The sequence below is a fragment of the Eriocheir sinensis genome, unplaced genomic scaffold (assembly GCF_024679095.1).
Source record: "Eriocheir sinensis breed Jianghai 21 unplaced genomic scaffold, ASM2467909v1 Scaffold924, whole genome shotgun sequence".
NCBI lineage: Eukaryota > Metazoa > Arthropoda > Malacostraca > Decapoda > Varunidae > Eriocheir > Eriocheir sinensis.
Window position 1 is genome coordinate 67,068 of NW_026112302.1, and position 72,089 is coordinate 139,156.

The window sequence follows — 72,089 nt, forward strand, 5'->3', positions numbered from 1 at the left end:
CTTCATTATTTAGTAGTTAGTGGTCAGTATAAGATTACATGCATGTAATGTCACCTGTTGCAGATTGAAGGTGTGTCTGCGGCTGACGCAGGCATCTACCAGTGCCACGTTCCCGTCAGCTTGGAAGAGGAGGAGCTCAAGGTGGAAGCCGCCCAGCCAGTTGTGGTAAGATTTTAATGTTGGATCATTTTCTTAAGAGGTGGACGAATGTGAGTGTTTCTTTCCAGGAATAGATCGGTAATGCCATTATTTTTATCTGGGAAGCCTGGAAAGGGTTGAGAACTTGAGAGATATAGCAAAGTTAAGGTTCAAATGCAAAAAGAAAAGTTTTAGTTGGTTCATATCTGCCATATGCCATCAGATCAATATCATGGCTTCATAGCTTGCCACTTAAAAAAAAGAGGACTTGGATATACAATAACGTAAAGGTTTATATGCAAAAATAGACTTGCCTACATTATTAGTTTCATACCTTATCAAAGCCTTCATGCCAATATGAATCATGCCTATATATCTTAGAAGCTTGAACAAATTACTCATAAATATAAGACCAAAAAAGTTTAATTCAGTTCGAAAACAGATTAGCCTACATTATAATGTTATTGTTTCATACCTCGAAGCCTTCAGGTCAATATCATATCTTGAAAACTCGACAAAAAACTAAGAAATAAAAAAAAAGTTTATATGCAAAAATAGCCTAGCCTACATTACATGTATTTTTTTTTTTAACATTTCGTCGAAGCCTTCAGGTCAACATGAATCATTTCTGTATAGCTTGGAAACTCTAAAAAGGACCAATGGCCTCTTTCACAGTTCGCCATGATGTGTTAGGAAACCTGCAAATCAACACCAAAGATTTAGAAAATTCATTGCGTAGTGTTTTGTGTTCATGCATAGGTTAATACTTCTGAGGAAATCATACAGGGCATCTCTTGTGTGTGTGGTGCTGCATCGAAAACCTAACCATTACGGAGTGTAAAAGACTAAAGTTTCGTTCGGGCGATTACAAAGCCACTACGATGGACTGTGGAATTGGCTCTAAGAAATATAACAACCTGAAATTTTTGTTAAGAGCAAAAATAGCCTACCGTACAGTCGTGGGACACAAGTGTTGACACAGTTTCCAAAAGGTTTCGGACGCCGCTAGCGAAAGACGGCAACTATCCAGCAGAGCTGGACGACGCGGGTTCGAATCCCCACGCTACCACTCGGATGGCTTAAAACTACACACATGCTGTCCTGAAGACCACCCATCAACCCGGACTCTAGAGGAAGCCGTCCAAGCGAATCAAGAACGAGTTCCGGGGGCAGCATGAGCCAATGCAAGATGGCGCCACTATAAACACTCGCCTGCGCCAGAACGGGCTGGGCCGACCATCAGGCCCCACCTGGAAGAAGCCTTGGGCCGACCATCAGGCTCCACCTGGAAGATGCCTACCGGCGCAACAGGCAACGACGGAAAAAAAAGCTACATTCGATTTATATGTGACGTATGTGTGTGTGTGTGTGTGTGTGTGTGTGTGTGGTGTAAGGAGCAAAGAGTGTGTGTGGGTGTGAGAGAGATATTACTTAAGGAAGGCGCCAGGGGTATATTTTTTTACGAATATTTTTTTAAACTGACTAAATTAGTTTTTCTCGCTCAACATGTCGGGGATGCTATGTACTACCAGGTAATGAAGCATATTCGTGTAAAATATTAAAATAACAGGGTCCCTTTAAGAGATTTAAATGCCTCGCGCTGTTACGCTATAGCGCGCCAACACACGTGGTATTTCTCAAGGCTTGTACGCACGCAAAACTCACATTAGAAAGTATATTTCCCTGTAAGTTTTGTCATCCATCATCCCTCTATCCACTCGTGACGGCTGCCGAATGTGAAATGCGTACTCTGCTGCTCAGTTCTCCCACAGACGTTGACTGGGGAGGACATTGAAAAATTTCGCTGCGCTATAACCCAAAAACGTCTTTATAAAGACGTACAAGCGCAAAGCAACGATGAGCAAAGTTATGAACATAAAGAAGTCTTCTGGAACAAAATGAAGACCCAGGAAACACGCAAGAAAGCAACGCAAAAAAGCAAGAGTCACGACTCTATCTTCACACCAACCGCACCGCGACCACCACCACCACCACCTTCGAGTGATGACTTTTTTTTTATAAAGGGGGACCATATGCCTTATCCTTCTCCAGTAAGTGAACAAGGTATAAACAATCATATGTGAAGATTTCATGCCAGTCAAGTGAATAGAAATGGCAAAACACATGAAATGGAAAAAAAAAAAAAAAAACTGTAGGAGCCAAAATCTCGAAAATGTGTTTTTTACACTTCAAAAAAATTCAGAAAATCAACAGTCTGATAGTCTGTTGTAAGGTAGCAATATAAACTACAACTAAATGGCAATTTTTCTCATTTTGTACATTTTAAAAAAGGTAAAAAGAAAACGGGAGAAAAAGTGGAGAAGATTATTAGTGAAATTATTTTTTCGAAGCCGAAACAGAAAATCTAAAATTTACAAAATGAGAAATGTACATATATACACAAATGTTCTAGGTATTTTTTTTCAAAGTAATTATCTAAAAACTAAAGTCTGTGAAACAAATAGAAGATTTTATGCTCTGTTTGAGTTTCCCCTACACATTCACCCAATTTTTACGAAATTCACAGAATGTCATACATTTACACCAACAAACAACATATTAAAATTTCAAAGACATAGGACAGACAGGATTTTTCTTACGAAACTGTGAGCATCAACTGCACGACCATTATGTTTCTTTAACCCGAGAACGTTGGGAGACCCTTTTCAGGGCTTTCACAAGTCGGGGCTGTGGTACGGTGGACCCTAAAAAGGGCTCTCCATAAAACACCTAATTCGAGCTATTTGTAGTCGGTGGTGGCATAGCGCAACCCACCATGAATGTCCGAGGTCATTGTGGTAGGTGAGTGATCTTGAGGTGGGCTTTTTTGTCAAAGGTGGTGCTGTAGGGTCATGGCAGGCTGACTTAGCTATCCATACAGTAATCACTCGTCAAATTCTCTATAGTAGACAACAAGCGACTATTGGCTTTTTTTTACGTTGTTGCCTACTGCGCCGGTAGGCATCTTCCCGGTGGGGCCTGATGGTCGGCCCAAGGCTTCTTCCAGGTGGGGCCTGATGGTCGGCCCAGCCCGTTCTGGCGCAGGCGATTGTTTATAGTGGCGCCATCCTGCATTGGCTCATGCTGCTCCCCGGAACTCGTTCTTCATTCGCTTGGACGACTTCCTCTAGAGTCCGGGTTGATGGGTGGTCTTCCGGACAGCATGTGGGTAGTTTTAAGCCACTCGGCGGTGACTGAAAAATCCGAGTGGTAGCGTGAGGATTCGAACCCGCGTCGTCCATCACGCGGCGAATGTGGGTCCAGTACGCTATCACTTCGGCCACCGCCTACCCAAATGCCACACGTCACGAGACTGTTTATTTTGTGACAAACACCACTCAAAAAGAATGGAGTTTGAGTAAAAGTAAATATTTTTAACGGCTTTTTGGTTATGAGAGGAGTACTTTGATGTACATTCCCTGTTCTTTTCTTAGTCTCAAAATGCAGTGTAATTTTGTCGTTTCTCGGCCACTTCTCGGCTTTCCCATAGCCGAAGCCCACGGGTTAAAAAAATCTGTTATGAATGCTCTTGTTTCCACTAGTCCACGCTCTGTAATAAGATTTTCTGCATTCCATAAGCTAAATACTTGCTTGGCTTTGGTCGTCAGTGTGCATTCTGGAGAGAGAGAGAGAGAGAGAGAGAGAGAGAGAGAGAGAGAGAGAGAGAGAGAGAATTAATTTCTCTGCAAATTTGCTCAAAATAATAGCCTAGTTTTCTTAAATGCATAATAATAACTTAATATTCGTAAATGCAAAATAATAGCTTTGTAATTCAATGCATAATAGCCTACTAGTTTCCTAAATGCACCGGCTGGCATGGACGATGATGTCATTGCATAACATTGCCAAGCGAGAGAGGTGGTCGTAAAAGATGCAAGAAGTTACGAGATGTCTAAGAGCGTTATTGTAAGTTGTGAATTTATCGTAAGAAAAAAAAAATGAGCAAGATGTAAGAAGCCATTTTAAGTCTTCTAGTGGTCGAAAGAAATGGAAAAAGTTGTAAGATAAATTTAAAGTGTTCATTGTAAACTGTGAGTGGCCGTAAGAAGTTGAGAGCTGTATAATACGAGTGTTCATTGTATAATAATTGCTTGTGTGTTGGGTTGTATGCTTATGTGGAGTTTAATATGAAGTGACTATAAATGTGATATAAATGCTTTTTTTAATAATGGTGTATGCATTGAAGAGATGAATGTATTAGGAATAGCCTACTTGTTATAAGTGCTGTATATGATTAATGAATGTGGAAGTATACAATGAATGCTTCCTTAATAATGCTTTATGTGTTTAAAACAGTATGAATTTAAAAGAAATAGCCTACTTTTTATTAATGTAGTATATGATTGATGAATGTGGATGTATAATGAATGCTCTCTAAATAATGATGTATGTGTTTAAAAGCATATGAATTTTAAAAGGAATAGCCTACTTTTTCTTATTTGTATATGAGTAATAACTGTATGTATAACTAGTCTTTTCTTTCTTAAAAATGTTGTGTGTTATTAAGAGTGAATGAATTGAAAAGGAGTAACCTACTTTTTATCAATCTTGTATATGAGTGATGACTGTGGACGTATAAGTATTCTTTTCTTTCTTAATAATGCCGTTTGTATTAGAGTATGACTTTATGAGGAATAGCCTACTTTTCTTTATTAATCTTGTATATCAGTAATTACTGTCGATGTTCTATTAATCTTTCTTAATAATGTTTTGTATTAAAGAAAGCATGAATGTATGAGGAATAGGCTACTTTTTATTGGTGTTGTATATGAGTACTGAACGTGGATGTATATCTACTATTTTCTTTCTTAATAATGTTGTATGTTGTTAAGAGAGTATGGATTTAAAAGGAATAGCCTTCTTTTCTATTAAAGCTGTATGATTAATGAATGTGGATGTATAATGAATGCTTTCCTAATAATGATGTTTGTATTAATGAGAGCATGCATATAATTATGAGGAATAACCTACTTTTTGTTAGTGTTGTATATGGTTAATGGATGTGGGTGTATAATAAATAGACCGAAAAAAAGAAGGGGGGGCTAGAGAAGATATCGAACAAACTACAAAAGGCCTCCAACACTACCTTACCACGGGCCGCCTTTGGCAAATTGTTGTTAGTGCTGGCGTTCCACTGCCTCTGGCAAAATTGTTGTTGTTTTATGTTTACCAGCTCGTTGACTGGATGGGCTATGGTTAGAGCACGGCAGAGGTGCTAGGCGTCAGGCCATGAGGCCCTGCCCAGCTGGTTGGGGGGAACGGGTGCATCCTGCACCCGTAGCCGAGCGAGCAACTCAGCAGTCTATAAGCTGGTTCAAAGGCCAGGGGAGTTGCTCGCTCGACGAGTGCTGGGCCCGTATCCTCGACAACTATTAATACTAAACTTGGTATTAACTTTCGACTTTAGTATTAACTTCACTCTCAAAGTGTATCCTCAACAACTATTAGCCTAATACCTACTATTAACTTTGGTATTAACTTGGGAGTGCTGGCGAGGACTTCTAAACACTTAATAGTAAAGTTAATAGTGAATCCCAGACCCAGACCCATATCAACATGGCCACCGGACTTCCTCGCCCAGCCCGCTTCCGCAATTTAGAGTTTGATAGGACGCTTTGGAACTGTATAACGATGGTGAACTTGTCAAAACATACATATTAGACCGTGCAGGAATGGAGTATGTGACTGATTTGGTGAGAAAAGAGCTACAAGATCCAGTTCAAAGGGAGCATTCCCTCACCCCGGGGTTGAGAGTGATTTTGACTTAAAGATACTTGGCTACAGGAAAAATGCTGCAGTGTTCAAGTGATGAGTTTGGGGGTAAGCCAGAGTAGTGTAAGAAGGGTGATTGCGAAAATTCTGGCCGCCCTCAGTGCCCCGTAGGTAGTCGGGAGGTTTATCCAGTCTCCCCTTGACAGGGTGGAGATCCGTGAAAAGCAAGCAGAATTCTACCAACTTGCCGGTGTTGTGGGAGTGATAGACTGCACCCATGTGAAAATAATGGCACCAAAGGAAAACGAAGTAGTTTATGTCAACAGAAAAAAAAAAAAACTTAGCTTGAACATACAATTAGTGTTTGATGCCTTTGTTATTGATTAAAATGTGAAATATTTGAGTTAAGGAAAACAAAACATGGGAAAAAAACTTTTATTTGTAGCAGAAAGGTACACACATGCAAATGAAAAAGATGACATTAAAATTGCATTAAAATGTAATTTAGAATATGATTTATAATTATTGTTGCTTTAAAATCAAGTTAGAAAACAAATTACTCCTGCCGGTTATTCGTATTGAGATAATGGTGGTAAGAAAGCTTGTTAGAGACGTCTGCCAGTGTGAGGGAGGAGGAACGAAAGGTCGAGGTGACCACATCGCGAACATCATGACTTATGAGTGAAGTAAAACGAGGTTACTTGGTTTATGTTTACAAAGTTCCAAGTGGAAAAACAACTTTATTGTGAATTCAGTGTATACTTTTCTGGAGTATTGTGTTTACTGAGTGAATTGGTGACCAATCTGTTGCTATTTGTGTCTTGCTTGAGGATATTCATCATTGGATTCAAAGCTATAGTATTAATGTGCAATAGTCATCATAACAAAATACGTAGTAATTAATTACATGTGTCAACCTATTTATTTTCATGAGATCATGGTATGACCACTGAAAAACATAGCTTTTTTATCTTGGCTCCATTACAAATTCAGTATATAATTACTCTATTAGTGGAATCTAGTTTTCAGCATATTTTATTATTATGCCAATATTCTAAGCACTCAGCTTGCAAACATGCTTAGGTTTATGTTGTCAGCTTGGGTCGGACTTATGTGAACACTTTACCAAGTGACCTAAGATTACTCAGTGCTCGCAAAGCTATGGTATTAACGTGCAATGGTCATCATACCAAAATACGTATTAATTAATTATATATGTCAACCTAATTATTTTCATGAGATCATGGTATGACTGCTGAAAAAGATAGCTTTTTTTATCTTGGCTCCATTACAAATTCAGTTTATAATTATTCATATATTCAATAAAGTAGTGGAATCCAGTTTTCAGCATCTTTTATTATTATGCCAATATTCTAAACACTCAGCTTGCAAACACACTTAGGTTTATGTTGTCAGACTGGGTCGGACTTAGGTGAACACTTTACCAAGTGACCTAAGATTACTCAATGCTACCATATAGGTATACTACATATTTGATTGTGAATTCATCAGAGAGCACTCAAGAGCAGCATGAGTCTAATTAGGTGCTAATGAATATCCTGCCTGCATCACAGACTACATAAAATGCAAATATGATCATTGCCTAAAGGTGTTATTAGCTAATGATGCTAAATATATATATATATATATATATATATATATATATATATATATATATATATATATATATATATATATATATATATATATATATATATATATATATATATATATATATATATATATATATATATATATATATATATATATATATATATCTGCCCTAATGTCCCTCCCACTTTTGAAGTCCAAATGACGCCCCTGATTGTAACAACGTATCTTGTAACACCCAAGACTGGGTGCCGGTGCAAATCTCCTCATTTAACACCGAGAAATTAATCTAGGCTCTAGGGAACTCGGAAAAATCCAAGTTAGAGAGTGCTGGCTGTGGGGATTGAACCAGTGACCTTCGACATATAAAGCCATGTCTGTCAGTCGAGCCAATAAAGGTAAAGGTAGAGTTGGGGCATACGCTGTAGCAGCGCGTGGCCTCGGTGCTCATCTCCGTAACATTGGCCCTTGAGCCTGTGGTGGGAGGGAGCCCATTACCCCGGGACACAGGGCCTGTGTGACATCCGGGTTACCACAGTTTCCCCAGGTAGTCATTTATCGACCAGCCCGAGAGGGAGGATGATCAGCTTGGTGAGCTGCACGCCGACTGCCCGGGCCGGGATTCGAACCCGGGCCCGCGTAGAAGCCAGGCATGCTGACCACTAGACCACAGAGGCGTATTGGAGCCCAATCTCAAGTGAACCCACTCACAATGGCACACAATTTTTTTTCTGGTAAATTTTGTGCTTTGAATGAATTTGCTAATCATTTCTCTCGAAAAACAGCAGAGATTATTTTTCACCCCTTCCACCCTAACCTCCTCAGTAATAAAAAAAAGTGACAAAATCATAGCCTTGAGGCAGTAACATTCAGCCCCAGCATCAAAAAATTATACTGCTACCCTATGAAAGGCATCTCTTAACTCCGATGAAGTAGGTGGTGACTGTGGTGGAGCAGCTTCATTGTCATCCCTTGCAGTGGCAGGTGTCATTGGGGGGCCAGCAGATCATGAAACAGTGGCTGGTGTCATAGGGCCAGCAGATGATGAAGCAGTGGCAGGTGTCATTGGGCCAGCAGATGATGAAACAGTGGCTGGTGTCATAGGGCCAGCAGATGATGAAGCAGTAGCAGGTGTCATTGGGCCAGCAGATGATGAAGCAGTGGCTGGTGTCATAGGGCCAGCAGATATTGAAGCAGTGGCTGTTGCCGGAGCAGCTAATGGTATCTTTTCCACAGATAATGAACAATGTGCTGGGATGGTCTCTAGCAATATTGATAAAGTGTGTATCTACAAAGAATATGAATTTAAGGGTGATTAATAAATTGTTTTAATGAGAATATAAAAGTTTTTGCCAAAAACATACTGGCCAGTCAATATTTCACTGCTGCTTGACTGTTGCTGCTGTCCTATCCCTAGCACATCATGTCAATGCTGAATGGCTCTGGTACCCCTTCAAATACATGAGACGAGCAGCCTATGATGTCATACACCAGTTTATCTACCACAGCTAATGTCATAGTTATATAGGCAGGCGCCTGCGTATCTGTGGTGCCACACGTGTGGGGCACTCAGGTGCTGGGGGAAATGTCATTGTTATGAAGGGGCAGGGGTAAACCAGTGTATGCTGTGAGGCCTTGGTGTGGAAGTTCCCTGTCTGAACTGTGCAGCTAATCCCCCATACAGTGAGGCCCTTTTTTACTCCCTCAGGGGCTGTGCAGCTGAGAGAGTGGTGTACATGAGTGTGAGTGTGTGAGTGTGTGTGTGCCTGTCTTGGCTAAAACCCTTCACTGGGGGAAGACAACCAAGGTATTTAGATAGATTGATAGTCATTGACAGATGAACATTAAAAAAAATTCTATATCAAATATGCAGTTCACTGCTATGAACTTATTAACTTTAAGCTGAAATAAAGGCATTGTGGCCAGTATAGCTGCATTCTGTGAGCACATAAAAAACTAACTAATATAAGTTTTACATTTAAAGACATAACAACTAAAAAAAATTACCAGTCTGCCGCTGCTCATTCTTGCACTTGGCAATGTGAGGCTTTGATTTTTGTTGTACGTTGTACCAACGCCTCTCACAGTCATCCTGCGTACGGGGTCCACTCCCAGGGAAGGCACTGTCAGGGTATAAATGTGAGGCAAGTTTCTTAATCGTTTCACTATGGCATGCTTTTTATTTCCCATACCTTCTCCAATAACATTTAATACATGCTGTGATGGAAAGCTAAATCAGTACCAGTATTTTATTTACATGCATCATAAGACATTAACTTTTTAGTTGTTATGAACATGGCAATTAATACTACTGTTCATTACCTACTTTTCTAAAATGCTTTTCTCTAAGTAGGATGATATTACACAATACAGCTATACAAAAAAAATCAAAGCATTAATCTTAATTCCATTCTTTTGAGTACTTCTAACCTAACATTATATCACCAGAAACTGTTTGACCAATGCTATCAAAATAATATTTTAATCTTACTTTACCATTCTCATCAAATCTACCTATTCCGATATAGTCTTAACATAAAATACTTGTAAAAGTGTTGAGAATCTGGCATGCCCAACCCCCCCACAAAAAAAAAAAAAATCTAAATAAGGAATAAATAAAATAACAGGTAAATATGACTTGACTCTCTTAGAGGTAGAAGACTATCAGTAAGAGGAGGAGAGCTGATGAGACGAAGAGCCTTAGACTCCAGTCTGTCCAAGAGAGCAGTGTGAGTGGAGCTCCCCACGTGAGATGCATACTCCATACGAGGGCGGACAAGGCCCCTGTATATGGATAGCAACTGTGCGGGGGAGAAGAACTGGCGGAGACGATACAGAACGCCCAACCTCGAGGAAGTTGATTTAGTAAGAGAGGAAATGTGAAGTTTCCAGTTAAGATTTTGAGTTAAGGATAGACCGAGGATGTTTAGTGTTGAAGAAGGTGACAGCTGAGTGTTGTCGAAGAATAGGGGATAGGTGTTTGGAAGATTGTGTCGAGTTGATAGGTGGAGAAAGTGGGGTTTTGAGGCATTGAAGGACACAAAGTTCCTTTTACTCCAATTGGAAATAATAGTAAGGTCTGAGGTTAAGCTTTCTGCACCCTCCAGCCTGGAGTCATGTAATTCCTGTCGAGAGGGTCTCCTGTTGAAAGAAGTTGAATAAAGCAGAGTGGAGGCATCAGTGTATGAGTGGATAGGACACTTTATTGTGGAAAGAAGATCATTGATGAATAAGAGGAAGAGAGTGGGACAGAGCCCTGTGGAACACCACTGTTCATCGGTTTAGGGGAAGAACAATGACCGTCTACCACAGCAGATATAGAACGGCCGGAAAGGAAACTGGAGATAAAAGAACAGAAAGAAGGATAGAATCCGAAAAAGGGTAGTTTAGAAAGCAAAGACTTATGAAAGACTCTATCGAAGGCTTTCGATATGTCTAGCGCAAAAGAGAAAGTTTCACCGAAACGGCTAAGAGAGGATGATCAAGAATCAGTTAAGAAGATCGTCAGTAGAACGCCCCTTGCGGAACCCATACTGGCGATCAGATAGAAGGTTAGAAGTGAAAAGGTGCTTTTGAATCTTCCGGTTAAGGATTGATTCAAAAGCTTTAGATAGACAGGATTGTAAACTATAGGGCGGTATCTTAATAATAGGAGGAATATGCCCAGAATCGTCCAGAGTGGAGTTGTTACAGAAAGTCTGAGCGACGTGTTCAGCCTTAGAATAAAAGAGACGGCAGTGCTGCCGTCTGGGTTAGAAAGGGGAAAAGAGGAGAAGTGAAATTGGAGGAAATATTTTTGGCTAAGTGTCAGAAGTCTCTGGAAGAATTAGAAAGCAAGGTGTTGACGTTTGCTATGGATAAAGGAGTTTTTGTTAAGTCGGAGAATAGATTTGGCAAGATTCCGGGCTGAAATGTAAAAGTCATGGTTAGCGGGAGTTGGAAGACTCTGGTACCTTTGTGAGCTGCCTCTCTATCTTTGACAGCACGAGAATAAGCGTGATTAAACCAAGGCTTTTAGCATGGAGAGTAGAGAATCTACGTGGAATGTATGCCTCCATTCCTGAGACAATCACGTCTGTGATGCACTGGGCACACACTGAGGGGTCTCTCTCCTGGAAGCAGTAATCATTTCACGGGAAATCGGAAAAAGTACATCCTCAGGTCGTTCCACAGAGCTGAAGCAAAATGCCAGAAGCATCGCCTCTTCGGTGGGTTCAGAGGGTGTACAGGAGCGATAAGACAGAATACAGAAATAAGGTTGTGATCGGATGAACCCAATGAGAGAACAGTTTGACAGAGTAGGCAGAAGGGCTAGAGAAAAGGAAGAAGTCTAGAATGTTGGGCCTGTCTCCAAGACGTTCGGGAATACGAGTAGGGTGCTGAACCAACTGCTCTAGGTCATTGAGGAGAGCAAAGTTGTAGGCTTGTTCACCAGGCTGATCAGTGAAAGAGGATGAAAGCCAAAGATAGTGGTGGACATTGAAATCTCCTAGGATGGAGTAGTATTAGTAGTAATATTATTATTATTATTATTATTATTATTATTATTATTATTATTATTATTATTAATAGTAGTAGTAGTAGTAGTACTATTATTATTATTATTATTATTATTAGTAGTAGTAGTAGTAGTAGTAGTAGTAGTAGTAGTAGTAGTAGTAGTAGTAGTAGTAGAAGTGGGAAGACCCGAAGCTAATCAAAAAGAGAGGAGGAGGAGGAGAGGGGGGCAGGAGGGGAAAAAGATGATGATGATGATGAGGAGGAGGAGGAGGAGGAGGAGGCGAAATAAGAAAAGATACATACATAGGAAGAACAGACACAAGAAGACCTATCGGTCTATGGCGAGGGTGTCTGTTTACTACCGCTACTACTAGTAATCTACGTGTGGTAAGACAGGACAGAAAAGATGAAGGCTCCTCCCCACCCACCTCTCCCTCCGGCAGCGTGCCGGCAGGAAATAGTTAGAAGAGAACACCATGTACCTTTAAGGAAGAAAGGGCCATGGAAATTTTACAGTAAAGAGAGAAATAAGAGGAAACTACTACCCTTAACTTACACTACTGGTAACCTAAGCTGAGGGGGAAAATGACTTCATTACATAAGAACATAAGAACATAAAAATACAGGGAGACTGGTAGAGGACGAGTGGCCTACTGAGGGCAGCCCCAGAATCCCCCCTAATACTCACGATGAGTGAGGTGTAGTTTCAGGGGCACAGGTGGAGGCTTGATCCTCGTTTTACCGGCGGTACTAGGCACGCACCAGTAATCTGTCACCTTACTGCACCCACACCTCACTCCACCTGTCATGCGGACATTAACTGTTGCTTTACTCTATTGTTAACTTACGGTACTTGCAATCTAGGTTGTGGGGGAGAATAATATGAATTTAGGTTGACGTCTTGCTGCAATCTGTCTGAAAACATACGAAGAAGGGTCAGTATAATCGTATGTCCCTGAAGACTTAAAGCTATTGATACTCTGTGCGTTAACTACTGACGGTGGGAGTCTATTCCAGTGATCGACGACTCTGTTATTGAAAAAACTTATGCGCACCAATGTGTTACATCCGTTTCCCTTTAACTTCATACCGTTGCTGCGTGTTCTTGTGTTGGTGTCTCTCTGAAATAGACTATCTGGGTTAATGTCGAATACATTAAGGATTTTGAACACTTCAATTAAGTCCCTCTTATCCTTCGCTTTTTTAGGGAAAACATATCTAAACGTTTTAAACGCTCGTCATATGGCAAGTTTCGGAGCGCTGGAATTTGTTTGGTTGCTCGTCGCTCTATCTTTTCTAGCAAAACTTGATCTTTGATATAGTTAGGTGACCAGAACTGAACGGCGTATTCTAGGTGTGGTCTTACAAATGCTAAATATAATCTCTTCATAAGTTTGGGTGATTTATAATCAAAGTTTCTTGAGATTAATCCCAACATCATATTGGATTTTTTACTCGCTGCAGAACATTGATCGCTCATTTTAAGAGTGTTACTGATAATGACACCACAATCATTTTCTTGAATTACTTCGCTGAGCTCATGTCCTTGAATCTGATATTTAAAGTTAGGATTTTTTTCACCTATGTGCACTACTTTACATTTATCTACGTTAAAACTCATTTGCCATTTTTCGCTCCAGTCGGCAAGTCTTATTATGTCTGATTGAATGTTCTCGCAACTTTGACTGTTCATTACCGTACCTCCTAATTTGGTGTCGTCGGCGAATTTGGCTACTTTTGATAGGATATCAGTTGTAAGTCATTCACGTAAATTATGAATAGTGTTGGCCCCAGGACCGAACCTTGGGGAACGCCACTGGTGACGGGTTGCCAATCCGATGCTTCACCATTAAGAACTACACGTTGTTCTCTGTCGGTGAGCCAGTCATGAATCCATGCACATAGATGGTCGTTAATACCGTGGGAATGCAGTATTGAAATAAGCCTAACGTGAGGAGCTTTATCAAACGCTTTCTAAAAATCTAGGTAAATTACGTCATATGGGCTTCGGGCGTCCCAACATGTATAAACATCGTTGGAAAAGGTTAATAGGTTGGTGGGGAAGACCGATTACTACGAAATCCATGCTGACTATCAGTTATCAATTCATTTGTTTCAAGGAAAGTGATCATTTTATCCCTGATTATTTTTTCGAATAGTTTAATTAGGACAGACGTAAGGCTGCTAGGACAATAATTACTGGCTTGTTTTCTGTCTCCTAGTTTTTAAAGATCGGGGTAATATTGGCCTTTTTCCACTCAAGAGGCACACTGGCCTGTGCTAATGACTTGTTGAATATTAATGTTATGGGTAATTCTAGCTGTTGGCTACATTCTCTTAACACATGAGGAGATAAATTATCGGGGCCCGGAGATTTATTTGGATCTATTATCTGCACGCACTTCGCTGATATCAGTTTCGGTCAATGCAAGCTTATGTTCTTCAGGGCCTTGAAAATTTTCTTCGGGGCTTGAATCGATGTCATGTTCTCTTCTGTAAATGCGCTACTAAAGGTTGAATTTAGGACCGACGCCATGCTTTTATCACTAATCGTATTGCCACTTGACCTGGTAGCTGCAGGATTATGTTTCTTAAAGGCCCCTCTAAGCGAGAAAAATGAGAAAAATCTTCACGGACGCACACGATTTTATAATATATATATATATATATATATATATATATATATATATATATATATATATATATATATATATATATATATATATATATATATATATATATATATATATATATACGCATTTGTGATCAGTTTATGCATCATCTATTTTGGGGGGTCTATATCATGGCAAAAATGTGGCCCGTCGCTGGTACACGGTAAAGCCACAAATTTGTCCCATCGCTGCTACCGGGTTGATAGTAGTGGGCCGATATTATTTTTAACAGTTTTTTTGTTTCTTATGTAACTGGAAAATAACCTGGGAGGCGAGCACAAAGGAACACAAAGGAAGAACAAACAACAACAGACCTGCTGGTCCTTACGAGGCTGTTTGTGACAAGCTACACTAACTATCTAATCAAAGGTGGAAGATGAAGAACAGCAAAGGCGAAGGCTCCTCCAGCCAAAGCTGGCAGGAAAGGAAAAAGAACCATGCAGCATGGAAAAACTGCATGGAATTTATGTAGGGAAAGAGGAAAGAACTACCATTACTTCTACCACCAATCGGGCGATAAAAACGGACAAGGACACCAGTATTCGAAAGAATTTAACGTTATTATGACAATGAGTAATATCTAAGTTGCTGGTTGGATTCAAAATACTTGTCTAATCTATTCTTGAAGGCCGTAACTGTTGTACTTTCAACGACATCACAGGGTAGAGAGTTCCAAACATTAACAACTCGATTGAAGAAGTATTTTGCTTCGTGCGACGAGAATCTTTTACCACTTATCTTCAAGTTTCGATTTCTTCTTGTTCTATTTGATCGATCAATTGTAAAGTAATCTTCCGCATTAATATCATTGAATCCTTTAAACATTTTAAACACTTCTATTAGATCGCCTCGCATTCTTCGTTTTGACAGGCTGAATAAATTTACTTCTTTTAGCCTTTGTTCATATGATAAATTTCTCAACCTAGGAATCATCTTTGTTACTCTTCGTTGGACCCGTTCCAACTTTTCTGTCTTTTCTGTAATAGGGAGACCAAAACTGTACACAGTACTCTAGACGGGGTCGAACCAACGAATTATACAATTTCAATTTTACTTTTTCCGATTTATTATTAAAGACTCGTCCGATGAAGCCAACCAATTTGTTTGCAGTTTTAACTACCTCTGAACAATGCTGCCCGGGCTTTAAATCGCTTGATATAGTGATTCCAAGATCCTTTTCTTTACTTACTGCAGAAAGTTGTTGGCCATTCATTACGTACCGATGGAAGGAGGGGAAGAGGAGGAGGAGGAGGACGCGAAATAGGAAAAGATGGAGGCGAAGGAGGAAGGGGAGAGGGGGAGGAGGAGGAGGAGGAGGATGACGCAGATGGTGTTGCGCATTCCAGATAATCGTGACGTCATGTTTGTGTATGGGAGAACCCGTTGATGGGCAAGTGCTTGAAAAATGGAATGTGTGTGTGTGTGTGTGTGTGTGTGTGTGTGTGTGTGTGTGTGTGTGTGTGCGCCCTTTGAACAAAATGAATGTTAAAAATGCTCGAATAAGTGCAAGGAACAGGATTGAAAATAATTGATTCCAAGAGAGTAGTAGGCAGTGGTCGAATGCGCCGCCGTGTACGTATGGAGGGCTCCTTTAGATTACCACACCTATTATCCCACCTTTGACGTAGCCTGTGATAACCACCTGGAAAGAACCAACATCAGCCTCTAGAAGTCTTGCTCGTGTGATCTCAACTTAAAGTTAGGTTACTGACGTAGAGCACCTTTGACCTCTGCTCAGTGTTGGGCCAACCGTAATCGGGCTCCACCATATATCTTGTACTTTGACAATCGTATTAAAATTGCCACTATTGCTACGATATTCACCTGGTTTAATTAATTATCAGGAAAAGTTTTTTAGGAATGGTACTACGGTGATAACAAAGGAGTGGTCGAATAGTCCTACACGCACGTGGATGGCAACGTTGCTAGATTGTCGTACCAGCCCCTTATATAGAGACACACACACACACACACACACACCCACGCGCACGGAATATTCATAGCCTATCCCTCCTTCTCCTCCTCTTCCTCCCTCCTCTCTTTTCTTTTCCTTTCTTCGTATTTTCTTCTTTTTCGTCTTATTTGTTCTTTCTCCTTTTTTTCTGCTTTTTTTTCTTGGTATTATTTTGGTATAATACTTTTTTCTTTTTTTCTTTTCTTTTTCTTCTCCTCTTCTCCTTTTGTTATTTTTTTTTCTTTGCCTTTTCTTCTTTTTATTTTATCTTCGTCTTATCAATTTTCTTTTCTATTATTATTTTCTCCTTCATCTCCTTCTTATCACCATCCTTCCTCCTCCTTCTCTTCCTCCTCCTCCTCCCCCTGTATATTTTATCCTCTTATTTGTTAACATTCTCAGTGCGCGCATTGAAATTCTCTCTAGTTTAAGGAAATGGTACAAATGGATCTAATTCTACGTGCGCTGTGAATGTTCTCTCTCTGCTCGCGTCCTTGTGATGTGATTATTTTACCTACTTTTTTCTCATTTGCTTTATTATCGTTTCTCTTTTGTTTTCTTTTACTTAGTGTACGGCGTTAGGGTCTGTACGGCGGCAAAAAGGAGACGGAAAGAATTGTAAAGCTAGCAAAAGTGTTCCTAAAGTCGTGCTGGAAAAATGAATGGCAAAAATGCTCGAAAAAATGCAAGGAACAGGATTGAAAATAATTGATTCGGGCAATAAAATTATGAATATTGCTCTGAGATGGTAGGAAAGGTAGGTAATATAATTTAATGCCATTGGAAAGCAAAATACGTGAATCACCATATGTCCAAGGAATAGGATTGAAAATAAGCGATTCGGGCAATAAAACTGAAAATTGTAGTGCGATGGTGTATTATAGTGAGGAAAGATCCATAATATAATATCATTGGAAAGCAAAATACGTGAATCAGCATAAGCCCAAGGAATATGATTGATAAATATAGTCGGTTTCACGAGAGCTGGCGGGTCAAATCCTTCAGGGATGGACTCGCGTACTTGGCATCATTGCTTGGGTGACAATCTCTGCGTCGCTCATTGGCTGTTGTTTACTAGATCTAACCTACCGTGACATAACCTACTATCTCTTGCTCTCTGGTCCCTCTTTAAGTCAGTACAGGCACCCAAGCAATGATACCAAGTCCGCGAGTCCACCCCTGAAAGATTATGGTGATTCAGGCAATAAAACTGAAAAAAAAATGTAGTGCGATGGTATATTATGGTGAGGAAAGATCTATAGTATAATGCCATTGGAAAGCGAAGTGCGTGAATAAACAGAAGAGAGGACCAAGAAGAGGAGGAGGAGGATGAGGAGGAGGACGACGACCTAGCGATACAGGTCAGAAGAAGAAGAAGACGGAGGAGGAGGAGGTTATCATTTGTCATTTGTTTTTTGGTTTTTGTATCCTCGAACATGTGGAATCTAATGCTTTATTTTTATAGCAATTATTTTTTTCGATAAGAATGTTCCTATTATATACTTTACTGCATGAAAAAAGAGAAGGTATTTGTCTCTTTTACTTTGAATAAATTAATGAATGAAAAACTCGATAAATATAAGAGTATTTTTTCGTGCTTTTAAATAATAGTAAATTCCTGAATCATTTTACAACATTTATTTCTCATTGAGAGAGAGAGAGAGAGAGAGAGAGAGAGAGAGAGAGAGAGAGAGAGAGAGAGAGAGAGTCTTCCTCACAACGTAACTCTTTTCTCCCACATTTTATCTTCAAAGTTATACAGTTTATTTTTTTTTTTATCTTCCCACACATGTTAAAATAATTACATAAACTTCATCATCATCATCACCACTTGTTACGATATCAAAATCATCTGTTTCATCTTCGTCATCATCATCATCATTCTCACCTGTCATTTCATCATCTTTATCTTAATCTTATTTATCTGATTGCTTACCTGGAAATACCTAGCTCAAGAATGACAATACACTCTTATTATTATTATTATCATTATTATTATTATTATTATTATTATTATTATTAGTGGTGGTGGTAATGTTTTTTTTTTACATTTCACCTCACACTTCTACCTTCACACTCCCTTCCTCTTTTTTCCTCCATTGCTGTCTCTCCTGATATATTCTCTGTTGTTATCTTCTTCCTCATATTTATTCACCTGTCTCTGCTCTCTACCTGTTTATCGAATGCGCTTCTTACATTGCTTCTAATTCCACCTCCTCCTCTGCTCGCAACACCTATGTAATTCCTCTTTATTGTATCATATCATCTCTATTAACACAGTATTCCCCTCCTCCTCCTCTTGCTGCTCTTCCTCTTCCCTCTTCACAATTTCTCATCCTCTTTCTCGAATCTACTCCTGCTATTACCTCTCATTGAACTAAAACCTTATCTTTTTACTCTTCCTCTTCTTCTCTTTCCTTATATCCTCTCCATCACCAAATATCCCCCTCTTCCTCCTTGCAGCATCGTCCCTATCCTTACATCATCATCACTTATCCTCTTGCTCCTCTTCCCCTTCCTCCTATCTATTTCTTCCACATCATCACTTCATCCTCATCTTCTTCTCCCTCATACAGTGTCTTCGCGGTCTGTGTTTCGATTCGCCTGCAGAGATCCTTGTATTCGGCCCACTTTCTGATCCCCTCCAAGAGCCAGTGGCCGTAGTACTTGGGCTGACTCTCCCTCTGCTCGCACCCTGGCAGGACCACGTTCACGTTGGCGTGGAACCGTGGCTCCAGGAAGAATGGGACGGACAGCCTGCCAAGGGAAAGGTGATAGGTTTGGAGATGTTGTTTGCCGTTTGAGTTCCTTTTGCTCTTAGGCTTAGAATAGATAGTGCCTGGGGGAGGAGGAAGGAAAGGCTGTGTGGGAATGGCGAGTTTGTGTTGGTGATGGTTAGGTTAGGTTAGTGGTGCAGTGTTACCAAACCCAACACACATATACTTTCACGAACCCTGACCTCCAAAATCTTTCAAAGGGTCATATTCTTACGTATCTAGCCTAGTCTATCCATCCTAACCTATCCAACTTAACTTAACCTAATCTAACCTATCTACTATTCCAACAACAACAACAAATAAAATTACCTATCCAACCTAACCCAACCAACCTACACACACCTATTCCACCACCAACAACAGCAACAACCTTACCAAACCAGCCTAGTCCAACCTAACATAGCCTACCACCACCGCCACCACCACCAGGCTCACCTATCACCACAGCAGTCGATCACGCGGTGTTTGGTAGCCTTGAGAGCCCCGCCGCTGGTGTAGGAGAGCAGCTGGCCGATGTTCATGACGAGGTGGCCGGGTTTGTGCGTCACGTCGATGATGGAGTCGTCCTTCCACCAGCGAACCTGCAGCCCCGGGTACTCGGCAAAGGTGGCCAGCAGCGTGACCTTCGTGGTGTCCTGGTGTTCGGCCGTCTGGATCACTGTAGGGGAGGAGGGAAAGTGTGTGAAAAGGAGATGTGGTTCGAGTGCGTGTTTCTTTTGGTTTTAGAGATAGAATAGGTGACGAAAACTTACTGCATGACGGAACTTTGGTGCCTCGCTGACTGTATCACTATAACGATGGAGGAAGAAAGATGGCAGAAGGTGTGTTTAATGTTTTGATGGTCTTTTGCTTTAAGGCTCAGAAAAAGTGATAAAATATCTTTGCTCATGGCTTAATATGTCTGTTTGGCTGCTTGGATTACTGTGAGAGGGAGGAAGAAAGAGAAAAGGTGTCTCAAGCAGGTATTTTTGCGATCTCTCAGTTCCTTGTTTTTAGACTAAGAAGAGATGAGGAAGGAGATGATAACGTGGCAAGACCTTCAATTTACCCGGAAGAAAGGAGTTTGAAGAAGACGTGAAAAGAATGTCAGCTAGTTTTGCTTGAGGACATAGAGAATGCAATGTAAGATGGCGATAATTGAAAGGTGATGAAGATGATAACGTATTGCAAGACCATCAATTTACCCGGAAGAAAGGCGTTTGAAGAGGCCGTGAATAGAACATATCAGTTACTATTGCTTGAAAACCCAGAGAATGCAATGTAAGCTGACGATAATTGAAAGGTGATAAAGAATATGATAACGTACTACAAGACCATCACTTTACCCGGAAGAAAGGCGTTTGAAGAGGCTGTGAATAGAACATATCAATTTGCTTTTAGACCCAGAGAATGCAATGTAAGATGGCGATAACGTGGAAGGTGATAAAGATGATAACGTATTGCAAGACCATCAATTTACTCGGAAGAAAGGCGTTTGAAGAGGCCGAGACAAGAACATGTCAGCTATTTTTGCTTGAAGACCCAGAGAATGCAAAGTAAGATGACAAAAACGTGAAAGGTGATAAAGAAGATGATAGAATAACGTATAGCAAGACCATCAATTTACCCGGAAGAAAGGCGTTTGAAGAGGCCGTGAATAGAACATATCAGTTACTTCTCCTTTTAGACTCAGAGAAGGCAATGTAAAATGACGATAACGTGGAAGGTGATAAAGATGATAACGCATAGCAAGACCATCAATTTACCTGGAAGAAAGGAGTCTTAAGAGGCCGGGAATAGACCATATCAGTTACTTTTGCTTTTAGACTCAGAGAAGGCAATGAAAGATGGCGATAACTTAAAAAGGTGATACAGATGATGACCTTACAAGACACACCATCACTTACCCGCGTCACCGTCACGGGCTTCATATGTCGGGTTGGGTCTGGCCGGGTAGCGGATGAGCCGGAGCGTGGAGAGATGCGGATCCCTGAAGATGTCGGCGTAGAAGTCGCTGGGTGCTCCGTAACCTTCCGCGATCAGGCTCAGCAGCTCCCGCGAAGCCTCGGTCATCTTCTCGTGGTAGACCTCCATCCATGTCTGACAGAAAGAGAGGTGGAGGAATGGTAAAGATGAGAGGTAGATGTAGATGAATATAGTGTTGATTAGTAGTAGATAAGTAAAGAAAGGCAAGAAGAAGGAAGGAAAGATAGCCAGAACGAAAGAAAGAAAGAAAAAAAGAGAGGTTGGTAAAAGGATTGAAAGATTGAAAGAAAGAAAAAGAAAGACAAAAAGAGAGAAAAACGAAAGAAAAACAAACAAATAAAAAGAAAAAAAAGGAAGAAAAAGAAAAAGAAAAAACACAAAAAAAAACAAAGAAAATATAAAAAAGAAAAAAAAATATACTAAAGAACGAAAAAAAAACAGAAAGGTTGAAAAAATATTTGAAAGGTTGAAAGAAAGGAAAAGAAAGACAGAAAGAGAGAAAAAACGAAAGAAAAACAAACAATTAAAAATAAAGTAAATAAAAAAAATATATATATAAAAAGATAGAAAAAAAAAGAAAAAGAGAATCTAACATCCTATCCCCTCACCCTGAAGTTCCTGCCCTCCTCGGATTCCTCTAGACTCTAGAGGCCATTGGTTGTCCTCGATGATGAACTTCTCCTCCAGCGATATGAGTCCCTCCTTCGGCTTCCCCTGCTTCGGCCCGATCTCGAAGGCTAGGAAGGAGAGGACGCGGTGGTTGTGGTGGTGGTAGGGGTGGTGTGTGTGATGGTGGTGGTGGGGGTGGTGCTGGGTAGTGGTGGTGGTGATGATGGTGGTGGTGCAGGCGAATTTAAGTTCCTCATCACCATTCTTACATTCGTTTCACCTTCAATTCACTATCTTCATAACCACCACTATCACCACCACCACCACCACCATCATCTGGGTAAATAGCTCACTGATCAATCGACTGATTACAGACAGACAGACAGACAGACAGATGAATATTCTCGTTCGTGTCGTGTTTCGTCAATATTATTCAAATTTATCAACGTGCATAATTTGTTTCTATATAAAGAGAGTATAACCCTCTTGATAACGTACTTACTGCATGTCGTGTCATTGTACCTCATTACAGCTTCGAGTCATTTGCGTCACTTATCATTCAGAATCGTTTTTATTTTGTCACGCACCTGGAACTAGAAACAGAGACCGAATCCAGAGTAGCTTGCTGATTGGTTAGGTCACAGCATTATCTTGTATGGTCGCGAGAAGGGAACTCGTAACCGTGTATCATAACAGCCATCGGAACAAACAGATGATCTCACTGATCGGTTCGGTCGACACGCAATGCAACAACGAGATCGACAAACCACAAAGAAGAAGTAACAGATGAAATTACTCCGAAAGTTACTCCAGACCCGCACTTGATCTCCCTTCTTTCTCTATAAGACATCAAGTTCTTATATATCCTCAAGGTCTATGCCAAGTTTCGAAGTCATCCCTCACGTTCTATCGTTCTCAAGTTTTATGCCAAGTTCAGAAGTAATCCCTCAAGTTTTAGTGAGTTTTCAAGTTCTTAAAGCCCTCAAGTTCTTATAACTCCTCAAATTCTATCAGTCATCAAGTTCAAACAATTTATCGAGTCATTCCTCACATTCTAGCAGGTCTTCAAGTTCTGTGCCAAAATCCCAAAGTCATCCTTCATGTTCTAGTAAGTTCTCAAGTTTTCATAAATCCTCAAATTCTGTCAGTCATCAAGTTTTAATAATTTCTCGAGTCATTCACCACGCTCTAGCAGGTCTTCAAGTTCTGTGCCAAACTCCCAAGTCATCCCTCATTCTGTCAAGTCCTCTAAGTCCCCCAGTCATCCCTCAGTCCTCACCTTCCTTGTGGAACACGGCGGGGATGACAGGAAAGTATCCGCGGTACTCGCTGCTGCACTTAGGGTTGAAAGACTTCTTGGAGATGGCCATCCTCTGCTCCATCGGCAGGCTGGCGGAGGGAGGAGTGGAGAAGAGATGGTTATAGAAGAGACAGGGGAAAAGAGAGGAAGAGAAGAGGCAGTGGATGGATAGATAAGGGACATGGTGCAGCTAGATGAGAGACGGAACAAGTAGATATTAACTTGAGAGGAAGAGACGGACAGAAACCGAGACCACCGTTGCCAGATTATCGTACTCGGAGCATCACGTATCCCGGCTTCTCACCCTTTAAATATCACCAGGAAACAAGAATAATTGACCTTTTCAACGATAACAACACAAAAAGCCAGTTATTGGGGCACATGAGGCAGCTTTTGTGGTTGAAATCGGGGAATATGAGAGACTGAGTACGACAATCGGGTAACGTTGATTCCGAGACGCGTGAACAGACCCACCGATCTCAAACACTTCGATGTCCAAGACCACACACATTTGACAAAGCTTTCGTAGGAGCTGCGGGCATTTCAACGGGTAGTCTCAAATAAAGATCCACAGAGTCAAGTGGAGAAGCAGGGACAACGATAAAGACACGGAATAGCGACGAATACAAAGGAACGGAGACCCAGAACGATAAACATGGATTAGGGACAAAGAAATACAAATACGAAGAGACGCGGAGACCCACACGAAGGAGGACAAAGAAGACGAAAACAAAAATAGACCCACGCATGAAAAACGACAAAAAAGAAGACGAAGACAGATAGGGAACCACGAAGAAGAAGAAGAAGAGGAATAAGAAGAAGAAGGAGAAGAAGAAGAAGAAGAAGAAGAAGAAGAAGAAGAAGAAAAAGAAGAAGAAGAAGAAGAGGAAGAAGATGATGATGCTGGGATGAAAGGAACGGGAAAGAAAAGAGAGGATGAAGGGCGAGGGAAGGAAAGGAAAGGACAAACGAAAGGAGAAAAAGTGGAAAGGAGGAAGAGAAAAAAAAACAGAATTAAGGTACAGGAGAGAAAATAGGATAAATAATATGCTCGTAAGGAAGATAAAGAAGAAGAAGAAGAAAAAGAAGGAGACCCACACAGACAAAACCCCCCGCCTCGACACCTGAAGAACCACTTGGAGTGTCGCAGCAGCGCCTCCTCGTCGTAGCCGTCCACGTTCTTGAGGTAGATGAAGCCCACGGTGGTGAGCGCCTCGTGCAGCTCCTTCACCAGGCCGGCCCGCGTGACCCTTGGCCAGGCTCAGGTCGATGACAGGCAGGACCTTCTTCCTCCTGTATGAGCGAGAGAGAGATGGATAGATAGATCGATAAAGAGTTAGATAGATATAGATAGGGATAGATAGAGAGAGCTTGAGCGAGAGAGGTAGAGAGCAGGATCTGCTCTTCCTCCTGCCAGGGCGAGAGAAAGTTAGACTGATAGAGAAATCGATACAAAAAAGTAGCTGGAGAGCTATATATAAATAGATTGATAGAGAGAGCTTGATAAATATAGACAGAGAGGTAGAGAGGGCAGGATCTTCTTACCCACCAGTCGTGGTGAGCGAAAGATAGAAAGATAGATAGAGGTAATAGAGATAAGAGATAGGTAGAGGTTGGTAGAGAGAGAGAAAAAAAAAAATATATATATATATATATATATATATATATATATATATATATATATATATATATATATATATATATATATATATATATATATATATGCAGAGAGACAGAGACAGAGATCGAGAGATAGAGAGAATCAATAGAGTACATGTGCCGTTTTCATATTCTCCATCAGTTCTTCGCTTCACTCAGAAAAAAAAACGACAACAACAGAAGGTCAAAGTATAGATCAATGTTGCAAGAGCGGAAAAAAATATTTGATAAGAAGATAAGATATGCAAAACTTCAAAAATAAAAAGAAAGATCGTAAAATAAAAAATAAAAAAAAACAATGTGTGTGTGTGTGTGTGTGTGTGTGTGTGTGTGTGTGTGTGTGTGTGTGTGTTAACAGAAAAGCGTACGGCGTCAACACTACTCTAAAGCAGTTATGTAACGATGAAGGCGTAGCGTTCACGAATGCGTGGCATCACTTCAATCAGCGCCCAGATTTGTTTGCGGAGGACGGACTCCACCTGATCGAGGTTTGTTCTGCCCGGCTTGGAAGGCTCCTGAACGAGACAGTTGAAAGCTTCTCAAAAAGCTATTAAAAAAACTGCAGGTGAGGGCAAGGCCAAGGCAACCCTTGATCAGCCGAACCTTAGCGTCGATGCGGCTTGCAAGAAACTGTGCAACCAACGACGCGAACTCATTCAACACGACGCGGCAAAACCAGGAGCCACATTTCCATTTTGTACACAAATGCACGCAGTAGTAGGAGTAGGTAGGAACACACCTACCGAACGGGCGTGAGCTACTCCCGGTGAGGATATATGGGAAGCGAGGAGGGTGCTGAAGCCCTTCAAAGACCCTTCCCATGTCCTCACTAACCGTTTCCCTTTTGTCTCATCAACACCAGAGAGCAGTTCAGTATGCTCTCTAAAGACAGTTCCTCTCTCTTTCTACACCACACTACATTCACAAAACACACACACCTTTTCCCAAAATTCAAAATTCAACATGGCGAAAAAAATAACTGCCTCGGAGTCCCCGCCTGGGGGGACCATAAATTCCCCCAGGGAGGACTCCCCTTCTGGCTGCCGACTTGAGTGGTGTCCTGATAACTCCTCGAACCTCCTCCTTATCAATTTCTGCAACATTCGCGGTCTCCGTTCTAATTTTCATTCTGTGGAACACCATCTCTCTCCCTCTAAATCTCACCTTCTCTTCCTCACCGAAACACAGGTTCTGAGGCTACTGACAGCAACCTGTACTCTGTTCCCTCCTACTATCTCTATCCTAAATTTCAATCCAAAGCTGGATGTTGCGCCTACGTGCGCAACGACATCACTTGCTCTCGTGCCCACGACCTTGACTCTTCTGAATTTTCCACCATCTGGCTAAGACTTCACTGTCATTCTATTACTAAATACATCTGTGCTGTTTATCTCTCACCTAACTCTACTAACTTATGTAAAACTCCTTGACTATTTGAACTCTAAAGTGGAGCGCATCTTGACCCACTCTCCCTTCGCTGAAATCTCCATCTTGGGAGATTTCAATGTTCACCACCAGCTTTGGCTTCCATCCTCTTTCACTGACCAGCCTGGTGAACAAGCCTACAACTTTACTCTCCTCCACGACCTAGAGCAGTTGGTTCAGCACCCTACTCGTATTCCCGATCGTCTTGGAGACAGGCCCAACATTCTAGACCTCTTCCTTACCTCTATCCTTCTGCTTACTCTGTCAAACTGTTCTCTCCGTTGGGCTCCTCCGATCATAACCTTATTTCTGTATCCTGTCCTATCGCTCCTGTACATCCTCTGGACCCGCCGAGGAGGCGATGCTTCTGGCATTTTGCTTCAGCTCGGTGGGACGACCTGAGGATGTACTTTTCCGATTTCCCGTGGAATGATTACTGCTTCCAGGAGAGAGACCACTCTGTGTGTGCTCTGCGCATCACAAAGGTGATTGTCTCTGGAATGGAGGCATACATTCCACGTACTTTCTCTACTCCTCATGCTAAAAAGCCTTGGTTTAATCATACTTATTCTCGTGCTATTAAAGATAGAGAGGCAGCTCACAAAAGGTTCCAGAGCCTTCGAACTCCCATTAACTTTGATCTATACATTTCAGCCCGGAATCGTGCCAAATCTATTCTCCGACTTACCAAAACTTCTTTTATAAATAAAAAATGTCAACACTTTGCTTCTTCTAATTCTTCCCGTGACTTCTGGCATCTAGCCAAAAATATCTCCTCCAATTTCACTTCTTCCTCTTTTCCTCCTCTCCTTAACCCTGACGGCAGCACTGCCGTCTCATCTGTCTCTAAGGCTGAACTCTTCGCTCAAACTTTCTGTATGAACTCCACCTTGGACGATTCTGGGCATATTCCTTCTACTCATCCCCCCTCTGACTCCTGTATGCCTGTTATTAAGATGCTTCATAATGATGTTTTCTATGCCCTCTCTGGCCTCAACTCTGAGAAGGCTTATGGACCTGATGGAGTGCCTCCTATTGTCCTTAAAAACTGTGCTTCTGTGCTGACACCCTGCCTGGTCAAACTCTTTTGTCTCTCACTATCAACATATATCTTTCCTTCCTGCTGGAAGTATGCCTTTGTACAGCCTGTGCCTAAGAAGGGTGACCGCTCCAATCCCTCAAACTACCGCCCAATACCTTTACTTTCATGTCTATCTAAAGCTTTTGAATCAATCCTTAACCAGAAGATTCATAAGCACCTTTATACTTCTAACCTTCTATCTGATCGCCAGTATGGGCTCCGCAATGGGCGTTCTAGTGGCGATCTTCTTGCTCTCTTAACTGACTCTTGGTCATCCTCTCTTACCCGTTTCGTTGAAACTTTCTCTGTTGCGCTAGACATATCGAAAGCCTTCGATAGAGTCTGGCACAAATCTTTGCATTCTAAACTGCCCTCTTTCGGATTCTATCCCTCTCTCTGTTCCTTTATCTCCAGTTTCCTTTCCGGCCGTTCTATCTCTGCGGTGGTAGACGGTCACTGCTCTTCCCCTAAACCTATCAACAGTGGCGTTCCACAGGGCTCTGTCCTATCACCCACTCTCTTCCTGTTATTCATCAATGATCTTCTTTCCATAACAAACTGTCCTGTCCACTCATATGCCGACGACTCCACTCTGCATTATTCAGCTTCTTTCAATAGAAGACCCTCTCAACAAGAAGTACACAACTCCAGGCTGGAGGCTGCAGAATGTTTAACCTCAGACCTTGCTATCATTTCCGATTGGAGCAGAAGGAACCTTGTGTCCTTCAATGCCTCAAAAACTCAATTACTCCACCTATCAACTCGACACAATCTTCCAAACACCTATCCCCTATTCTTCAACAACACTCAGCTGTCTCCTTCTTCAACACTAAACATCCTCGGTCTATCCTTAACTCAAACTCTCAACTGGAAACTTCATATCTCCTCCCTCGCTAAATCAGCTTCTTCGAGGTTGGGCTTTCTGTATCGTCTCCGCCAGTTCTTCTCCCCCGCGCAGTTGCTATCCATATAAAGGGGCCTTGTCCGCCCTCGTATGGAGTATGCACGTGTGGGGGGGCTCCACCCACACAGCTCTTCTGGACAGAGTGGAGGCTAAGGCTCTCCGTCTCATCAGCTCTCATCCTCTTACTGATAGTCTTCTACCTCTTAAATTCCGCCGCGATGTTGCCTCTCTTTCTGTCTTCTATCGATATTTCAACGCTGACTGCTCTTCTGAACTTGCTAACTGCATGCTTCCCCCCCTCCCGCGGCCCCGCTGCACACGACTTTCTACTCATGCTCATCCCTATACTGTCTAAACCCCTTATGCAAGAGTTAACCAGCATCTTCACTCTTTCATCCCTCACGCTGGTAAACTCTGGAACAATCTTCCTTCATCTGTATTTCCTCCTGCCTACGACTTGAACTCTTTCAAGAGGAGGGTATCAGGACACCTCTCCTCCCGAGTTTAACCTTGCTTTTGGCCGCCTCTTCTGATTCTTTTATGGGAGCAGCGATTAACGGGCTTTTTTTATTTTATTTTTGTGCCCTTGAGCTGCCTCCTTTGTTGTAAAAAAAAAAAAAGTCTATTACCCAAAAAGGACGAAGTTAGGGCGTATATTGCAACAGAGAAACCAGATGTGGTAGCCATCACAGAGACTTGGGCCAATTCTGCACATCTAGTATCTGAACTGTCATTTCCCGGGTACGAAAGCTTCCAAAACAATCGAATGCAAAAGAAAGGAGGAGGAGTAATTTGCTACGTAAAAAGTACGCTCCCTGCCATAAAAATAGACAAACAGGACGCAGAGAGTTACGACTCCGTCTATGTGGAAATAACTGCGAATAATAAGAAACTTACACTTGCGACCGTATACAGGCCTCCAAAACAACAGGCAGCCGACGACACTGCCCTGAAAAAGAGCTTCACTCCTTAACACAAAGCTAAGAAGCAATAATAATTAGGGACTTTAATTGCCCTAACATTGACTGGGGACTGATGACTGGAGATCAAGAGGATAACAGGCTTATAGAAATGGTGGAGGATTCGTTCCTCACTCAAGTTGTAACTCAACCGACAAGAGAAAACAATCTGCTGGATCTGATATTAGTAAGCGACCCCGACCTCATTCGCGACTGTGAAGTTGGTGAAAAAAATAATGGTTGCGATTACCAATTAATCCGTTTCAATGTCAACATAAGTCACAAACTCGTAGACAATCCGTCAGTGATACCAGACTACAAAAAAGCAAATTTCAACCTAGCCCGGGAGCTGCTTCCTTCTGCAACCTGGGACCAACTTCACCTAACCGACAATACAATCAACAACGTGTGGAACAACTTTAAAGATAAGCTTTTGCAGGTAGAGAAGGCTACAGTGCCTACGAAACCCAGGCGAGCAAATGGTACCGTGGATCCACCGTGGATGAACAGAGAAAAAAAAAGGGCGGCAAAATTAAAAAAAAAGGAACTATAACCTAATGAAAGAAAATGACACAGCCGAAGCCCGTACACAGTACCAAAACAGCCTCAGAGCTTGTCGCACCCTTATTCGGAGTAGTAAACGCAACTACGAAAAACAAATATCGCGTGACATCAAGACAAACTCAAAAAAATTCTTCACATACATCAAATCGAAAAATAAAGTAAAATTCAATATTGGTCCCCTGACAGACGAGACTGGATCTGTAACTCAGGACAGTAAACAGATGGCCAGAATCCTCAACAGTAGCTTCGCATTCGTATTCATAGTCGAGGACATCGAAACCATTCCCGAGAGCCCTGACCCGCCGAGTGAGATCACGACCCTGGAAATTGACACAATATGCGACCAAGAAGTGAAAAAGTATTTGGACAAACTCGACACGAACAAGTCAACAGGAATTGACGGTTTGTCACCACGGTTATTAAAAGAGCTTAAACAACAAATACTTCAGCCACTCACTAACATATTCAACCAGTCTGTTCAATTGAACAAGGTTCCGGTAGACTGGAAGATGGAGAACGTGACACCGATTTTCAAAAAATGAGACAAAAGCGTCGCATTAAACTACAGGCCCATAAGGTTGACATCAGTGGCAGGAAAAATACTCGAAAAGATTATTAGAGACAAACTTGTCAAGTTTTTAGAACACAATAATGTAATCTCCGACACCCAGCATGGCTTCAGAAACAAGCGCTCCTGCCTAACAAATTTATTAGACTTCTTCCAAGGTATATATAAGAACTGGGATGCCCACATTCCCAGTGATGTTATATACCTGGACTTTCAGAAACCCTTCGACAAGGTACCGCACGAGCGACTCCTTAAGAAACTGCACTGGGCGGACATTGGAGCCAATCTGATCGCGTGGATAAGGGATTGGCTCACCGGCAGAAAACAACGAGTACTACTAAACGGACAGCCTTCCGATTGGCTTCCAGTCACTAGTGGAGTGCCTCAAGGGTCAGTGCTGGGACCCATTATCTTCAGCATATATATTAACGACCTCGAATCAGGACTGAACTCAACAATATCGAAATTTGTTGATGACACCAAGGTGGGTGGAAAGGCCCTCACAAAGACCGACTGCGAAATCATTCAGAAGGACCTCAATCACATTATCGAATGGTCAGAAAAATGGCAAATGTCCTTTAATGTTGACAAATGCAAAGTCATGCACATTGGGTCCAGAAATAGTATCCACACATACATTATGAATGGGAAACTTCTTCAAGCGATGCAGGAGGAAAAGGATCTTGGAGTCACTATCAGCAGTGACCTGTAACACGCGAATCACTGTAAAAAAGCCTACAACAAAGCCAACACTATGCTCGGGTTCATAGCGAGGAACGTCGAGTGTAAAAAGCCAGACGTGATGCTAGCCTTGTATAATTCCATGGTAAGACCGCACCTCGAGTATGCAGTACAGTTTTGGTCTCCTAATTACAGAAAGGACATTGATTTATTATAAAAGACTCAACGACGCGCCACGAAGATGATACCAACCTTAAGGGCTCAACCGTGCGAGGAACGACTCAAGCGACTCAATCTCTTTACATTGGAGAAAAGACGCCTGCGAGGAGATATGATTCAAGTCTTCAAGTATCTGAAAAAAATCAATAACGTCGATTACTCCAAATTCTTTGAACTGCAAACCAACCTAAGAACTACAAATAACGGTTTACCTATTCAGTCTAGTCGATGTAACACAGACATCGGAAGGAGTTTCTTTTCAAACCGAGTCATCCGTCACTGGAACAATCTTCCTTCAGAAGAAGTAAATGCGAATACCATCAACTCCTTCATATATAGAATCGACCGTCACTTCGCTGCGTCAGGAGTGAACTGAATATTGAGGTGCTTTCATCTGCTCCTCAATATCGAGGTGCTTTTCATCTGCTTCTCAATGTCGAGGTGCTTTTCATCTGCTCCTCAATGTCGAGGTGTTTTTCATCTGCTCCTCAATGTCGAGGTGTTTTTCATCTGCTCCTCAATGTCGAGGTGCTTTCATCTGCTCCCCAGGCCCCAAGTGGCTGTCGAGCAGATTAAATCACCAAAGCGGGCAACCTCGTAATAAGCCAATAGGCTTTCTGTTCCCTGCATTTCCATGTTTCCATGTTTCCTCCTCCTCCTCCTCCTCGTCCTCATACTGAACAACAACAGCAGCAGCAATAACAACAAACTAATTCTTCACTAACGCACAATCTCAGTCTCGGTTCAAAAGAACTATTCAAACTCACTTTCATTCTTCTCTTCTGTTTTCGAACACAATTAAAGCGATGCGATCCTAGGACACGAGCCACTGAATCACTCCTTTCCTTGAGTCTTTCAGCCAACGTGGTGGTGGCGACACGTGACCTGCCTGTGACCGAGACCTGCCTGTGACCGTGACCTGCCTGAGCTGACCAGTTGTGGTGTGTTACTGAGGATGAGCTGAAGTGTCGTGCTGTGTTGCCGCCGTATTTTTAAACATTTCGTCTCCAAAAAACACATGTATTATAATGCCAGAAGGCTAAGTATGGAATGTACACAGGATCTCAAAAGTAGGTATAAGTATTTAAGTATGGAATGTACATTATGACAAGGCTTTGGGCGTTTTGGGTGTTTCCAGAGGTAGTTTTATGACCCTGGTGGCAGATTGACCTTTCCTCTGTACCATGAACCTAAAATACCACTCTTGAGAACCTGACTGATCTACTTTTGGCCTTTGGAGATATATATGTGAGGCGGAAGCGTCTGAGAAAAACAGATAGTGTTGTGTTGTATTGTCTGGCGTTTGTGTCTCAGGGAAAGGAGTATTTGTTAAAGTGATATATGGTATGTGACGAAGATGAGCACCGAGGGCACGCGTAGCTATAACCGGTATGCCCTCAACTTTACCTTTCATTAATGTGTGTTCGTCAATTTGTTCAGTTCAGTTAGTAATAAATTATATAACGGCAAAGTATAAAGCTACTACACGTCACCTGAGTTGTTTGTTTTGTTATCAGCGGTTTGTTCCATTTCCCACGTGCGCACTGAATGGGACGGTGTGTGCAAACTGGCGAACATAATTATACTCCCTAGGAACATATGGCACGCTTTGACGGATGTTTAGAAAATTGACCCTTTGCTTTCATCCCATTTCGGCGCCCCGTTGCATAATTTATTGCCCTTCACTCTCGTCCCAGGCTGGTGTAATTTTTAAACCTTTCGGGGTGCAGGCACATACATTTAACAATTCTTTCGTAGAATCGGATTGCTTTTCCATGGGTACCTTTGTGACCCCGGTAGTAGTTTAGCTCTTCTTCTGTACCGTGAATCTAAATAAACACTCATTAGAATCTGACTGATCTACTAGTTAATGTGAGGCTGAAGCGCCCCAAGCACATACATTTGACAAGGTTTTCGTAGGACTGGAGGTCATTTCCATGGGTACTTTTATGACCCTGGTGGTAGTTTGATTATTTTTCTGTACTATGAACCTAAAGAAACACTCATTAGAACCTGACTGATAAACTTTTTGACCTTTGTAAATAGTTGACGTGAGGCTGAAGCATCTGCGAGAGCCTTTCGAAACAGATTTACCGAGGCTTCGAGGAGTTTCATAATGGTTGTTACCGCCATCAGCCCCGCGAGGAATACGAGAGTCACTACGTTTATCAAAGAATCAGGGATACGTAAGTCACTACAATTTACATCAAAGAGCAATAAATCATTAAGTCACTACCGTACATCAAAGAGCAATTTAACCCGCACATCAGAATATGGCAATGGCAAGATATATCATTCAGATCATTCAGAAATATACAGCTATAACTCACGTGTCGGGGTCAATTAATCACTTGTGGGTTCTTTGTTGTGTGACCGTTAACCAAACTCTCCCTACGAGGAGCTCTTCACCTCTCTGCTGCGCCCTCCTCTCTGCCCTCAAATCAACCAACCACCAGACAGAGGGAGGAATTCGGCTGACGCGGAAACCCTGCGTCAGCAGTCTGTATCTACCCCTTCCGAGTGTTGACATCGTGGTGCGGCCATCTGGTCTCACTTATACCCATTGATGGGATTCAGCCTGCTCGCACCGGTTCGCAAGAACCTATTCTTGGAATTTATTTAATCCCGAGAACCGGTTGTTACTGTTAGTTTAAATCAGGGGTTCTTAATTTTTCCCCCATGAACACATACTTATAACTTATTTTGGTAAACCCCTCATATATTTGTTACTGGCTTTTGATAGTCAAAAACACGACTAAAACCAGATTTGATGTCGGGTAGAGCCGAACACGGGTTCAAGACCAATGTGGCATCACCGATTCGAACGAGAGCGCCGTTACAAAGGCTACACCGACAGCAACCGCTGCCAGCTCAATTTGTTTACTTGAATTACTTCTCCCTCACGGCAACGAGCTGTCATCCGCCTCACCTGTGCCTTCCTGAAGAAGACAGGCCAGCTGTCACGCCTGTGATAACCTCATAGGACTTCCCCAGGACTCATAATGATCTTCAGATCTTCGCGTCCCTGACAACAACAACAACAACAGCAACAACAACATATCTGCAGACACCACTGTAGCTGGTAGGATTTTTTATTCTATTTTTGAGAGGCTGTAGCTATTATTTTATGTAGTCACGCATCACGACATCAGGAATTGTGATCTTAAATATATCAAAATCACTTTGATAACAGTTTGAATATATAAATATGCCATATAGAGTATAGGCATAGAGCCGAGACACAAAATATTTATTGAAAGTAGAATGTGCGTGGATTTAACCATATCAGTATGGTTTGCTTCTAGAGACTGAGATAGTGAGAGAACGTGTTGTCAGCGAGTACTGGAGTGAGAAAACTTGTTCTTAAAAGAATTGAATCCCACCACTGCTTATACCATCTCGCACCACTGCTTTGCAGTAGTCCCCATCTTTACTCTTAGAATCCTCCCTATCCACCCTCTACATCGTCCTTTATATGTATGTACCACATTACACATCTTGTAATCAGTCATACTCAGCCTTAGCGCACTAATAACCTTTGTCCGCCTTCGGGCGGCAGCAATGAGGATCAACTACTGTAGTGCCGGGACGTAGTATTAAGTATGGGTAAGTAATGTTAAGTTAATGTAAGTAGCATTTAAGTTAATGTAAGAATTATTAGTAACATTGAATTATTATTGCGTGATGCTCACACCCCCGAGACAGACGGACAGACAGACAGACATACATGCTGACGCCTGCAGAAAGTAGGTGATCGGTTCCATACGAGATAATGGGCATAATTTTAACACAAGATAGTAGCTTCTAGTTAGAATTTTTCACCTTGCTATTCAGGGGAACCATTATACCAATATCATGCGACGAGTAAAGTACCGTAGACGGTTGTTGCAAGGTTGAACAAATCAGGGTTCGAATTAAATCTGGGGAGGGATGTGAACCGCGGGCAGCGGCTGCGTAGGTAGCCCCACCCAGCAAACACCAACAGTCACGCATTGGCTCTTCCCCCGGACAGGTGCGTCTCTCTGAGGTGAAGTAATTCCTGTTCATATTATAGATATATTTTCTCATTATTGTATTTGTGCGGTGCAAACACTAACAGTCACGCATTGGCTCTTCCCCCGGACAGGGAAGTGAGTGGAGATAAAGGGTCTGTCACGTGCGTGTCTCGGGTGTGTTCGGTATGATACACGTATTGACTACGTAGGGTGTTTAGTCCACGGAGTAGCAGGGCTGTGCAGTATTTCTCTTTAACGAGGATGTAACCACCTGGTTCGTCCCCTTTGTCTGCTGGTTAGGATATATTTTACTAAGGATTTAGGAGATTGTAAGAAGATTGTTTATGCCCATGTGAGCACCAGTGAACTGTTTTTCGTGCCACGTTTGTGAATAATATCACCCTCGCTAGGTGAAGGAGACTGTAAACCCGTGTAACATCCAAACAAGCCTAACGCCCATTATTGTATTCTTGTGAATGAGTTAAGAGGATCAAGGGATTAATTCGGCCATTATTGACTACTGTAATTAAGTCTTCAACGCTACCAAAAGGATATTTTTCTTGCCTGATGTAATCTGAATGAAAATTAGTTCAACGCTACCACAAGTGAAGGAAGAATAAAGGTCTTAAATCAATGATTGTGAATATCTTCTGACCAACTATTTAGGAGAAATAGGGAAAAACAGATCTTCGAGGATTAGGAATCTTGCCCAGGAAAACCCCCTATATAACCGCATTACACTGGTGGCTTATTGCGGTGGGATTTACAGTCGTTGTAACTCACCGAGAGTGTGTATTATTCACGAATCATGTGGAAGATTTCTTTTGTGGGACACAGTCAAATCCCTAGATACTTTGAATTCCCAGGCACTGAAATTAGAATTTTTCGTGCCCCTGGAGCCAAAGCCAGCAATTTTTTTCAAGATGAGCGTCTGAACACAGTCTTGGAATGGGAACATGATCTAACGATCCTTTGGATCGGTAGTAATGACATAAATGTTGATACTAACCCATTAGAAATTTTCAATGACATCAAGGAGATTTACCAAGAAATTAAAACAAACTGCCAGTCTGTAGTGTATATCTGCCAAGTTGAACCTAGAGTCCAGGCTAGAGGTATGTCTGCAGAAAGTTACAAGAAAATTCAATGTGGGATAAATAACAGAATCAAGAGATCACTTAAAACACCTAACATTCATTTTAACAATGAGTTTTGTGGAAGAGTTAAGTGGTGATGGTGTGCATTGGGATGGGGCTGGAAGAGTGAGAGTTGAGTCTAAGTTTAAGAAGATAATTAAAGGATTCATTGGGGAAGACGAGGTTGATGAGTGAGTAGTGATCGCTAAGTTGTGGGGGCCTGAAGAATACACTTGTGTCGCAGGTTTATGAGGATCGAACCTCTCCTCAAAACTTACGTAATCTACACCTCACCACAACCAGTCGCGGAAAAATGGATGATCGACCCATACACTCAAGGTGGGGGGCCAGTTCTGGGGAACAAATGGAGGAAACTAACTTCAACCCTTTCAAATCTAGTCCAGTAAAATCGGAGGAGAACGAACATAATCTTAGTACATTGGAACAAGAAGTAGACAGCCTTAAACAGATAGTGGCGCAACAAAATCGAGTACTGCAACGTTTAGGTGATAACTTGCCTACGCCCCCGCGTCAAATGGCGACAACTAAACCCCGCGACATTCCTGTGTTAGAACTACATCAACTGCAGGGACTCAACGCAACCACACAACTCCAGATTTTCTTTGAACTAGTTGAACAATGCAGTGAAATTGATGCAAGGAGAGTACAAATAGCCAAAGGGAGAGTTAGTACCGAGATAGCAGCTCTCATTCATAATCATCAAACCTTGCACAACTGTAATACTTGGGACAGCCTCAAAGGGCTCCTTAACAACCAATTCAGTAAGGAAGTTCTCTTTGATAGAGCATGGCAAGACACCGACTCGGGACGTTATGAGTGGTCGGAAGCACCACAGGCTTTTGTTAATAATTTCATCTGTCGCTATGCAATCCTAGAAACACGATTTGCCAAAGAAAAGCTCCCTAATCGGGACAAAACGATCAAAAGAAGATTATGGCAAGGTCTTCCTCAAGAAGCCAGGGTCAGACTAGAAGGATTCCTGGATGAGGATTATCCACTAAATAAATTTGTCGACAGGGTAGAACATGAAAGACAGTGGCTCGAGGCTACTCATACACTTGCCCTAGGTAGAGTTAAACCAGACCAAAACACTATCCACTCAAACAGGACCCCAACCCGAAGCTCACACCGTAAGTCCTAAGGATCTGTCACAATCAAATGCTACATCCAGAGAATCCTCAGAAGTCGATGAAATAAAGAAAAAGATCAAGGATTTAACAGAGCAACTTGGGAAATTACAAGCTTCCTCACGCCAACCCCAAAATGAGCGCTACTGCTCACACTGCCGTTCTCATACCCATAATCTGAGAGAGTGTTGGAGGAAACCTGCTAGAGGCTCCTGCTTTGATTGTAGACAATATGGTTGTTGGCGAGGAAACAAATCTTGCCCAGGAAAACCCAAGACAACATGTCTAGCTCAAGCTCATACCTCACCAACTATCAGCCTAGCTGTTAATAACCAAATCATGAGAGCAGTAGTTGATACTGGTAGTTGTTACACCCTCATCAAGGAAACAACAGTCAATAAACTGGGGAGTGAAATAAATAAAAGACGTGCCCTTCCTAACTTACAAGGAGTCACTGGCTCACCATTGAGAATTCTTGGCATGGTTTGGTTAGAAATTGGAGTTGGAAAAGATCATATACATAAACAATGGTCTCCCGTAGTTCCAAACAATTACCTGGATGCAGATCTATTATTAGGTACTGATGTTCTATCCAGAGCAACGTTGACGTGGAACGGAAACAGAAACACCATGGTGTGGGGAAATGCTCCCTATGTTATCAATCACATCAAAAGACAAAGAGGGAAAGTAGAAAGAGTTAGAACAGCCCCACTCACCCTAGATCAAAATGACCAATTAAAGGACATCCGACTTACCAAACCTATAAGGATAGAACCTTACCAAACACAGTTCTTACCTATCCCAGTACCAAAGAAGCCAGGAGAGACTTTGCTAGTTCATTCTCAGCCCAAAATAAATCCTGACAGCTTGCCATTTCTCACTAAAGTAGATGAAAACTGTAATATTTATTTGCCTTTTATGAACGACACAAAAGGGGTCAAGGAAGTTAACCAAGGAACTTTACTTGGAACATTCGAAAGCCTTAATTTTGAAACTGTTAATGCCATCCAAACACCATCTGAAAGTCCTCTACTTGAAATTCACAATGATTTACTACCCAACAATGATCAAGTACCACCTAAAGAAGATAGTAGTAGGACAGATCGTCTCACTGAGTTAATAAGACAACAACAATGGAATCACTTGACTCGAGAGCAAAAAGCAGAAATGAAATCAGCCATCCTAGACAATCATGAATTATTCATCCTAGACAAAAGTGAATTAGGCTTAATGAAAGGACCTCCAGCAAAAATTAACGTAGCCGATCCCCAACCTAGCCGTGGTCCTAGATATCGTTACCCTGAGGAGGCAAAAAGCTTAATAGCGGAGATGCTACAAGACATGGAAGACAGACAAATCATAGAAAAGTCGACATCCGCTTGGCTTTCACCCATAGTGTTGGTCAATAAACCGGACGGGAGTAAAAGAATGCGTTTGGATTACCGTCACGTGAATAAACATCTCGCCACAGATATTCATCCTTTACCGAGGTTAGAGGAGCTAGTAGACCAAGCAGCTGGTCATGATTTCTATGCAACCCTGGACATGCGCGAAGCCTACTTTCAAATCCTCCTGGATGAGGATAGCAGAGACCTTACAGCCTTTAGTGATGGGGTAACCTTATATCGATTCAGGAGACTTCCTTTTGGACTCAGTTGCTCCCCAGCCATCTTCACACGTCATATGGCTGTTCTTCTATCACCATTGTTAAAGGAGGGTTGGATTAAGAATTACTTGGACGACCTCATAATTTGGGCCCCCGATTTTTCTTCACTTACTCAAAGACTGAGAAAGACCTTCACTGTACTTAAGGAAAATGGTATTAAACTAAATCTGAGCAAATGTGAAATAGCTAAAAATGAAGTTACTTTCCTTGGTTATAGGATATCTAAAGAGGGCAGTCAGCCAGACCCAAAGAATGTAGAAGCAGTTCTTGAAATGAAACCACCTACTAAAGTAAAGGAAGTTAGGAGATTCTTGGGTATGACGGGGTTTTACAGGAAACATATCCCTAACTATGCAAAGATTGCCACGCCCCTAACTAATCTCACCAGAAAAACCCAACCTTTTAAATGGACTGAACAGTGTCAAACTGCTTTTGAAACACTAAAGGAATACCTCGCTAAGGCCCCTGTTCTTGTGAGAGCCCAACCTCACCAACCATTCATTGTTACCACCGATGCTAGCAATACCCACGTAGGAGGGGTCCTAAGTCAAGCTCAAAGTGATGGCGAGGCTAAACCTCTTGGTTATTTCTCTAAGAAATTAAACTCAACTGAAAACAGGTATCCCGCAACTGATAAAGAAGCACTAGCAGTAGTATTAGCTTGTCGCCACTTCCATCATTATTTATGGGGTACTAGATTTACCATCCTAACTGACCACCAACCCCTCACTAGTATATTCAAGAGGAAAACAAAATCAGCTAGAATGAATCGCTGGATAATGGAAATGAGGGAATACCACTATGAAATAAAGTATGTTCAGGGAAAGTACAATTACGTGGCAGACCAACTCTCACGACCAGTCAGAATAGTCCAACGTTGTCCAACCACCACTATCCTAGGTCTCACTTCCCAAGAATTTATAAAATGCCAGAGAGAAGAAGTGAAGTGGAGAGAAATGATTGAGTATCTAGAAGGAGGTTCAATCCCAACAAAGAAATATCACAAAACCATCTTGGAGCAATTCACCCTCAAAGATGGGATTCTTTACTATGTAAAGGAAGCAACGGATGGCAGTATACAATATACATTGGTAGTCCCTCATAATCTGAAACCGAAAGCTTTATCCCAAGCACATAACATGTCTGGTCATCTCGGACAAAAGAAAACCATAAAGAAGGCTGAAGAATTGTTCTACTGGTGCAATCTGAAGGTTGAGGTTTCTAACTATGTAAAACAATGTGTAACTTGTCAGAGATTCAAGGGACAAGCAGGGTTACAACAACCGTTCCAAGAATTACCTTCAGTAGGAAAACCATTAGAGAGAGTAGGAATTGACCTGACTGACATGATCGCAGGAAGTCAAGGTTACAGATATGTACTTAGTGTTGTAGATCATTTCAGTAGGTATGTAAAGTTTTACCCATTAAAAACCAAACACACCCAAGGGATTATTGAGGCACTAGCACAGTACGTGACAGACTTTGAGCGCCACACAGCATTGTCCTTGACAACGGAGGCGAATTCACATCCCAGGCCTTCCAGCAGTTTTGCCAGCAACACCTCATCACGCTCTACTACACGACACCTTACCATCCCCAGGGGAACGCGATCACCGAAAGACTCCATCGCACCCTCAAAACCATCTTGGCCACACTTTGCCAAGGTCACCCTCTTCGATGGCCCAGGTTACTGCAAACGTGTCAAGCCACGATGAACGCTGCTGTTCACACCAGTACCGCGCAACAACCCTACTTTGCGTTCTTTTCGAGACCTGCACCAAGGATGGTGGGTATCAGATTACCTACTATAACCGGTGAAGAGGACGATATTGACATCGCTCGCCGTGTTATTCGGGAAACGCAGGAGAAATTGACCAGAAAATATCGCAGTGTCGCTAATCGAAAACGCAAAGAACAAAAGGTAAAACCGGGGGTATTGGTATGGATAAAACGAGAAGTAAATGAACCGGGAGTGTGTAAGAAACTGTGTGTCAAGTGGAACGGTCCATACCGAGTAGTGGAAGTGTTGAGAGATGGTGGAGGTTACATAGTGAAAGACCCATTCACGGGACAAATGTTACAAAGAGCGGCTGAGAAAGTGAAACCGTTCAGTGGGAGCGAAGAGTATGTGGTGGAACCCCAAGACACGGTGTTTCAAGCCGACTTAGAAATTGAAGCACTACCTCCACGGGTTCGTAACCGTCCAAGACGCTACATAGAGGAGTGTTAGACAATAGTGAAGGGATGTGGGATGAATATAAGTTTGTAAAATGTATAATATCTACCTAAACATTATCACGCCCTGACCTAGATAATAGTAACAAACCCAGGCTCAGAGATAAAATGTCTGAGTGAGGAGAGAGGTTGTTATCACTTTACTTCGCAGACTTTTACTGTAACTAACAGTCAACACGGGTCACACTGTAGTAGTCTACTTCAGGACGTGGTAAGCTCTCGTATATTACTTTAGTAACCACTGACCACAGCGAATGGTTGTGTGAATGAGAGGGTGAATGAAGTATGAAAGGAGTCGGGTTACTGGAAGTGCCGAATCTTGCCATAGAGAGCAGCGGAAGTCTTAAGATTAAGGCTTCATACTGAAGGTGTACCAAGAGGTTGGCTGGGGTGGTTAACTTCCTCAGAATTTATGGGAATTTGGTGGCATGTCTCCAAGGGACATTGTGGAGTTATGGTTATATAAGGCCATTGTCAACTATATTGTCGTGTCATATGAGAAGGGAGCATCGAGTGTGATGTTTCCCAGAGCCATTGGTGAAGTTCGAAATCTGGTCAGAGGTTTGTTGATAAAGTATAGGAGATTATTGTCATTTGGAAAAGGAATATTTCCTTAAAATGAAGGAAGAGATGGATTAAGGAGTGGGTGAAAAATTATATTTTTGGGAGGAAAATCTCGTGTAGTGCCGGGACGTAGTATTAAGTATGGGTAAGTAATGTTAAGTTAATGTAAGTAGCATTTAAGTTAATGTAAGAATTATTAGTAACATTGAATTATTATTGCGTGATGCTCACACCCCCGAGACAGACGGACAGACAGACAGACATACATGCTGACGCCTGCAGAAAGTAGGTGATCGGTTCCATACGAGATAATGGGCATAATTTTAACACAAGATAGTAGCTTCTAGTTAGAATTTTTCACCTTGCTATTCAGGGGAACCATTATACCAATATCATGCGACGAGTAAAGTACCGTAGACGGTTGTTGCAAGGTTGAACAAATCAGGGTTCGAATTAAATCTGGGGAGGGATGTGAACCGCGGGCAGCGGCTGCGTAGGTAGCCCCACCCAGCAAACACCAACAGTCACGCATTGGCTCTTCCCCCGGACAGGTGCGTCTCTCTGAGGTGAAGTAATTCCTGTTCATATTATAGATATATTTTCTCATTATTGTATTTGTGCGGTGCAAACACTAACAGTCACGCATTGGCTCTTCCCCCGGACAGGGAAGTGAGTGGAGATAAAGGGTCTGTCACGTGCGTGTCTCGGGTGTGTTCGGTATGATACACGTATTGACTACGTAGGGTGTTTAGTCCACGGAGTAGCAGGGCTGTGCAGTATTTCTCTTTAACGAGGATGTAACCACCTGGTTCGTCCCCTTTGTCTGCTGGTTAGGATATATTTTACTAAGGATTTAGGAGATTGTAAGAAGATTGTTTATGCCCATGTGAGCACCAGTGAACTGTTTTTCGTGCCACGTTTGTGAATAATATCACCCTCGCTAGGTGAAGGAGACTGTAAACCCGTGTAACATCCAAACAAGCCTAACGCCCATTATTGTATTCTTGTGAATGAGTTAAGAGGATCAAGGGATTAATTCGGCCATTATTGACTACTGTAATTAAGTCTTCAACGCTACCAAAAGGATATTTTTCTTGCCTGATGTAATCTGAATGAAAATTAGTTCAACGCTACCACAAGTGAAGGAAGAATAAAGGTCTTAAATCAATGATTGTGAATATCTTCTGACCAACTATTTAGGAGAAATAGGGAAAACAGATCTTCGAGGATTAGGAATCTTGCCCAGGAAAACCCCCTATATAACCGCATTAAACTACTTCACTCCTGCGTGCTCTGCGTCATGGTGACTTGATGATTTACACGTTGCACTTCATGATCGATAGCATATTTGACTTGTTGCGCGTGAGCCCTGGGCCATATTCTTAAAACATTTCGGCGCCCAAGCACACATATTTGACAAGGTTTTCGTAGGAGTTTGTGGCATTATTTGGAGTAGTTTTATGACCCTGGTGGTAGTCTGACCCTTCCTCTGTACCGTGAATCTAAATAAAACAGTCATGAGAACCCGATTTGTCTCCTTTTTGGCCTTTGGAAATAGTTGACGTGAGAGGTGGAAGCGTCTGAGCATACCAGGCGTGGGTGGATGGGCGGGGCAGGGGGGGAGGCCCCATCTTTCGCAACGTATTATCAAATGCTTTCGGCTTCCACAATAATTTCCCAAGGCCACAAGGAGATAAATTCGGTTATCATGAGACTGACTGATTGTTGGTTTATTGTTGCAAAGTCATACAACATTGGAGAAGGGAGTAACCTGGCAATACATAGTGTGATGGTACAACTGTTTTTTTTTTTTCAATTTTATGATGCAGAAGCCTTGTCAAACTTTCACTAATGCTCATACAACTACTTATTGAAATACCACAACGACCTATGCGAAAGCCTTGTTAAATGTGTGTGTGTGTGTGTGTGTGTGTGTGTGTGTGTGTGTGTGTGTGTGTGTGTGTAGTCGCGAAATGTTTGAGACTTTGACCCTAGTTTCATATCCTTAAGCCCAATCTTCGACTTAATTTTGCATGGGTCAGCTTGGGGTTATATTTTGAAACGCGTCCAAGGATATTTTTGACACTGCTTTCGTAGGAGTTGTTGTGGGCATTTGCATGAGTGGTTTTATGACCCTGGTTGTGGTTGGACCCTTCTTCTGTACCGTGAACCTAATGAAACACTCATTAGAACCCGAATGATCTCAGTTTTGTCCACTGGAAAGAGTTGATGTGAGAGCTGGATACTTTTGGGAATACGGATCTTTTACTTTGAATATCTTTATATTTTACTTTATTTTCTCTACCCCAGGATGAAAATAATAGTGACGGTGATGGTGGTGATGGTGATGGTGGCGTTGACGGAAGCGATGGAAAAGGAAAAGAAAAATGAAGAAGGAAATGGCGGAGGCTCTGGCGATGATGGTTTCCTAATGGCCACGTCAAAAGAGGGTCGACTGCACTACGATTTACTGTTGAGGGGAGCACAAACGCCCAGGTGAGAAGAAAACACACACACACACACACACACACACACACACACACACACACACACACACACACACACACACAGCTGTCCTCAGAGTTTTATTAGTTGACTGGTATTCGTGACTCACATTCCACACTTCAACCTCTTTTTTGTTCTCTTCTTTCATGTTTGCGTCGGTCGGCGTTGGTCAGCGACTTGTCTGCGTCCTGTCGGCGTCGTGTCTTCGTTGGTCGGTGTCGGTCGGCGTTATGTCTGCGTCCTCGTCGTCGTCAGCTCCATTCTTTATCGTTCTTTATCGTCTTTTCCTTCTATATTCTGATTTACTTCCTTCCTTTTATCCCTCCCCTTCCTTCCTTGTCTTATCTTCCTTCCCGCTCTATCCTTTCCTTTCCATTTCTTTCTCTTCCTTTTCTTTTCTTTCCTCTCAATTTCTTTACGCTCCTTCTCTTCTTTCCCTCACCATGCTATCCCTTTCCTTTTCTATCCTTCTCCTTTGTATTACCTTACCTTCTCATCCATACTCCTTCCTACCCCCTCCCCTCCCCTCCCTTCCTTTCCATTTCCTTCCCCTCAACTCCATTCCATATATCCTTCTCCCATCCCTTAGCCACGGATCCTGCTACCAGTCGGCGATGAAGGACCTGTGTGAAGGCTTTTTTTTTTTTACGTCGCGGCCTGTTGCGCCGGTAGGCTTCTTCCCGGTGGGGCCTGATGGTCGGCCAAGGCTTCTTTCCGGTGGGGCCTGATGGTCGGCCCAGCCCGTTCTGGCGCAGGCGAGTGTTTATAGGTGTTGGCTCATGCCGCATCCCCGGGACTCATCTTTGAGCCTCTCTTTGGAGAGATTATCTAGAGCCCAGGTTGATGGGTGGTCTTTAGGCCAGCATGTTGGTAGTCTTAGGCCACTCGGCGGTGACTGAAAAACCTCAGCTGTGCGGCGGCCAGGATTCAAACCCGTGTCCATCCTAGAGCTCCTGAACGCGGGGCCGTCACGCTAACCCCTCAGCCACCGCCTGTGTGAAGGCTGCTCCACGTTGGACGATAAGGTGAGGCTGCGACCTTTCTTGCACTTTAAGTCGACGCTAGTCTGTGCCAGGAGTTTTTTTCCCATAAGATAAAAATCCCACCTGATGAGGATACGAAACGTTAATGTCACGGCATAAAAGGTAAGAAACACTAAAATCACTGCATCTGACGGAAGTGGTGGGCACGATTCCGCTAATCCGCTGATTAGCGAAGCTAACTTTTTCGTCAGCTGATTAGCGTTTTCGCTAACTTTGGAAACAGTTAGCGGACTAATTACCTTCCCCTAAGTGTAGTTCCTCCTCCACTAACTTAAGTCCACTAAAAAAAATCATATAGGTTTGGTCTTGTCCGTTGTGGGCAGATGCAACACCAGTTGAGCCATATGGCGCAACAATTCCAGTTCTTCCACTTTTGGGTAAATCACGCCTTAAAGTAGGGCAATTGGACAATTATTAGGAGACTTTTTTGGTATTTTAAGGTAGTGCATCTTCCATTTCCAACTCGTCGAACTCTGTTTTCAATAACAAGAACTCGATATCGTAAATTTGCGGGAAATCTTGGGTAAATCATACGGATTTAGGATAAACTGGAGGCTTCTTTATCTTCGTGTTGCTTGTTGGGCTCTTTATTGAGCTCAGCTGCGACGTTGTCAGCGTGTAGTCGCTTTCAATATTGTCGCCTTGTTTATCGTTATTTACGCCATGGAAGGTGAACAGAGTGATGACGTTTTTGTTCCACCTGAGGATGCTGACCCTGTTAGGGAGCCGGCAACAGCTGTGGGTGAGGCGGAGGACACTCAAGCTGACGTCAAGGAGTCCCAGAAGTTCCAGAACCCGTGGCCCCACCTGGAGAAGCACTTTGTCCTTAAATAAAGAGGTATGACGAACGCCAATGTCTTGCACTTCCGGTGCGTCATGTGCCAACACAAGGAGGCCATCATTAATGGACAGACCGAAGCTAAATCCATATATAAAAAAAGTTAGCAGTTAGCGTTAGCTTCCGCTAATTTCTTTATCAGTTTAGCGGCTTAGCGTAAGCGAAGCTAACCTTTAGTTGGTGTATTACCAGTTAGCGAAGCTAACTTTTCGGTTAGCGGTGCCCACCACTGCTATAGGTACTATACTTCACAGTATTACAGTTTGTTCCTCTTTAACACTCGTGAGAATCAGAAAATCTCCTTTGTGGCCATGGGTAATAATTGTAATGAGAGCCGAAAGCGACTGAGATACGGCCCGGGGCTTTGAGTCTGAACTAAGCCCCGTATTCTCAGACGATGTCGGCTCCCACAGCGATCATAAACAAAGAATATCAGTCGGGTTCTCATAAGTGTTTTTTTTTCTTCACATTCATGGTACAGAAGCCTTCTCAAACTATCACCAGGCTCATGAAAATACCCATGGAGATACAGATACCACAACCTCTCTCTCTCGCCGGCTACGTAAACTTTTGGGATCAATTTTATGGCATGAGGAGTCTATTTCAGAAAGATGGACTCCATTTGTCAGCAGTCGGAGCGGCAGGATTTGGGAGACTACTTCACGGCGCTGTTCGAGACTTTAGAGCAAAAAACGAGTCGCGCGTTCACACCCCGCCCACTTAAATATAAATAGTTGTCATGCGGCCAGCACTTCACTAAATCCTAAAACAACTAACAACTCCGTTTCTCGAGTTATAACAAAAGACAACTTAAGGGTTCTTAGCTTTAACGCTCGAGGCTTAAGAAATAAGATCGATGAATTGCAGTGCCTAACTAAAACAGAAGACGTTGATGTAATTGCCGTAACTGAAAAATTTATTGACACCGCTAATAATGACTGAATTTTTTTAATATAATGTAAATAACTTTATATTTTTCAATAAAGACCGAGTTAATCGTAGAGGTGGAGGAGTGGCTCTTTACGTCAAAAGTAGCTTACAGCCCGTTGATAAAACACCAGAGAACAGTACTGTAGAACACTTCAGCGTGAGCTCAAATACCGATCAATTAAAAATCAACATATCCGTCACTTACAGGCCTCCAGGCCAATCACGCGAGAATGATGAAATAATATATAGCGTTTTGCAAAGAACTCTCCGAAACAATGATGCATTGATTTTGAGCGATTTTAATCTACCGCATATAGACTGGCAGACACTCACGGGATCCGAGGGGGAATCGCATAGGATGTTAGACTTCGTTGAAAATAACTGCCTTAGCCAAATGGTTAGTGAAACAACGCACGATAATAATATTCTTGATCTTGTATTAGTAACCCAAGAGAACTTAGTTGACAATGTCAGCGTTGGCGAACACCTCGGATCATGCGAGACTGGTGCGTCTCGACATAAGAGCTCAAACAAGGATTGCATTATTGTATGTCAATTTTAAAAGAGCGAATTTTGAAAGAATAAGACAGTCATTAACGAACTTTCAATTAGTATCCAACAGCGACGTCGAAGAATCTTGGCAAGACTTTAAAGCTTAATTTCTAACTGATCCGTGCAATCTTGTGAAAAGCGTCGAAAAGTTAAAAATCCTCCGTGGTTTAATAATGAAATCAAACTTGCTCTCTAAAAGAGGAACTTCTTATATAGGCAAAAGAAAACCGATAACTCTACCGAAAATAGTACACGGTACTACGAAGCAAGACGACAAGTCAAAAGTTTAATCAAACAGGCGAAACGGAGGTACGAAGTAAACATTGCGGTAAATTGCAAGTCAGATCCTAAAAGTTTTTTTAGGTATATAAACAAACAAAAAAAAAAAGAGATTCGAAGTGGGATTGGCCCATTAACAGATAATTCGGGCAATATCGTGACAGACACCCAACGCATAGCGAACACGTTAAATTCTTATTTCGCCTCGGTTTTTAATAGTAATTCTACCGATACTGCTGCTGTTCCTACCACTATTGGAAATCCCAGTCGTACTCTCCCTGACTTTGAAATCAGTACAGATGAGGTTCTCAAAGCGCTGCAGTCACTTAAAACTAACAAAAGTCCAGGACTTGATAAAATATATCCAAAATTACAGTACTTAAAGGAATATCAAGAGAGATACTCAGACCTTTAACAATGCTGTTTAATATGTCTTTGCACCATGGTATCGTTCCTAGTGATTGGAAAATGGCTAACGTAGGTAGTAACAAATGTACAGAAGTGGGGGTAGTTGGAAGTGGGGGGTGACGGAAGTGGGGGTTGGGGGGGTCAGCGGGGGGATGACGGAAGAGGGGGTAGCTGGACACCCCCCACCCCCCACATCTTTCACCTTTTCACCCACCCCCCTACACCCACCCCACCCCACCCCATCCACCCCCTCTCGGGCTAGCGTACGGAACCGGGGGTGACGGAGTGGGGTGCCCAGCGGGGGAAGGGGTGACGGAAGAGGGGGTAGTTGAAGGGTTAAGATAAGATCGCGGAAAAAAAGAGCTCGAATGACCACAAGATTATAATCACGGAAAAGGGTAAAGACATTAGGTTAATGACCTGGATGGAATATGCCCCGCCCACCTGCTCCCCGGCCTCCATCTTTCCTTAATCTCGTTTCTTTCCCTCTCTCCCATACACACACACACACACACACACACACACACACACACACACACACACTCGCACACACTCGCACACACACACACACACACACACACACACACACACACACACACACACACACACACACACACACACACACACACACACACACACACACACTCGAACACACACACACACACACACACACACACACACACACACACACACACACACACACACACACACACACACACACACACACACACACACACACACACACACACACACACACACACACACACACACACACACACACACACACACACACACACCTTTATGTCTGTTTCTGATCCTGTTATGTCTGTTTGTGATCCTTTTTCGTCCGTATCTGATCATTTTCCATCTTTTTTTTTTTATTCCTTTATGTTTGTTTCTAGTTCTTTTCTGTTGTTTCTAATTCTTTTCCGTCCATTTTTTACTCTTTTTCGTCTGTTTCTGATTCCATTATGTTTGTTTCTGATCCTTTTAAGTCTGATTCTGATTCCTTTCCGTCTGTCCGTCTACTGGTGTTTGCGATAAATGAAATACCACTGGCTGATCACACACACACACACACACACACACACACACACACACACACACACACACACACACACACACGAAACATAAAGCCTCTGTTATTTTCGTTTCTTTTCCGTTTCTTCGTCTGTTCGTGCGTCCCTTACGTCAGCGGAGGGCGAGGCAAGATGGAAGTGTACCGAGGCTCACTAGTTAAAACAATAAACAGTCTGGAAATCAAGTTGAAATTTTCCTCCACTCCTTTGTCTGTGTTTGGGCCATCCGTCCCTTCGACCTATAGTAAGATGCATCCGGTGGCTTGGAGGGCACACGAAGGGCATGTTAGTGACTCGTGGTAAGGATTGACTCATGACTTTCCGTTTTTGTGACACTGTGTTGGGTTGTATGTATTTCTGTGTATTGCATAATACGTTTCTTTTCATATTTGTTTGTTTATATATTTTGAGGATTTAGAGGGCACGCGAAGGGCAAGTTAAAAGTGACTCGTGGGAAGGATTGACTCATGACTTTCCGTTTTTGTGACACTGTGTTGGGTTGTATGTATTTCTGTATACGGAACTGTTTGTTTCTTACCCTATCACCTTTGCAATCTGGCGGCTACCAAGGTTGGTAAACCTGCCTTTTCTCCCAGTATTGCAAGAAGAGGTTTGTGGTCTGTGACTAAGGTAAATTTGGCTTTCCCATATTAGTACATGTGAAACTTAGTTACACCATACACTAATGCTAATCCCTCCTTTTCAATCTGTGAATAGTTTTTCTCTGCTTGATTAAGTGAACGAGAAGCAAATGCAATAGGTCTTTCTGACTCGTCCGGCATTACATGGGCAATTACTGCTCCTAAGCCATGAGATGATGCATCACATACAAGTTTTACAGGCAAATTTGGTTGGTAATGGGTGAGAAATCTAGATGAAGTTATCTCGCCCTTTATGTGGTTAACTGCACTGGTGCATTCTTCTGTCCATTTCCATTCTGTGTCTTGTTTCAGAAGGTTATATAGAGGGTGAGCTATGGTTGCTAAGTTTGGAATGGACCTGTTGTAAAAAGTAATTAATCCGAGAAATGATCTTAATTCATCAACATTCTCTGGTGTTTTGGCATCTCTAATAGCTCTTATTTTCCCTGGAGTTTTGTGAATGCCGTGTCCGTCCACTCTAAATCCCAAGTACTCTACCGAGGGTACAGCAAATTGACATTTGTCTTTGCGGATCCGCAATCCAGTTTTCTGCAAAGTTTCAAGGACTACTTGAAGTCGTTCCAAGTGTTGAGCTTCATCTTGCCCAGCTACTAGAATGTCATCGACAAAACAGAGTGTACCAGGCTTGCCTATGAACAACTTATCCATTGTCTGTTGCCAAAGTGCTGGACTGCTAGCTACACCGTATGGTAATCTCCTAGGTCGATACAAACCTAGGTGTGTGCTAAGAGTACATATTTCTTGGGAAGGTTCATCCATTTGGAGCTGTTGGAAGGCCTGTCTTAAGTCAATTTTTGAAAATACTTTGCAGCCTCCTAGAGCGGCAAACATGTTATCAGGTTTAGGAAGAGGGTGTTGAGCTATCTGCAACTGAGGGTTGACTGTAACCTTGTAATCTCCACAAAGTCTAATGCCTCCATCACTTTTCACTACAGGGACAATGGGGGTGCCCCAATCTGAGTAAGTGACTTTCTCCCAAGATCCATTATCTACAAGTCTCTGAATCTCTTGCTCTACCAATGGTTTTAATGGCAAGGGAATCTGTCTAGGGGGATGAAATTTTGGTTTGGCATTAGGTTTTAGTTGTAGACTAGCACATGCATTTATTACAGTTCCTACCCCGTCCTGGAATACTTCTTTGCTCTGTTCAAGTACTTGAGTTAAATCTTCCTTCAGCAACCTTGTTTTTACAGTACATATTTTTGACCAATCCAATGGAATGTGTTGAAGCCAATTTAAACCAAGAAGACTCCTTTCTTGTCCTTCCACTACTACAACTGGCAGATTTTTGTATTCCTTCTGTCCATAACAAACATTTACATCCATAGAACCAACAACTTTTATATCATTACCACTATAGTCTTGAAGCTGTACTTTAGTGGGTGTAATTCTCACATTTGGAATAGACTTAGCCAGATTCTCTGACACTAGTGTAACATCTGCTGCCGTGTCCAACTGCATGTTCACAGGTTTGCCATTTAGTGTGACGCTAAGCATAATCCTTTTTTGGGAATTTCCTACCGAGTTAATTCTGAAAGCAAATTGTAAATCAGTGTCACCCTTACTATCGTGAGACTCACTAGGTTGCTTTATATTTGACTCAGTGGATTCTCCAGTGGCATATATTCTTTTCTTAGTCTTACACATACTAGCAAAGTGCCCTAACTTTTTACAGGCTGAACATTCCTTGGAAGCAGCTGGACATTTATCTTTCTGCCATGGTGTGTGACCTGTGTAACTACACCTGTAGCATTTACTATTTCCTGCAGTATGTTTGTTGCCTTGTTGTGGTTGTGTTGGATGACTAGGTTTATTTTTAAGAGAGGCTGGAACAGAGTTCTTTCCATCAATTCTAGGTTTTGTGTTCTTTTTTATCTGACTTATTACAGGTTTAGCTGGCTGGCTAGCATGGTTGTTACCTTCAATTACTTTTGCTTGTCTGTCTGATGCTTCCATTGCTCTAGCTAACTGTAACATTTTTTCAAGAGTTAAGTCTGTCTCCCGAAGTGCCTTTCTCCTTAACTGACTAGAAGAACATTTATCAATCAGCTGGTCTAAAATGGCATCCTCAGTGTCATGGAATTCACAGGTTTCTGCTAACTTCCTGAGTCTGGTGACAAAGGCATCTGTTGTTTCATGTGTGTCTTGCTTTATCTGTCTAAACAACACACGTTCATACCTTATGTTTGTCTTAGGGGTGAAGTGTTTTTCTAGAGCTGTTTGTACCTCCTTGTAGGTCGTCAGTGGTGCTGGCAGTGTGCTGAATATTTCTTGCACCTCCGGGCCTGCTACATGCAAGAGTAGTGCACGCCTTTGCCCTTCATTGGTGACTCCTGTAGCATCCAGGTAGAACTGGAACCGTGTCTTCCACTTCTTCCATCGGGGAGCCACTGATGCTGGGTCCTCTACCAAAGAGAAGGCTGGGGGCTGGTCCATGTCCAAGGGCATCGTGCTTGTCCTCGTCCAGGGCTGTCCGTAGTGGGACGTCCACTCGTCGCCAGGTTTTGTTGTGTTTGTAGTCTACCAGCACTTAATTACTCTTGACAGCACTATAACGTACCTGTAATATGTGACAACTGGTTATATCCCATCCTCGTCGACGTGTCCGTGGTGTCGGTCTTGAGGGGGATGGATAGGCGTGGAGGCACACAGTATTTATTGAGTAAGCTCTACATTACACCCTGAATCTCAGCGCCTTGTGTCCTCGTGTGTGTGTGTGTGTGTAATCCTCTAGGGGCTATATGTAGCTGAAACTTACATATGGTATACAATCCTAGTATATAAACATACAAAAGTATAAAGGTATCAAAACTTATATAAAGGGATTTGGATTCCTTGTTACTACATAGTTTTGTCTGGGCGCTTACAAAGAAAACTTAACATTAATGCATAACTTATAAATACTTAATACTATGCTTAATCTACGTACATATCACCCTATTTGTTTGTTTATCATATTTCGAGGATTTAGAGGGTACGCGAAGGGCAAGTTAAAGGTGACCCGTGGTAAGGATTGACTCATTGTCATCCGTTTTTATGACATTGTGTTGCGTTGTATGTAATTCTGTGTATAGCATTATTTTGTTTTTATCTTATTTCGAGGATTTAAAGGGTACGCGAAGGGCATGTTAAAGGTATCTCGTGGTAAGGATCGATTCGTTGTCATCCGTTTTTATGACATTGTGTTTCGTTGTATGTATTTCTGTGTATAGCATTATTTTGTTTTTATCTTATTTCGAGGATTTAAAGGGTACGCGAAGGGCAAGTTAAAGGTGACTCGGAATAAGGATGGACTCATTGTCATCCGTTTTTATGACACTGTGTTGCGTTGTATGAATTTCTAAGTATGGCATTGTTTGTTTCTTCTTCTATTTGTATGTATGGAAACATATAGATAAAACGCTTTTATGTTTCGATCTGGCTCATATATAAAAAAAAAATTACTCGCGAAATGTGCGCGGCGGCGGCAGCAGTTTGTATAACACGCTTAAATCAGTGGTCTGGCTCCACACAGGACCTCACTCGTCACCACCACTACCCCAGTGCTTCCGCCCCGCCCCCGTCCAGCCCGGCCCGCCCCGAGCCCGCGCGCAATCCTGTCGCATCCTGTCGTCGAACGATGTCGTCGCAGCGCCCGCTGCTGGCGCCGGTGCGCACATTTCGCTAGTCATTTTTTTTATATATGAGCCAGATCGAAACATAAAAGCGTTTTATCTATACGTTTCCACAAATCGAATAATTTTAAGACAATTATTGTTTTTTTATCCGTTTTTTGATACAGGACATATAAACAAGTCAAACAAACTCAATGTTTATTGAAATTTGGTCAAATTATGATTACAGATTCATCATGTGCAATTTTATAATATCATAGACTCCAACATTAGTTCAATATACAGAGCATTATGAGAGCATTTGATTTATTTCTTCCTGTTCCGCGGCTAGCATTAGCATGTCATCTTCCATCGCTAGCTGTATTTTCGAGGGGAAAATATCGCTCGGCCAGCACATACCGTTCTCCCCACAACTCATAGGTTTCTTCTTCTTGTTCTCCCATTTCACCGATCTCTTGCCCACCCATTACCCGGCTAGCCTCGCTTCTGTTATGCCTCTTTCATCACCTTCCTCCAATTTTTCTTCGTTTGACAGTGTCATGATCTGGGCTTCCTCCTCCTCCTCCTCCTTCTCTTCCTCCTCCTCCTCTACCCTGTAGAATTATCGGGATGACCGTAAGACCGTGACTCCAAGGTGCTAAAGTAATATCTTTTGTCCTCAACTACAGATATCCCTCTCTTGGGATATTTTACTGTACTCATTCGTCCATTGCGCACTGTGAATCCCTGATAGCCAAAGGTAAATGTTTGCTTCTGGAATAGGACGTCTTTGTATCGCTGATGAGCATTTTTTCTTTATGAACTTTGGAACGCCCTTAGCTGAACTCAACCGGCCACCGTCTGCCAAGAGGATGGAGTAGCACTTTGGTCTTACACCTACAAATTCTGAGATGGTTCTTTCCCTCACTTCAGACTTGAGAAATCCGAGCTTGCCTTTGTTGTCTGTGTTGTACAAGGAATGTGAGGAGCTAAAGTTAGTTGTGTTTATATAGCTTTTAAAGGGTTCCTGCGAGTACTCTGTTAATAGATCAGGAGTTTCAGTTTCTGTTATTAAGGAATCAGTGTCACAATACACTAGTTTCTCCCGATCCCCGTAATGAGCCTTCATGATACTGTAAAAGAAATCATATAGTCGCAGCTTGGACAGCTCTAGGATGTAGTAGCCAATGTAGTTTGGATGATTCACCTGTGAATATTTCTTATGGCGAACTACAACTACATGGCCATCATTGAGGGGTACAACACGTTTAAAGTAAGGACTTCGGACCAGCTTCAAAAACTTTTCGCGATTGGTGACAATATCTATGTCTTCACTATATTTGGCCGCGTTCATCAGGAATCGACCAAAAATGCTGTTTGAAATACACTTGATTGCAGTTTTCTTGAGAGGGCAAGTAGCACTTTTGCGGGCTTCTATGTTATCCTGAATGAAGTCCGCAAGTAAGTGCTTTTGCTTAAACATATAAATAGCATGCACTTTTTAACAACCCGGCCTAGTTGAATAAGCAGTTTAAGGAGGGGCAGAGCAAACAGCATTTTCTCCTGAGCAGCATGTGTTCCAATCAGTTTTATGTTCTTACACGGTACTGGACGGTTCTCTTCTTCATACCATTCGTGTGTGGCTGACGATATATCTCTATTGATGATATTGTGTCTTCTGATGGTCAGTGGGAGGTCATCCGTTCTCTCAATGACTTCACGTGAGACAGCCTCAGTATCGTACAGAATGAGGTATCCAAAATCGCCATCGGTTGCTTGATTGACCTAGCCCCCCCCCCGCTCAAAAAACATTGCATTTCTGTCTCATCTAGTTTTCTCATATCTCCACATGGTAACTTCTCTTTCATTACAGTGGGATAAAGACTGTTGAAGTCAAGATATGAAAGGAGTGTGTTTCTATCATGTTTTGGATTAAACTGAGGGTTCGTATAGATGTTATCGGCGCGTACAAAACGACGCACAACACTTGTGTAGCCCCCACGCACATTTGTTCGAATGCAATGATATATGTGTGGGCTACTAAGCATCTCTAATTCCTGCTGTGTTTTTAACAGAAAGGAGTCACAGGCAAATCCTGGCAGGCTAACATAATTTACAATATCCAACCTCCACTGGGTTTTCAAAATACCTTTGCACTCTAGGAAGACATCACATAGAAGGCCAACATCCACTTTTACATAAAGCAACAAATAGTCCTTCAAGCCCTGACACCCAGCTACTTTCCAAACATTCTGAGCATGTTTATAATCACTTTCGAAAAGTTCTGCTTCTTGAAGCGAATTGAAAAATTCTTCGCGGGATGGAAGATGTGTTTCAGAAAGTCGTTACATCGAATCCATATAGGCATAACAAAAACCTGCTTTCCTTGATCAATAATGGTAACGCAGGTGCTGGGACATCTTTCAACATCTGTTGTGTGTATATGGGTTCGTTCCCATTGCTGATGAATTGGTTCGCTAAAGCCGCGAGTGAACCAGACATAAAGACATACGAGTCAATAAATCTCAAGTCATTTATGATGACTTCATGGTATTTGTGAACTGAATGTTTTGGTCTCAGTTTGATTTTCAAGTCAGGTAGCGTTAATTCACGCAGGATTAACGACATGTCGTAATCCGCATTATGTGCAATGAGAGTGAGCTGCAATTTGTGATTTTTCATTTGAAGGTTGCATCTATTACAATAAGCTCCAATGTAATTGTTTCCTGATTTTTCATGGTCATGATGTTTTACTCCTTTACCTTTTAAAAACCCGTATTTACAGAGAAGACAGTGAGTTTGTTCATTGTGATATGCCGTATCTTCATCGGTCATATTGATTTTATTGTAGCCTTTAGAAAATTTTAACTTCTTCCAGAAGTATTGGTTCAGCTAATGTAAGTTCGTTCTATATTCAAAACAGTGTGAGTTCAGCTAATGTAAATTCGTTCTATATTCAAAACAGTGTGAGGTCAGCTAATGTAAGTTCGTTCTTTATACAAAACAGTGTGAGTTCAGCTAATGTAAGTTCGTTCTAAATTCAAAACAGTGTGAGTTCAGCTAATGTAAGTTCGTTCTATATACGAAAAAGTGTGGGTTCAGCTAATGTAAGTTCGTTCTATATTCAAAACAGTGTGAGTTCAGCTAATGTAAGTTCGTTCTATATTCAAAACAGTGTGAGCTCAGCTAATGTAAGTCCGTTCTATATACAAAACAGTGTGAGTTCAGCTAATGTAAGTTCGTTCTATATACAAAACAGTGTGAGTTCAGCTAATGTAAGTTCGTTCTATATACGAAAAAGTATGGGTTCAGCTAATGTAAGTTCGTTCTATATACAAAAGAATGTGAGTTCAGCTAATGTAAGTTCGTTCTATATTCAAAACAGTGTGAGTTCAGCTAATGTAAGTTCGTTCTATATTCAAAACAGTGTGGGTTCAGCTAATGTAAGTTCGTTCTATATACAAAAGAATGTGAGTTCAGCTAATGTAAGTTCGTTCTATATACAAAAGAGTGTGAGTTCAGCTAATGTAAGTTCATTCTATATACAAAAGAGTGTGAGTTCAGCTAATGTAAGTTCGTTCTATATACAAACCATGGTGGGTTCAGCTAATGTAAGTTCGTTCTATATACAAAAGAGTGTGAGTTCAGCTAATGTAAGTTCGTTCTATATACAAAAGAGTGTGAGTTCAACTAATGTAAGTTCGTTCTATATACAAAAGAGTGTGAGTTCAGCTAATGTAAGTTCGTTCTATATACAAAACAGTGTGAGATCAGCTAATGTAAGTTCGTTCTATATACAAAAGAGTGTGAGTTCAGCTAATGTAAGTTCGTTCTATATACAAAACAGTGTGAGTTCAGCTAATGTAAGTTCGTTCTATATACAAAAGAGTGTGAGTTCAACTAATGTAAGTTCGTTCTATATACAAAAGAGTGTGAGTTCAACTAATGTAAGTTCGTTCTATATACAAAAGAGTGTGGGTTCAGCTAATGTAAGTTCGTTCTATATTCAAAACAGTGTGGGTTCAGCTAATGTAAGTTCGTTCTATATACAAAAGAATGTGAGTTCAGCTAAAGTAAGTTCGTTCTATATACAAAAGAGTGTGAGTTCAGCTAATGTAAGTTCATTCTATATACAAAAGAGTGTGAGTTCAGCTAATGTAAGTTCGTTCTATATACAAAAGAGTGTGAGTTCAGCTAATGTAAGTTCGTTCTATATACAAAAGAGTGTGAGTTCAGCTAATGTAAGTTCGTTCTATATACAAAAGAGTGTGAGTTCAACTAATGTAAGTTCGTTCTATATACAAAAGAGTGTGAGTTCAGCTAATGTAAGTTCGTTCTATATACAAAACAGTGTGAGATCAGCTAATGTAAGTTCGTTCTATATACAAAAGAGTGTGAGTTCAGCTAATGTAAGTTCGTTCTATATACAAAACAGTGTGAGATCAGCTAATGTAAGTTCGTTCTATATACAAAAGAGTGTGAGTTCAACTAATGTAAGTTCGTTCTATATACAAAAGAGTGTGAGTTCAACTAATGTAAGTTCGTTCTATATACAAAAGAGTGTGGGTTCAGCTAATGTAAGTTCGTTCTATATACAAAAGAGTGTGAGTTCAGCTAATGTAAGTTCCTTCTTTATACAAAAGAGTGTGAGTTCAGCTAATGTAAATTCGTTCTATATACAAAAGAGTGTGAGTTCAGCTAATGTAAGTTCGTTCTATATACAAAAGAGTGTGAGTTCAGCTAATGTAAGTTCGTTCTATTTTCAAAGCAGTGCGAGTTCTTTCAGCATGACTTCCTTCTATATATAAAACGTGCTCTTGTTGACATCAGGTCCCAGTAGGAGGTGGCGCGTGTGAGGGTACGCGGCGCGGGCTGTAGTATATTACCTGGCGATCCGGAGGCAATGATTGGAGGTATTGCCGGGAGGTGAACGCCTGGGTGGATATAGACGGCCTGTTGATAAGGGTGCTGGTGGAGGTGATGGTGTTGGTGGTAGTGGTAGTAATTTTATATGGAACCGTAGCCTTAGTAGAAGTATATGAAGTATCAGTAGTAGTAGTAGTAGTAGTAGTAGTAGTAGTAATAGCAGTAGTAGCAGCAGCAGTAATAGAAGTAGCAGGAATGGTAGTAGTAGTAGGAGGAGGAGGAATTGCAGTAGTAGTAGTAGTAGTAGTAGTAGTAGTAGTAGTAGTAGTAGTAGTTGTAGTTGGGGCCGTAACAATAATATACATTTAGGCGATAACATAATATATATAATGATAATTCGTGACCCCAAAATAAAAATAAAAATAAAGGTTAAATTATAATATTACCTCTAGCGTTACATGAGTGTCTTTTAAACTTTCATCTTTAATACCTCTCGCTGGTGACGTAGATAGCAAGCTTGAAGAGACATAGACAAAACAAATAAATAAACACGTAATAAGCTTGAAAAAGTAGACGAACAGCAAATAAGACAAACAAACAGGTGGAAAAAGAAATTAAAAATGACATATACATAAATAAATACAACGAAACGCACTGTAATAAAAAACGGAAAATTACAATGAATACAACCTTACCATGCTTGACAGACACATAGACATCCGAGAAATAACAAGAAAAAAAACGAATAGGAAAATAATCAAGTACTGTCATATAGCGAAAAACAATACAGTGAAACTCATCACAGCGAAGACGGAAATTACACTGAAAACAAACTTCCCATGTTTGAAAGAGACAGACAACCGAGAAATAAGAAGAAAAAATACAAGTAGGAAAATAATGAATGTTATGTATAGAGAAAAACATACAACGGAGCTCAACATAATAAAAAGAAAACTACGAGTCAATCCTTACCACGAGTCACCTTTAACTTGCCCTCCGTGTGTGTCCAAGTCCTCGAAATAAGATGAACTTACAAATAGAAGAAGAAACAAAACATACCCATACTCAAATTCATACAACAAAACACACAATGTCATAAAAACGGATGACAATGAGTCATCCCTTATTCGAGTCACCTTTAACTTGCCCTTCGCGTACCCTTTAAATCCTCGAAATAAGATAAAAACAAAATAATGCTATACACAGAATTACATAACACGAACACATCATAAAACGGATGACAATGAGTCAATCCTTACCACGAGTCACCTTTAACTTGCCCTTCGCGTACCCTCTAAATCCTCGAAATATGATAAACAAACAAATAGGGTAAGAAACAAACAGTTCCATACAGAAATACATACAACCCAACACAGTGTCACAAAAACGGAAAGTCATGAGTCAATCCTTCCCACGAGTCACTTTTAACTTGCCCTTCGCGTGCCCTCTAAATCCTAAAAATATATAAACAAACAAATATGAAAAGAAACGTACTATGCAATACACAGAAATACATACAACCCAACACAGTGTCACAAAAACGGAAAGTCATGAGTCAATCCTTACCACGAGTCACTAACATGCCCTTCGTGTGCCCTCCAAGCCACCAGATGCATCTTACTATAGGTCGAAGGGACGGATGGCCCAAACACAGACAAAGGAGTGGAGGAAAATTTCAACTTGATTTCCAGACTGTTTATTGTTTTAACTAGTGAGCCTCGGTACACTTCCATCCTGCCTCGCCTTCCGCTGACGTAAGGGACGCACGAACAGACGAAGAAACGGAAAAGAAACGAAAATAACAGAGGCTTTATTGTTATTGTGTGTGTGTGTGTGTGTGTGTGTGTGTGTGTGTGTGTGTGTGATCAGCCAGTGGTATTTCATTTATCGCAAACACCAGTAGACGGACAGACGGAAAGGAGTCAGAAACAGACTTAAAAGGATCAGAAACAAACATAATGGAATCAGAAACAGACGAAAAAGAGTAAAAAATGGACGGAAAAGAATTAGAAACAACAGAAAAGAACTAGAAACAAACATAAAGGAATAAAAAAAAAACAGATGGAAAATGATCAGATACGGACGAAAAAGGATCACAAACAGACATAACAGGATCAGAAACAGACATAAAGGTGTGTGTGTGTGTGTGTGTGTGTGTGTGTGTGTGTGTGTGTGTGTGTGTGTGTGTGTGTGTGTGTGTGTGTGTGTGTGTGTGTGTGTGTGTGTGTGTGTGTGTGTGTGTGTGTGTGTGTGTGTGTGTGTGTGTGGGAGAGAGGGAAAGAAACGAGATTAAGGAAAGATGGAGGCCGGGGAGCAGGTGGGCGGGGCATATTCCATCCAGGTCATTAACCTAATGTCTTTACCCTTTTCCGTGATTATAATCTTGTGGTCATTCGAGCTCTTTTTTTCCGCGATCTTATCTTAACCCTTCAACTACCCCCTCTTCCGTCACCCCTCCCCCCGCTGGGCACCCCCACTCCCGTCACCCCCCGGTTCCGTACGCTAGCCCGAGAGGGGTGGATGGGTGGGGTGGGTGGGTGTTGGGGGGTGGGTGAAAAGGTGAAAGATGTGGGGGGTGGGGGGTGTCCAGCTACCCCCTCTTCCGTCATCCCCCCGCTGACCCCCCCAACCCCCACTTCCGTCACCCCCCACTTCCAACTACCCCCACTTCTGTACATTTGTTACTACCTACGTTAGCCATTTTCCAATCACTAGGAACGATACCATGGTGCAAAGACATATTAAACAGCATTGTTAAAGGTCTGAGTATCTCTCTTGATATTCCTTTAAGTACTGTAATTTTGGATATATTTTATCAAGTCCTGGACTTTTGTTAGTTTTAAGTGACTGCAGCGCTTTGAGAACCTCATCTGTACTGATTTCAAAGTCAGGGAGAGTACGACTGGGATTTCCAATAGTGGTAGGAACAGCAGCAGTATCGGTAGAATTACTATTAAAAACCGAGGCGAAATAAGAATTTAACGTGCTCGCTATGCGTTGGGTGTCTGTCACGATATTGCCCGAATCATCTGTTAATGGGCCAATCCCACTTCGAATTTCTTTTTTTTTTTTTTTTGTTTATATACCTAAAAAAACTTTTAGGATCTGACTTGCAATTTACCGCAATGTTTACTTCGTACCTCCGTTTCGCCTGTTTGATTAAACTTTTGACTTGTCGTCTTGCTTCGTAGTACCGTGTACTATTTTCGGTAGAGTTATCGGTTTTCTTTTGCCTATGTAACAAGTTCCTCTTTTGGAGAGCAAGTTTGATTTCATTATTAAACCACGGAGGATTTTTAACTTTTCGACGCTTTTCACAAGATTGCACGGATCAGTTAGATATTAAGCTTTAAAGTCTTGCCAAGATTCTTCGACGTCGCTGTTGGATACTAATTGAAAGATCGTTAATGACTGTCTTATTCTTTCAAAATTCGCTCTTTAAAATTGACATACAATAATGCAATCCTTGTTTGAGCTCTTATGTCGAGACGCACCAGTCTATGATCGCATGATCCGAGGTGTTCGCCAACGCTGACATTGTCAACTAAGTTCTCTTGGGTTACTAATACAAGATCAAGAATATTATTATCGCGCGTTGTTTCACTAACCATTTGGCTAAGGCAGTTATTTTCAACGAAGTCTAACATCCTATGCGATTCCCCCTCGGATCCCGTGAGTGTCTGCCAGTCTATATGCGGTAGATTAAAATCCCTCAAAATCAATGCATCATTGTTTCGGAGAGTTCTTTGCAAAACGCTATATATTATTTCATCATTCTCGCGTGATTGGCCTGGAGGCCTGTAAGTGACGGATATGTTGATTTTTAATTGATCGGTATTTGAGCTCACGCTCAAGTGTTCTACAGTACTGTTCTCTGGTGTTTTATCAACGGGCTGTAAGCTACTTTTGACGTAAAGAGCCACCTCCACCTCTACGATTAACTCGGTCTTTATTGAAAAATATAAAGTTATTTACATTATATTAAAAAAATTCAGTCATTATTAGCGGTGTCAATAAATGTTTCAGTTACGGCAATTACATCAACGTCTTCTGTTTTAGTTAGGCACTGCAATTCATCGATCATATTTCTTAAGCCTCGAACGTTAAAGCTAAGAACCCTTGTTGTGTTTTGTTATAACTCGAGAAACGGAGTTGTTAGTTGTTTTAGGATTTAGTGAAGTGCTGGCCGCATGACAACTATTTATTTTTAAGTGGGCGGGGTGTGAACGCGCGACTCGTTTTTTGCTCTAAAGTCTCGAACAGCGCCGTGAAGTAGTCTCCCAAATCTTGCCGCCGACTGCTGACAAATGGAGTCCATCTTTCTGAAATAGACTCCTCATGCCATAAAATTGATCCCAAAAGTTTACGTAGCCGGCGAGAGAGAGAGAGAGAGAGAGAGAGAGAGAGAGAGAGAGAGAGAGAGAGAGAGAGAGAGAGAGAGAGAGAGGTTGTCGTATCTGTATCTCCATGGGTAGTTTCATGAGCCTGGTGATAGTTTGAGAAGGCTTCTGTACCATGAATGTGAAGAAAAAAAAAACACGGCAGCACTGCCGTCTCTTTTATCTCTAAGGCTGAATTCTTCGCTCAAACTTTCTGCAACAACTCCACTCTGGACGATTCTGGGCATATTCCTCCTACACATCCCCCCTCCGACTACTTTATGCCTGTTATTAAGTTTCGTCATAATGATGTTTTCTATGCCCTCTCTGGCCTTAACTCGCAGACGGCTTATTTTTTTATTTTTTTTTACAACAAAGGAGGCAGCTCAAGGGCACAAAAAAAGACAATAATAAAAAAAAAGCCCGCTAATCGCTGCTCCCATAAAAGAATCAGACGAGGTGGCCAAAAGCAAGGTCAAATTCGGGAGGAGAGGTGTCCTGATACCCTCCTCTTGAAAAAGTTCAAGTCGTAGGCAGGAGGAAATACAGATGAAGGATGATTGTTCCAGAGTTTACCAGCGTGAGGGATGAAAGAGTGAAGATGCTGGTTAACTCTTGCATAAGGGGTCTGGACAGTATAGGGATGAGCATGAGCAGAAAGTCGTGTGCAGCGGGGCCGCATGAGTGGGGGAGGCATGCAGTTAGCAAGTTCAGAAGAGCAGTAAACGTGGAAATATCGATAGAAGATAGAAAGAGAGGCAACATCGCGGCGGAATTTAAGAGGTAGAAGACTATCAGTAGGAGGAGGAGAGCTAATGAGACGAAGAGAGCCTTAGCCTCCACTCTGTCCAGAAGAGCTATGTGAGTGGAGCCCCCCCACACGTGAGATGCATACTCCATACGAGGGCGGACAAGGCCCCTGTATATGGATAGCAACTGCGCGGGGGAGAAGAACTGGCGGAGACGATACAGAACGCCCAACCTCGAGGAAGCTGATTTAGCAAGAGAGGAGATATGAAGTTTCCAGCTGAGATTTTGAGTTAAGGATAGACCGAGGATGTTTAGTGTTGAAGAAGGTGACAGCTGAGTGTTGTCGAAGAATAGGGGATAGGTGTTTGGAAGATTGTGTCGAGTTGATAGGTGGAGAAATTGAGTTTTTGAGGCATTGAAGGACACAAGGTTCCTTCTGCCTCAGTCGGAAATGATAGCAAGGTCTGAGGTTGAGCGTTCTGCAGCCTCCAGTCTGGAGTCGTATACTTCCTGTTGTGATGGTCTTCTATTGAAAGAAGTTGAATAATGCAGAGTGGAGTCGTCGGCGTACGAGTGGACAGGACAGTTTGTTATGGAAAGAAGATCATTGATGAATAACAGGAAGAGAGTGGGTGATAGGACAGAGCCCTGTGGAACGCCACTGTTGATAGGTTTAGGGGAAGATCTGTGACCGTCTACGACCGCAGAGATAGAACGGCCGGAAAGGAAACTGGAGATAAAGGAACAGAGAGAGGGATATAATCCGAAAGAGGGCAGTTTAGAAAGCAAAGACTGGTGCAAGACTCTATCGAGTGCTTTCGATATGTCTAGCGCAACAGAGAAAGTTTCACCGAAACTGCTAAGAGAGGATGACCAAGAGTCAGTTAAGAGAGCAAGAAGATCGCCAGTAGAAAGCCCCTTGTGGAATCCATACTGGCGATCAGATAGAAGATTATAAGTGGAAAGGTGCTTTTAAATCTTCCGGTTAAGGATTGATTCAAAAGCCTTAGATAGACATGAAAGTAAAGCTATTGGGCGGTAGTTTGAGGGATTGGAGCTGTCACACTTCTTAGGCACAGGCTGTACAAAGGCATAATTCCAGCAGGAAGGAAAGATAGATGTTGATAGGCAGAGACGAAAGAGTTTGACCAGGCAGGGTGTCAGCACAGAAGCACAGTTTTTGAGGACAATAAGAGGCACTCCATCAGGTCCATAAGCCTTCTGAGAGTTGAGGCCAGAGAAAGCATAGAAAACATCATTAGGAAGAATCTTAATAACAGGCATAAAGGAATCAGAGGGGGGATATATAGAAGGCATATGCCCAGAATCGTCCAAGGTGGAGTTCTTACAGAAAGTTTGAGCGAAGAGCTCAGTCTTAGAGACAAATGAAACGGCAGTGCTGCCGTCAGGGTTAAGGAGAGGAGGGAACGAGGATTAAGTGAAATTGGAGGAGATATTTTTGGCTAGATGCCAGAAGTCACGGGAAGAATTAGAAGCAAGGTGTTGACATTTTCTGTTTATGAAAGAAGTTTTGGTAAGTCGGAGAATAGATTTGGCACGATTCCGGGCTGAAATGTATAGATCAAAGTTAGTGGGAGTTCGAAGAAGCTCTGGAACCTTTGAGCTGCCTATCTATCTATCTCTATCTATATATCTATATAAATATATATATATATATATATATATATATATATATATATATATATATATATATATATATATATATATATATATATATATATATATATATATATATATATATATATATATATATATATATATATATATATATATATATATATATATATATATATATATATATATATATATATATATATATATATATATATATATATATATATATATATATATATATATATATATATATATATATATATATATATATATATATATATATATATATATATATATATATATATATATATATATATATATATATATATATATATAGTGTTACGGCTGCCTGAGGTTCCCGCCAGGAAGTGACGTCACCGAGGGGGAAGGCCTGTGATTGGGGCACGCACGAGGGCCTTGGGGGACGCCGGCAGGCAGTTGGATTCGAACCTCGGTCGGGACCTGAGGCTCGTAGCGTGGCGGTGCACGGACCCCCTTGAAGAAAGTGCCTGGAATTGGCGGTGTTTGGGTTTGTGGACTTTATTAGAGGGTTTCGACGGTCAACAAGTGGCCGGATCCCGGTGGAACAGTGTGGGAACTGTGACAAAGGAAATAAACCACGTTAAACCGGCGGATTGTGTTTCTCTGAGCCCGCCGAAGTGGAAGGGGTTTGCTTTCTCCACAGTAAAGTGCACTGGTGGCCAGAGGCTGGATTTCACGCACGCTGTCGCTCTCGGAGGGAACACAGGGTGGCACACACGCCTGGGAGTCGCACCTCAGGGGACCAAGGACCCGGAAGTAACGTGAGTAGCCCATCCAGACGTTGGACGCCAGCCACAAGGAGCGGTGAGTCTCCTGGGGACGCTGACGGGGTTTTCGGGCGCCTGGGTGAGGTTACAGGAAGGTTACAGTGGTGTCAGGTGTTCGGGATATTGTTGGTCTGTCTGAGGGTCCCGCTGGAGTTGCGTGTGGTGCTACGGGGAGTGTTGGGACAGTGTGAGAGCGACGGGCAGCGTGTGGGAGGGTTACGCCCTGTGTGCACGCGTCGCCATTTTCTTGTCCGGTCTTGCTGCGTGGACGCCGCGTGGGGGAATCAGCTGACCGGAAAAGCGGGAAGAGGATCAGCTGTTGTTTACCTCCCAGCGGGCGGGCTTAGGACTGTTACGGACTGTCTGTGGTGTGTTCTAAGTCATGGCAGGGAAGGAAGTTACCCTGGAGGACCTGCTGGCCGCCCTCAGTGCCCAGGTGGAGGCTGTGACGGGCATGAGGAAAGACATGACTGAAGGTTTTGACGCTCAGCGCCGTGAAGTGACTGAAAGCCTGGCAAGTGTACGGGAGGAGGTGGCGGGGAGTGCCGAGCGGGTATTTAAAGAGCTCAGGGCACACCTAGCGGAGGAGTGTAACCGTGTTAAAAAGGAGGTGAAGGAAGAGGTGCTTGAGGAGGTGTTTACTAAGGCCGAGGTTAAGGCTGAAGTGGAAGGGGTTGCCAGAGAGTTAAGGAAGTATGTTGACGAGGCTATGGGTGCTAGCCAAGGCTTTGTCGCCCCTCAGGGAAACATGCCGCTCAGGGTACACGAGCAGCGCAGTGGGGATGAGGGGGGAAGTGACATTAGTGATGACAGGAGCAGGTTTCGTCCCCTGGTTCCGGCAAGCCTCTCGCCCGCGGCACCCGTGTTTCAACCTCTGGGCACTCCGGCTAACGTGTTATCGCCTCCTCCTTCCCCGCCAGGCTCGGTAAAGTCATGCCACTCGTGCACCAGCTCCACGACACGACGGCTCCGGGACGGGACGAGGCGCCGGCCACAGGAGTTCGATGGGAGTGTCTCTTGGGAGGCATATAAGACACAATTCGAACTCCTGGCGAGCGCCCGTCAGTGGAGTCGGGAGGAAATGGCCCTGCAGCTGGTGTGCGCGCTCAAGGGAGCGGCGCTCGAGGTTCTGAACCAGCTGCCGGCCGCCCAACGGAGCTCCTACAGCGAGGTGACAGCTGCTCTGGAGCGGAGGTACGGGCATCAGCACCAGTCTGAGGTGTTCAGGACCAGGTTTCGGGCTCGGACAAGGGGCCCGGGGGAAACCCTGACACGCTTGGCGCAAGACTTGGAGGTGCTGGTGCGCCGTGCGTACCCAGGGGCAGGTGAGGAGCTAATCACCATCCTCCTGCGGGATCAGTTTGTTGACGCTATCGATAATCAACAACTGAGGATTTATGTGCAGCAGGCACACCCCAAGGACCTTCAGGAGGCTTTGGCCAGGGGCTTGGAGCTGGAGTCGTTTCTCAGGACAACAAGGGAGAAACCCAGCGGGAACCATAGCCCTTACAAGGTGAAGGCGAAGAAGGGGAGCGTGGGGAAGTCGTCCTCCAGTCCTTCACCACCCCCAGGTGAGTTCAAGGGGAACTGTTTCTCGTGCGGGCAGCAGGGACACTCCAGGAAGTACTGCCCGGGGAGCAAGAGCAGCAGAAAGGCTGGCGGTACGGGAGCGGGGCCGACTCAGTACAAGCCCTGCTGTTACAACTGTGGCAAGGGTCACCGGACTTCAGAGTGTACCTTGGTCCCCGCCACAGACTGTAAGGAGGCCGCGGGAAACCGGGACGGGCTGGCGGAGGGGGGCAAGCACCAGTCGGAGGAGAAGAAGCCCCAATCCGCCTAAGTTGCCGCGCTGAGGTTGCCCGGACCGTTCAGGTGGGTGGGCAAGTGGATGGGAATTCTTGCTACCTGACGGTGGACTCGGGCGCAGAGCGCAAGTTCGTGCAGGACGGCATGCTGGCAACCGGACAGCCCCCGGTGGCCAGGCAGCAGCTGTGTGGGATTACGGGACACTGCACACAGCTCAGGGGGCCAGTGGATGCCAGGGTAACTGTGGGCGGCACGGAGGAGTGTCTTCCTGTCTTCGTGGCTGACGTCGGGGAGAACTTGCTGGGACTAGACTATCTCCAGCGGAGCAGGGCGGTGCTGGATTTCGGGGATATGACCATGGCGGTCGGAGGCAACGTGGTGCCGCTAAGGGAAGGCGGCGGAGGCGCAGTGGAGTGTGCTGTCTCTGTCGAGACTCACCGAACCCATGCTGCGTCACCCCCCGAAGCCAGCCACCGCTGCCGACTAGGGAAGGAGAAGGAGAGTCTAGTTCCGGACGGGTGTGAAGGTGTACAGACGAATATGGACCCGGTAGGTCTGGTCGAGGGCACGCAGGAGAGTAGCACTGGGGTTCCACCTCATCTGCAGGATCTATTGCAGAGGAGCTCGGTATGCCTGTCCGGAGAACAGGTGGACGAGGTGGGAAAAGTGCTGACTCAGTATGCGGATGTGTTCTCGAAGGGAGACCATGACCTGGGCCGGACCAGTCTGGTAAAACACCACATCCACACAGGAGACAGTCGTCCTGTCAAGTTGCCGCCCCGGAGGATTGCGCCTGCACGACGGCTGGAGGTGGAAAAAGCCGTGGAGGAGCTGCTCGCACAAGGGGTTATTGAAAAGTCGTGCAGCCCATGGAGTGCCGCTGTCGTCCTCGTTAAGAAGAAGGATGGGTCCACCAGGTGTTGCGTGGACTATCGGGGCCTTAACGCGGTGACGACAAAGGACTCTTACCCTCTCCCGAGGGTGGATGACACGCTGGATGCGCTCACGGGGGCACAGTGGTTTTCGACCTTGGATCTGAAGTCCGGCTACCACCAGGTTGAGGTAGCGGAGGAGGACAGAGAAGACGGCCTTCTCGTCTGGGCAAGGACTGTACCAGTTCAAGGTAATGAGTTTCGGACTAGTGAATGCCCCGGCAACGTTTGAGCGTTTGATGGAGCGTGTGCTGGAAGGGTTGCTCTGGAAAAGCGCCCTGGTGTACTTGGACGATGTACTAGTGTACGGGGACTCGTTCAAGCTGGCTCTGGAAAGGTTAAAAACAGTGCTGGACAGGCTCAGGGCGGCTAATGTGAAACTGAGTCCTAAGAAGTGCTGTCTTTTAAGGAAGGAAGTGCCGTTCCTGGGGCACATAGTGACTAGTGAGGGGGTGAAAACAGACCCGGGTAAAGTTGAGTCAGTAAAGGAGTGGCCGGTGCCGCGTAGTGTGACTGCAGTTCGTGGGTTTATCGGACTGTGCACGTACTACCGGCGGTTCGTGAAGGGGTTTGCTCAGACCGCAGCGCCACTCCACCACTTGACTCGGAAAGGGGCCTGCTTTCACTGGAGCGAGGACTGTCAACGGGCTTTGAGGAGTTGAAGGGGCCCTTGCTAATGCCCTGTGTTACCGTACCCTGACCCCACAAAGGTGTACATTCTGGACTGCGACGCTAGTGCTGAGGGCGTGGGAGCGGTTCTGTCCCAGGAAAAGGATGGGCAGGAATGGGTTGTCTCCTACTTCAGCCGGAAGTTCTCTGCGCCAGAGAGGAACTATTGCGTCACACGTAAGGAGTTGTTGGCAGTGATTCAGGCTCTGGATCACTTCCATCCGTACTTGTACGGGGCCAAGTTCAAGGTCAGGACGGACCATGCTGCGCTGAGGTGGTTAAAGAACCTCAGGAACCCGGAGGGTCAGCTAGCCAGGTGGATTGGCAAGCTTGAACAGCACGACTACCACATTGAGTACCGGCCGGGGAAACTGCACGGTAATGCGGACAGTTTAAGTCGCCGGCCCTGCGAAAGTGACTGTGCGCATTGCAGCCGGGAGGGGGAGCCTGTGAGCGTGAAGGCTGCCGCGGTTGCCAGTGACACTAGTTGGGGAGAGGACCTCGGACAGGCCCAGCGGGAGGACGCGGACATTGGGCCCATAGTGACACTGCGGGAAGAAGGCGAGGAAAAACCGCCTTGGGAAAGTGTTGCACCGTTGAGCCCTGCAGGTAAGGCGTTGTGGCAACAGTGGGCAGTGCTACGCCTGAGTGATGGGGTGCTGCAGAGGCGGTGGGAGACAAGTGGCGGCGGTGTGGCCTTCTGGCAGACAATAGTTCCTGGGAAAATGAGAAAGGAACTGGTGCGCGAGGCTCACGGTGGTAGTGCGAGCGGCCACTTCGGTGTGCGTAAGACCCTCGGGAGGTTAAAGCAGCGTGTGTACTGGGTAGGCATGCGAAAGGACGCGACTGAGTGGTGCAGGAGTTGTGACGTGCTGTGCCAAGATGGGCCCAGGAGAAGGACTGTGGCTCCTAACAGGTGTACCAGGTAGGGGCACCCATGGAGAGGGTAGCAGTGGACATTGTGGGCCCATTCCCTAAGACAGTTCGGGGGAATCGCTTTGTGTGCGTGGCCATGGACTATTTTACTAAGTGGCCGGAAGCGTTCCCTCTCCCGAACCATGAGGCGGGCACAGTGGCGGGGGTGTTGGTGGACGAGTTCTTTGCCCGGTTTGGTGTGCCGCACGAGTTGCACTCCGACCAAGGGAGGGAGTTTGAGTCGGCCGTGTTCCGGGAGTGCTGTAGCTTGCTGGGCATTAAAAAGACTCGTACCACACCCCTACGGCCTCAGTCAGATGGCATGGTGGAACGCTACAACCGCACCCTAGGTCAGGAGTTGGCAAAGTATTGCCAGGAGGGACAGGAGGATTGGGACTTGAAAATCCCCCTGGTACTGATGGCTTACCGCTCGGCCGAACACGAGGTGACTGGGTACACGCCCGCGCGGCTGATGTGTGGACGGGAGTTCCGGCTGCCAGTGGATCTGGTGACTGGCAGGCCGTCGGACGAGGAGATGCCCACTACAGTCACCCCCTACGCTATCGCCCTCCAGGACCGTCTCCAGCAAGTACACCATCAGGTGAGGGCTAACCTGAAGGTGTCGGGCGAGACGATGAAAGACCGGTACGATCGGCGGGCCAAGTCACCACCTTTCAAGGAGGGGGACAAAGTGTGGTTGCACAACCCTCGGAGGAAGAAAGGGTTGTCCCCCAAGCTCCAGAGCCCCTGGGAGGGGCCCTACGACGTGGAACGGGTCCTTTCTGACGTCACATTCCGCATACGCCAGGGGCCTCACAGGCGTGCCATGGTGGTGCACGCGGACCGGCTCTGGCGGTACCACGGTCCCGGGGACTTCTCCTGGGAGGAGGAAGCTTCGCTGGCGGGCAGCGAGGAGGAGGAGGAAGCGGACCTGGGGCTGGGGGTCGAGGAGCCCCTGGTGACGGAGGATTAGGAGGACCTGGACCCGAGGGAACCGGAGCCCATGGTGTTGGAGGAGGACGCGGGCGAGGAGGTGTGTCCCTTGGACGGGGCATCTGCAGGAGGTAATCTTGGGCCGGAGGTAAGGAGGCCCAGGAGGGAGCGGCGTCTCCCCGGTTGGATGGATGACTTTGTTTGTGACTGAGCACATGTTTAGTTGAGTTTACTTTATTTGGGCGGGATATGTGTTTTCTTTTTTGGGGGGAGCGAGGACGCTCCATCTTTCACAGGAGGGGGTGATGTTACGGCTGCCTGAGGTTCCCGCCAGGAAGTGACGTCACCGAGGGGGAAGGCCTGTGATTGGGGCGCGCACGAGGGCCTTGGGGGACGCCGGCAGGCAGTTGGATTCGAACCTCGGTCGGGACCTGAGGCTCGTAGCGTGGCGGTGCACGGACCCC

General features: G+C 43.3%; 1 pseudogene; it reads right to left on the bottom strand.

The window, feature by feature from the left end:
- Nucleotides 1–18,959: 18,959 nt before the first annotated feature.
- On the bottom strand, nucleotides 18,960–52,786 carry LOC126994928 (1-aminocyclopropane-1-carboxylate oxidase-like; annotated as a pseudogene).
- Between the last annotated feature and the right edge of the window lie 19,303 nt (nucleotides 52,787–72,089).